The sequence below is a fragment of the Eurytemora carolleeae genome, unplaced genomic scaffold, assembly GCF_000591075.1.
Source record: "Eurytemora carolleeae unplaced genomic scaffold, Eaff_2.0 scaffold1565, whole genome shotgun sequence".
Classification (NCBI taxonomy): Eukaryota; Metazoa; Arthropoda; class Copepoda; order Calanoida; family Temoridae; genus Eurytemora; species Eurytemora carolleeae.
This window is the reverse complement of record NW_019397449.1, coordinates 1-66684: the sequence shown is the minus strand read 5'-3', so window position 1 is coordinate 66684 and position 66684 is coordinate 1. Positions and strand designations below refer to the sequence as shown.

General features: G+C 31.8%; 3 protein-coding genes and 1 long non-coding RNA gene across 5 annotated transcripts; 1 reads left to right on the top strand and 3 right to left on the bottom strand.

Annotated features, from left to right (window-relative positions):
• Positions 1-11: 11 nt before the first annotated feature.
• Positions 12-8884, top strand: LOC111714357 (5-hydroxytryptamine receptor 1F). The gene is made up of 8 exons (XM_023489448.1): positions 12-34; positions 1180-1236; positions 1805-1858; positions 2818-2964; positions 3096-3160; positions 3307-3422; positions 3598-3701; positions 6462-8884. The coding sequence occupies exons 4-8, from the start codon at positions 2855-2857 to the stop codon at positions 6535-6537; spliced, it is 471 nt and encodes a 156-aa protein (XP_023345216.1). The 5' UTR covers positions 12-34; positions 1180-1236; positions 1805-1858; positions 2818-2854; the 3' UTR covers positions 6538-8884.
• A 4839-nt stretch (positions 8885-13723) lies between these two features.
• Positions 13724-18274, bottom strand: LOC111714358 (uncharacterized). Its single transcript, XM_023489449.1, has 4 exons — positions 18168-18274; positions 17619-17768; positions 14891-14964; positions 13724-14351 (listed from the first exon to the last, which is right to left on the bottom strand). The coding sequence occupies exons 1-4, from the start codon at positions 18256-18258 to the stop codon at positions 13848-13850; spliced, it is 819 nt and encodes a 272-aa protein (XP_023345217.1). The 5' UTR covers positions 18259-18274; the 3' UTR covers positions 13724-13847.
• An 8540-nt stretch (positions 18275-26814) lies between these two features.
• On the bottom strand, positions 26815-52069 carry LOC111714355 (sodium- and chloride-dependent transporter XTRP3A). 2 transcript variants are annotated; one of them, XM_023489446.1, is made up of 20 exons: positions 52019-52069; positions 50125-50231; positions 46833-46948; positions 43577-43693; positions 43264-43306; positions 42214-42297; positions 40652-40731; positions 39619-39750; positions 38618-38706; positions 36799-36951; positions 35917-35983; positions 34997-35218; positions 34733-34805; positions 34190-34283; positions 33484-33650; positions 32082-32215; positions 30003-30209; positions 28996-29067; positions 28361-28791; positions 26815-28005 (listed from the first exon to the last, which is right to left on the bottom strand). In XM_023489446.1, exons 1-19 carry the CDS (start codon positions 52054-52056, stop codon positions 28744-28746), a joined length of 2043 nt encoding a protein of 680 aa, XP_023345214.1. In that variant the 5' UTR covers positions 52057-52069; the 3' UTR covers positions 26815-28005; positions 28361-28743. The 2 variants fall into 2 exon arrangements, with proteins under 2 accessions (XP_023345214.1, XP_023345215.1); XM_023489447.1 differs by having other exon boundaries at positions 28685-28791.
• Positions 52070-64208: 12139 nt separating this feature from the next.
• On the bottom strand, positions 64209-66272 carry LOC111714356 (uncharacterized). The gene is made up of 2 exons (XR_002767960.1): positions 66190-66272; positions 64209-65256 (listed from the first exon to the last, which is right to left on the bottom strand). It is a non-coding gene; the product is annotated as an uncharacterized LOC111714356 (long non-coding RNA).
• Between the last annotated feature and the right edge of the window lie 412 nt (positions 66273-66684).

Sequence of the window (66684 nt, the reverse complement as noted above, 5' to 3'; positions counted from 1 at the left end):
AGTCTTACGATCCAATCCTGAGAAATACCACACGGTACATATATTAGGTCTTTAGGGAAATCGCTAAGTAGCGAAACAGCCAGTAAGTGTGATGAAATGAAAAAATGAAAACTTATGGTATTTCAAAATTTGAATTTTAGAATTAAGAACAAATAAAAACTATACAGTCGTCCCTAAAGACACATTTTTTCCTGTAAATCTGCAAATACTTATTTTATCTTTTTGTTAACATTTGTTAACTTATTGCTGATAAATAAAAAATAATAATCGTTACTTCAATTCTACAGAAAACCGGGTTCTGGTTATCACTGTAGAAAGTAATTGAGTCTTTGCCACAAATTCAAAATTTCTAATTTCTATTTCTTTACAACCTTCATGGTCAAAAGTTTGATATTTCAAGCTTAGATTATTTTGTCTAACAGAATTCATAGTTTGAAATATCTTTGGGTTGCATAGGTATAAGGATTAAAAATCAAAGTTTGTGGTAAAAACTCAATTCCTTTAAACAAATTGATTTACGTTCTTTAAAACATCATCGATGGAAAGTTAATGGTTGATTTGATCAAGTTATTTGTCTGAGAAACCACGACATATTAGCGGATATTTTAATTAAAACTTTAGTGAAACTATAAAATAAATATTATGCTTGTTTTAAAATTACACTTGGGCGGTAGGTCACACAATTTTATCTTTTTGTGAAATGCAGAAATAAGAATTTCTCGAAAATCCGCGAATTTAAAGCTTTAAATGGGTCTGTCTAGTGTTTTCTTGCAATTAAATTTAATTTTAAAATATTTTCGCGTTATGAAAAATAATACAGTTTAAAAAGTATTCTAAAAGGAAGGAAATAGTGTTGAATTTAACGAGTTTTAAATATGTGCTTTATTAAATTTTCAAATGTACTGTTTATTAAACAGTAGGGGGCTTTAAAAATATGACCTTTTGTTGAGTTATCTTTTAATGAATTTCGTTTAAATTCCAATTTATTAAATAATTTGAAACCACAAAAAGTTCACCACATTTTGGAAATGACAGGACTAGGGTTATTTTTTACTGTTTAATGAATCATATTTATAAAATTTGGTTGACAAATGAATGCTGCATATTATTTTAAAGGTCGTCTCTCAATTATTAATAAGTTCTGCTCTGTATATGTATGTATATAGAGATATATTCCAGGCACACAGCTGTTAACTCTTACACAACCTCCATATCTACCAGTGAACCTTCCCTCAGGTACCACACCCCTTCCATACTTAGGTACCACACCCATTCAATACTCAGGTACACACTCCTTCATACGTACTCAGGCACCACACCCCTTCTATACTCAGGTACCACACCCATTCTATACTCAGGTACCACACTCCTTCATACGTACTCAGGTATCACACCCCTTCTATACTCAGGTACCACACCGTATCACACCCCTTCTATACTCAGGTACCACACCCCTTCTATACTCAGGTACCACACCCATTCTATACTCAGGTACCACACCCCTTCTATACTCAGGTACCACACTCCTTCATACGTACTCAGGTACCACACCCCTTCTATACTCAGGTACCACACTCCTTCATACGTACTCAGGTACCACACCCCTTCTATACATAATTTTATAAACTTAGGTTTAACTCAATAACCTTTTTTCCCAAGGTTGCATAAGTAATTCCAAATAAAATCAACATTATTGTTGAGATTGGAGTGCGTGAGAGAAATTACCAGTTCCATGAAAGACGGTTTATTAGAACGTCTCTTTCCAAAAACATGAAACATGAAACTAAAACTCGAACTTTTCTAGATGCTGTAGACAGGTCTTGAATCGTTCAACTCAAACACCAGCAAATATATCAAGGTATAAAAAATAAATACAGTTTTTTTTAAACTTTGTTTTTCATGATATAAGAATTACGTATTAACTGAACTGTAAGATAAACGAAAAGATAAAAACTTGTTCTTGATGTAAATCACTTCTTTTTTATTCCGCAGTGCAAGAAAGTCACTTGTTGATGCTCCCGTTGGCCGGACCTTCGCAAAACTTTGTACCCAATACTTGCAGTTCGATTATGAGAAAAATTTTGATTTTTCGAACTGTTTTTTTTTCTTTTCTTTGGGTCAAAAACATTAAAATAATATATTCAACAGTTAATTTGTTGATTGGTTGATTAAACTTTTATTTTAAAATAGGTGTTGGCAATCCAAACTGTTACCAAACAAAATGGCGTTTAAAGGGATTTGAAACCTAATTTTAAGTGACCCTTCTTTGTCTGACCGACGGCAGAGTAATCTCAGTTTTCTCACTGAAAGCAAAATATACCGGGAAATTCACTAACTTGCCGCAGATGACTTCACATTCAGGGTGTCCCACGAAACATGGCAGTTGGTGAATAGTTTTCAATGTCGTCTTTCATGTAACTGTTTTAGTTATTTAAGACTTGTTGCAGCTAATTTCGTTAAACAAATCTTTTACCCAAATAATTATTTGTTTGAAATCAATTTACTATAATATTACTGCCATTTAGTATTTCTTATCATCATCTTAGGTATCAAACAACTTATCAAATAATGGAATAAGACATTTTAAACTATCCATCAACTGTCATGTTTCGTGTGAAACCCTGTATTTCCTTAGAATTTCTAATATAAAACTGAATGACAATATTTTTTTATAATATAAACCGACTTTCATACAAAGTTATTGAAAATTACAATTAAATAGGGATAACTTGATCAGTCAAAGGTGTCAAGGATTCCGTGTGAATCTAATGCGTGCTAATCTAAAATTTTAATCATTGCCCATTTCTTATTTCTTAGAGAAATCCTCCTCTGTTCCCGAAGGCCAGGTAGACCTATGGTTAGCTCCAGGGAGAACTTAAATGCCAGTGGCAGGAGGAGAGAGGAAATTGAACTCTCTCAAATAAGACCGGAGAGAGAATATAAAAATGGAACGGACACTAGAAGGAAACTAATACATTCTATTAAATCAAAAACAATTCTAAATCTTTAGAACATCTCAAGTCATTTTTTTAAATACAAATTAAGTATTACTTTACTATATTTGATCAACGACGACTAAATGTATTGATTTAAAGATTGCCGCGGCAGCTGAGCAGAGCTTATTTTGGCGCCAAACTTTACAACTCTGGCCCTGGCCTAGGTAAGCAACAAAATGGTAAAAACTTTTACTCTTACCAAGTTTCAAGTTGTTCTTGGCTAACAGAGGAAATATATTAATGAGGATTGATCAGCAAAAATTGCAAAAATATATTATTTTTTTAAATTTTAAAATGTGAATTTATTTAGTGTCCAACACTGTGTCTGAAGACAAGGCCTCTAGGGTTCTCGGGATTGTATTTTGCTGTTTTATCCTTTGCTGGACTCCCTTCTTTGTCATGAATCTTGTCACCAGCGTCTGTGAGGTAATAAATATTAAATCATTTTTTTTATTCATCAATATGAGAATTAATAATTTTCTTTGCATTCTAAAAGATTAAAGCTTTTAACAAATTGATTTCTTTTTAAAATTTAAACTTTTTCCAATTTTTTACAAAAATATTTCAGAAATTTTTCTTTTGATTTCAAATATTAATTAAGTCGTGCTCTCCCCCCTCCTGGTTGGGTGATATAGCACTCTGGTCAGGGTGGTTCTCATCCACCATCAACCCCTTGATTTATACGATATTCAATGTCAAGTTCAGGTAATAATCCTTGATATATACAATATTCAATGTAAAGTTCAGGTAATATATTCCTTAATATATACAATATTCAATATCAAGTTCAGGTAATATATTCCTTTATAGTAGTTTCCCACTTTTTCAGTTGATTTAACTGGACATAACCGGCACTGCTTATCTTCGCAATATCCAAACATAAGGTTATCCATATTTGACGGGGGTAATGGATCAGATTTAGATATAGGACTGGTCTCGGATTCAGTGCCAGACTCCTCAGAATCACCGGGGTTAGGGTTAGGTTGGGTTTTAGGCTCTGGATCAGGTTCAGACTCGGAGTTTGCATGTTTATTATTCCCGTCCAGCTGAGGAATAGGGGATGATACTAACGATTGAGAGTGTGTCTTTCTCTTCTTTTGGGGGGTTAAAGTTGAGATTTCTTCAACATTTGGCGGAATCACAATGGACTGGGGGCCTCTCACAGACCTCTCCTCAGATTGCGGAACTTTCAGGGGTCTCTCTCCGGACTGGGAGTTTATCATAGGCCTCTCCTCGGACTGGGGAGCTCTCGTGGACCTCCCCTCGGACTGGGGAGCTTTCCCGGAACTCTCATCGGACTGGGGGGCTCTCATGGATCTATCTCCGGACTGGGAGGCTCTCATGGACCTCTCCTCGGACTGGGGGGATTTCACGGAACTCTCATCGGACTGGGGGAATCTCATGCACCTCTCTCCGGACTGGGGGGCTCTCATGGACCTCTCCTCGGACTGGGGGGCTCGCATGGACCTCTCCTTGGACTGGGAGGCTCTCATGGACCTTTCCTCGGACTGGGGGGCACTCAAAGACCTCTCCTCGGACTGGGGGACTCTCATGGACCTCACCTCGGACTGGTGGGCTCTCACGGACCTCTCCTCGGACTGGGGGGCTCTCATGGACCTCACCTCGAACTGGGGGGCTCTCACGGACCTCTCCTCGGACTGGGGGGCTCTCATGAACCTCTCCTCCATCGGGGCGGTGACATTGTGGTTTGTGTTTTCACATGTTCTCCTCTTTATTCTTTTCCTCCTTCTCCTTCGGGTTCTTAAGGACTGAGACCATGGAGCTTGCAATTTTGAGAAATTGAAGTACTCAATACCTTCTCTGAACCACAGTTTTAGCTCCACCTCTACACCAGCTTGTAAACACTCCCTATATAATCCCAGAACTCGATGAGTAACACTCATTGTCAAGTATGTTAACTAAAGGTTGTGTTTATCTCGCCCCATAGCAACAGCTGTAGGGGCCACCTTGGGGACAGGTATCATACCAAAGAGAGAGAAAGAGATAGGACCTTCCTGCTGAAATGCCGGTACTGAACTGAAATGCCGGTACTGAACTGAAATGCCGGTACTGAACTGAAATGCCGGTACTGAACTGAAATTTAGTTCAGTACCGGCATTTCAGTTCAGTAATATTAAACTTGATATCTACAATATTCAATATCAAGTTCAGGTAATATTAAACTTGATATATACAATATTCAATATCAAGTTCAGGTAATATTAAACTTGATATCTACAATATTCAATATCAAGTTCAGGTAATATTAAACTTGATATATATATTCAATATCAAATTCAGGTAATATTAAACTTGATATATACAATATTCAATATCAAGTTCAATTAACATTCCTTAAGGTATATACAGTAATAATATTAGGCTTTCTTTTTCAATTGTCAACATTTTCTTTTTCCATACATTGTAAAAAAAAGCTGCGGATTTTATAAAAAACATTCATCTATAAACCCTCCCTGGGGACATGTGAAGTCCCACACAAAAATTTGGGCCCGATCGGTTCAGCCGTTTGACGTACAAACACCCAGACAGATAAGCAAAGTATATTTATGGATATAATGTCAAGACATAGAATTGATCTTTTCATATGTTAACCAAAACAATTTTCTCTTCAATAATATGTTTTGCAACATCCTTAAACCTTAATAGAATATCCTCTTGCATTAAAAAAGTAAATAACATTAATATAAGTAACTGATTTATCTATAAATATATTTTTGCTTGTCTGGGTGTTTGTTTGTGTCTAAAAAACGGCTAAACCACGGGCAGCCGTAGTACATTTGACTTTCCGAGCCGGGTCAACCTTTCCGGACCAGTTTGTCCTGTATTGCCTGGACATTGCGTAAATAAAGCAGACACTCAATAGGATTAGCCGGTGCAACAAGGTTGACGCGGTCTGACTTTAGGTTGAATTTACTTTTACTTAAGGATAAGGGGTGCGTGGAACTGATCTGGCCAAAAAATTGTGTTGGACCTCACGTGACTCCAGGGAAGGTTTATGGATGATCGAATTTTCAAAAATTTGCCTCTAACAAACTTCGATTTTTGAAATTTTGAAAATCCACGAAATGTTTGTTTGTATTTGTTTAACAATATGTACAAAGTTAAAATGTTCACAATTAATATAAAAGATGGGCGCGAAGCGCTATGTAAGTCTTGTTTACATATATGTATATGTATAAATGTCCAAAGACAGGGAGTTAATTTAATTGCCATAATTCCGCTTTCGGAGAATATAATCTTTCGTAGTTTTAAAATTAAAGTTAATTCTTCTTTATTTCTCAAAAGTTTAGAAACCATTTAAATTACGCAGGATTATTTAATCAAAAGTTCATGCTGAGATATCTCTACAAAAGTTCCTAACCCCCGTCCGGATAAATTTTCAGATATATGATTATATCGCGATAGTATTCTTTTACAAAATTTACTTTAATTCTTTTATTTCAGACGCTGCTTTGTCCGTATATTGAAGTGTAGGTTTGGTAGTGGATACAATACACAGAACTCTATGTTTTTCTCTTAGATCAGCTTATCAGCTTGTTTGATCAACTTATTCCAGATCAGCAAATCCCAGATCAGCTGATTCCAGATCAGTTGATTTCCGATCAGCTGATTCCAGAACAGCTAATCCCAGTTAAACTGATTCTAGATCAGCTGATTCCGAAACCCCTAATCCCAGTTCAACTGATTCCAGATCTATTGATTACAAATCAGCTGATTCCAGATCATCTGATTACAAATCAGCTGATTTCAAATCAGCTGATTCCAGATCAGCGGATTCCAAAATAGGTGATGCCAGATCAGAAGATTCCAAATCAGCTGATTCCAGATCAGTTATTTTCAGTTTAACTGATTCCAGATCGGCTGATTCCAAATCAGCGGATTCCCGATCAGCTAATTCCATTTCAACTGATTCCAGATCAGCTATAAATTCCAGTTCAACTGATTCTAGATCAACTGATTCCAGATCACCTAATACTAGTTCAACTTATTCCAAATCAGCTATACCCAGGTCAACTGATTCCAGATAAGCCGATTTCAGATTTGCTAATTCCCAATTTGCTGATATTAGTTTAGCTGATTCATGATAAAACGGATAATATCAAAAATAACTGGTGATTGATGCCTCTGCTCTTAGTCAAGTATTTCGTCGATATTCAATTAAATTGTAATATTTATAATTAATCATTCAAGTGACTGGATATTAGAATCTTGAAACTGAAGTTTGTTGCGGATTTGTTAAATGTCTTCTTTATAAAAATCAGTCAAAATATTTGAGACACACCATATCTCAACCTATATAAACTGTGTTAAGAATCAAGAAAAGTATTTTTAAGAATGAATATCGGATTTTCCTTTCGGTTATTAAATTTGTTTACCTTAGGATTTTCCCATAGCTTTTCAAGCTTGTATTGTATCATTGTATTGTTGTTTGATGTTTGTTTGCTTTAATGCTTATACATTTATATTTCGATCAGAAATCCTAAGAGTGGGGAGTGGGGACACATTTTTTACTGCTCTGGCCAATCCCACTTTCTCGTTATAAAGGAATTGTCTTCAGTGTAAAAAAGATTCACTTAAAATTAAAAGACTGTATAGACGCAACTTAAAGGATTCACAACGGTACCTTTAAATTGATTTCCTCGATGGTATCTGCAGCATTAATCCACAACTCACAATTCTACCTAAAGACCACAATTGAGATAAATCAATTTTTGGCTGGAAAAATAAGGATTTCTTTTGACTTTTGAATATAGGTTTAAGGTTCAAGTTGTGAATCTTTATAAAAAAACTGTTTAGTATTTTTTTAGCCAATATTCTAGAAAGTGTAAAAAAAAGTTAAAAAGTGTTAAAAAAAATATATAAAATGTCTCGTTTTTCTGAGTAAATGTGGTGAATTATATAATCCAGTCAATGAGCATTGAACAGTGCTATGTATAATTAAAAAGCTTAATTAAAGTGTAGAATAAGAAACTAAATGGCCCAGGGGGGATCTGAATAGTTTTACAAAAAGAACCCATCTCTTTAAGAAAATAATTCTTTCAACAATATTAACTCGAGGGACAAAACCTTGTTTAAAACTCAAGTGGGGGGAATCAGAGGATTGTATTATTAATTCCAATAATACTTTGGGTTTGTGTTAAAAAGTAAATCTCAAATTCTAAAAAAATATGTAAATGTAACTAATTCTTAAAGATTTTATTTTGTAAAATATCGATGGAGAATCGAAACCTAATATCGTTATAAAAAAATTTAAATCTCAAATTCTAAAAAAATATGTAAATGTAAGTAATTCTTAAAGATTTTATTTTGTAAAAAAATCGATGGAGAAGATGTAGAATCGAAAAATAATATCGTTATAAAAAAATTTATCTCATAACTTTGTAAAAAAAATGAGGGTAAAATCTCCAATCCCAAGTTATTTTAATCAACAGTGCTGTGGATTATTTATATTAAATAATCTAAACTAATTGATCTCAAATTATCAAATTATTGTAAATGTATGAAAAAAATGTAGATGTTTGTCTTAAAGGTTGTCGTGATGCAGTGAGACCTATAAAACTGTGAAATAAAAAAATTACATTTAAGCAATATGTGTTCTGTGTTCCTGTGTTCCTGCGTTCCTGTGTTCCTGTGTTCCTGTGTTCCTGCGTTCCTGTGTTCCTGCGTTCCTGTGTTTCATGTTTATGGTACTTTTCAAAATCCCACATTTTTATGGACCCCACTGTAGTAATAACTTTGTAGTTTTCAGTATCATAATAATGATTCATGTTTAATGTTTATCATTAATTAAAAATTCATTATACTAAATGTCATTTTGCTATTAGTGAGTATATCGTATACAATATACGTGGCAAATAAACTAATTTAACAAATTACCATTTTTTGATAAATTATATTTCCCCCGCAAACTAACCAAACAACAATTTTAATAAATAGCAACTTTTCCATTGTTCAAATTGGAAAATTTAAAGGGAGTGTTCGCGAAAAATGAAAGGGTGTAGGCTTTCGTCGAAAATAACCTTACTTCTATCTGTTGCGTTGAAAACGACTCATAAAAAATTTCCATTTTGTAAATGGAATGATCCGGAAATTTGTTGCGTAAACCGGAATTCCGGGATAATTCCGGTTTACGTCACGTAAACCGGAAAAATTTCCATTTTACGGAATGGAAACCGTAAAATTTCCAGTTTCCATTTCGTAAACCGGAAAAATTTCCGGCTTCCATTCCGTAAACCGGAAATTTTTACGGTTTACGTAACGTAAACTGGAAAATTTCCATTCCGTAAACCGGAACTTAAAGAATTTTTCTTATTTTAATTAAATTCATATTTACAAAGTTTGAAAATGTTCCGGAATTCCGGTTTTCCGGAACCTTTTCCATAATGGAAATGGAAAAAATTTCCGGATCATTTCCGTACGCAAACCGTAACCCGGAATTCCGGTGGAAACCCTACTCGGATCGTAAAAATATCAATTTAATTCCAAACAAAGCGTCACCTTTAATCATCGATAATTTTTAAGTTTGGAAAAACTTTTGGATTCTCAAAAAAGTCAATCTTTCAAGTAAAGGAAACCCCTAAAAATACGTAAAAATGCATAAAATCCTAGAAAAATTAATTGGTATCACATTGCATTGCAAATATATCAAACTTAATTGGGCTTTTTAAAGGGAATGCAGGCTATCAGAAGATTTGGATTAAGTATGAATAATATTCAAGACTACAGTTTAAAAAACTTTTTCAATGTATAGTTTTTTTTACAAAAGTGACATGCCATTTTATGCTGTAGGATATCAATGTAGGAATTATCAGAATTATTGGTCAGGGATAAAGATTTTATTTTTTTTACTTTTAAATCTAGATTGGTATTTTTTTTAAATTACATTTGTAAAAAGAATACAAAATTTTTTATAAATCACGAATCTGTTTTTTTTCCTAACTCTTAGTGATTAAACTTTTCTCCTTATTTCACTATTTCTGAATATACAGACTTCTGTTTGTCTTCTAAAATTCTTATTTTTTTGTAATTTAAAATGCAATTAAATAATTTCCTGTGTTGGTTTAATTATGTTTAAACAGGGTTACCCAGGAAGGATTGAGACATTCTTCACAAAAGTTTCTTTTAAGAAAGAAACTCTGTATTTGAATCCAAAACCTTATCTTTCTTTAATTAATATCTATATTATTAATATTTTACACGTTTTGATGTTTAAATTGCTGGGTAAAATGTCCTTCATAAAATAGGAAAGAAATGGGTTAATTTGGGATTTGGTAATAAAGGTTTTAGAAATTTTAACTTTTATTGCCATAAACGATTAAAACCAGTTCTCTAGAAACCTTTAACTATAACCCTAGCGTAAAATATTTCAGATTTCTTTTTGAAATCAAAAAGTCTCTTTATCCCCCACACCTATTAAACAAAGCTGTCTCATTAAAAAATAGTTGAATTTGATATCAAATGTATTCCTTTATTCATTAAATTGTGAACCTAAAGGAATTGAGTATTTTACACCTGTGCAACCTGATATTTTAGACCTTTGATAATTCAAACTTAGATTATTTGATCCAAAAAGATCTACGACGTTGGGTTGCGAAGGGATTAGGAAATTAAAATCAGAGTTTTCGGCGAGAACTCAGTGATCCTTTGTATCAAGTTTGCAAGTGATTTGTTGTACATCATGGAGTTTTACATCGTTGAGTTTTACATTGTTGAGTTTTACATCGTGGAGTTGTACATCGTGGAGTTGTACATCGTTAAGGTGCACATCGTTAAGTTGTATATCATGGAGTTGTACATCGTTAAGTTGTACATCGTTAAGTTGCACATCGTTAAGTTGTACACCGTGGAGTTGCGCATCGTTAAGTTGTGTATCGTGGAGTTGTACATCGTTAAGTTGTACATCGTTAAGTTGTACATCGTTAAGTTGTACATCGTTAAGTTGTACATCGTTAAGTTGTACATCGTTAAGCTGTGCATCGTTAAGTTGTACATCTTTAAGTTGTACATCGTTAAGTTGTACATCGTTAAGTTGTACATCGTTAAGTTGTACTTCGTTAAGTTGTACATCTTTAAGTTGTACATCGTTAAGTTGTACATCGTTAAGTTGTACATCGTTAAGTTGTACTTCGTTAAGTTGAACAATGTTAAGTTGTACATCGTTAAGTTGTACATCGTTAAGTTGTACATCGTTATCGTTAAGTTGTACATCGTTAAGTTGCACATCGTTAAGTTGTACATCGTTAAGTTGTACTTCGTTAAGTTGCACAATGTTAAGTTGTACATCGTAGAGTTGTTCATCGTTGAGTTGTACATCGTTAAGTTTTACATCATTGAGTTGTATATCAAGGAGTTGTACACCGTGGAGTAGAATTAAAATGTGTGTGTCATGGTTTCATTCAATGTTTACAGTTTAGTTGTTTATCAACAATATCTGATTGTAAATAAATCGATTTGCACATTTGCTTTTATAATAATATAAAATAAACCGTCTTTGTCTTTATTTAAACTGGAGTTCTTGAAATTTGAAGGGAAATCAATCCGATTTAGATTGTCATCTTTAAGTTCAAGATCGAATAAAAAATTGAAATTATTCATTAAAATTTGAACTTATTATTTTGATTATCATCAAAAGTTTTTGGAACTTAACACTTCTATAGTATCATTAAACAAAAGAGTTTTGTTTTTGAAATATAAATGTAAAATATTAGCGATTTTTTTATAAATGATAACAATTCTGGTTCAGTTAAGGAATTAAGTCTTTGTCACAAACTCTGATTTTCTAATCCATATATCTTTGCGGTCGGATGGTGTAAACCTTTGATATTTCAAACTTAGATTATTTAATCAAAAATAATTCAATGTTTCAAATATCTTGAAAATAAATTTTTTAAATTCTAAAAAATTTGACAATCCTTTTAAACGATTGGCACTAATACTAATACTGAGGTCTTCGGATAATGATAATATTACAGATCGTGCACTGGATTTGATTTGGGTTTTTTCCTGAACCCCCCCCCCCCCCCCCTTCATTAAAATGGTCATTAGAATACCCCAGAATTAAAAACGATTTTTAAAAAACTTAAAATAATTTTTCTTTTAAACAATATTCTTGAATTCAGAGTTTTCCAATTTATTTTGCCGAGTGAAGGAAAATTCAGATCGAAAACTTAAAACGGAATTCAATTAAACTAATTAACTATATTCGAAATCTTTCTTCAGTTTCGCACTAAGAAGCCAGAATAGACTAACCATAGTTTAATAACAACACATTAAGAACAATAGATGTCGTCTTATCAAGAGTTAGGGCTACAAAAACTTTACGTTTACATCACTGGCAAGGTCCAGGCGACACTTCAAGGTCGGGTCGGTCTCTGTAAGATGTAAGATATGGTAAAATCAAAGGTTTGATGTTAGACCATTTCTGCAGGGTAAGTAAGAAAGCTCAACCAATTAAAAATAATAAACTACTCTTTCATATTAAATAAGAAATGATACTACCAGTACATAGTGTTAATCGATCGGAAATAGACAGTTAGTATACTGCCTATGGGCGACATTAATGGGTAATGAACGAGAACAGTTTGGACAAATTTACTCCATAAAGAGATTAAAGACAATTTCCCCCATAAAACTACACTATGAATAAAATGTTATAAGAAGATTGTTGCGTTTCAACTGATATATATATATATTTATATAATATATATAAATATAAATGAGACATGCATCGAAAGAATGTATCATATGTCGTCTTGACAATTGTTCAATGGGGTTTATACTATTTTACGTAAATCTCAGTATTTGCGAAAATAAATAAATAGCCATGAATATGCGGGAACAGTTTTAAAGATCTCCATATAATCATTTAATTAAAAAACTAAATACCTTCAACATTCTATCATCAGAAAGTGAAGAATACGACATTTGATGAATTCTTTCGATGTATTGCTTATTTAGGTTTAACTGTATATTTTTTTTTAAGTTTATTAAACCATCTAGTGAGCTAAAGAATTGATTTCTCTCTCTTTAGGAAATATACTACCTGTAACTTGAAGTCTGAGAGTTTATCTGTCTTGAATAGAAGCTCAATAAAGTTTCATGGAGTTGTAACTTAATCAATATTTACTTACAATGATAAGCAGAAAACTCAAAAATAGAAAGACGACTTTTGGATTCAAGTTATAACTTTAATAACTCCAATGAACATGAGACACGGCAGTTTTGCAGTGTAAACAGACCCATTTCATTATATTAGTGTTTTAATACATGTCTAGTAAAACTATTTGCATTGTAACAACATCAAATTCATTTCAGTATTGCTAAAATGTCGTCTTCCTATTCCATCGTTTTCTGGTAATCACTTTTCTGTTTCAATATTTCTACTTTTGTACTTTACAGTTTATATATTAGAACAAAAAGTAATATATCATCAGCTTCTAACAAATCAAATCAGCACTTCATCCCGCGAGATAAATTGATAAATCTCCCCTCTCCCCAACCTCCCCCACTTATAATCATTCTCCCCTTACGTCCATTCAGTTAGTTTTTTATCCATGAAACCCACTTTTAAGCTTAATTTCCATTTCAAGCCTAGCAAGTGTCCCATATAAATAGGCAATACAATAATAATAATCCAAAGGATATTATCTATCCGCGAGAAATTGTGCGATGTAATTAACTATAGTTCTCTGACAATTAAACAAGACTAAATATGGAATAATTTATTGGCAATTGCCGCGGTCTGCATGTATCTGAATGGCAAGATATAAGTTAAATCAATGGCATTAAATAGCATAAGGAATAATAAATACGATTTGATTAAACGTCGTCTTAGAACTCCTGGTCAGGGTTGGAGGAACGGATAAACTCTAGAAGCTGATCAGAGTCTTCACAAATAAAGGGTTTGGTATGGTAACAGGCAATGTCGTGCCATTTGATTCCATCGCTGTAGATATCGTTGAGCATACCCATGCACGCCTCCACGCTGCCGTTGATGTCAAACTCTGCGTTGTCGGGCTGGGAGACGTTCTTTCCCTCGAACTGTGTCTTGTGTCCGGTATAAGACCAGGGTTGGTAGCTCCAGCCTGGAGGAGTAGAGTTGGTGGGCGCCATCTTAACTCCGGATCCAGACCAGAACCAACCGTTAACCCAGATGGGTTGAAGATCCTCACGGTCACATCCCTTGAAGTTGCACAACCTCCCTGAGGTCCAGATGTAAGGGAGGTCGTTGGTCTTCAGGAATTCTCTGATCATCTCCTCCTCTGTCGGTGTCTCCAGAGAGACGAGGTCCATACAGTATTCACGACAGATATTCCGTCCGTCCAACCAGTCAACCTTAATATAACAATCACAATGAACTAGAAAGAAGGAAGGAAGGTATTAATTGTGACCTCGTACACTAATTTCTTGTTTTGAATTTGTCACAAATATGAGAAAATCAGATTTATCCGGTAATATAATATAAATTTAAAATAGTTTTTCTTCTTCTCGATAGCTTTTCAATGAGAGGAGTTATGATTGAAGACATATAAGATTTCAATCTGACGTGAGATTTACTTTAGTTTGGCGTGGAATATGTACAGATCAGGTAATAAGAATAAAGGGAAGGGAACTGGTACTGGGCCGACTGAGACTGCCCATGGTATCCAACAAGCCAAAGAACAGTTTTTAACCCCAAAAAATGTAATCCATCTTTTATCTCTAAGGCAAAATCGTTGAAATTTTTAAGAAACAAAAGGCAGAACATAAAAAATCGAAAATTTGATATTATTCATTAAAATCAACTTTTAGCTCAACAAATCATCATGAAAATGACAAAGAAAGAGATAGTTTTGATAAATGATCAAAGTTTTAATAAATTATGGCAACAATACCTTATGATCAGTGTAGTTTTCGTGTTTTCCAGAGAACCAGTATTTGTGTCCACCAAGCTCAAAGTCATTAGGTCCTAAATTCATCAATTAATTAATTACATATTTTTGATTCATTTATTCGTTCATTTCAATTGTACAATCTGTATTTCTGTTTCGTAATTCTATGTGAGTTTTATATTAAAAGATATAAAACCACTTCTTTGGAATTCTTATCATTAAAACATAATAAAAGAGTTGAAAATGAGAATTTTTATCTTCTTCAATGCTCATTAAGATTCAAATCTTTTTTGTCCCATTGTCTCATTCATAATACCCTTGCGCATGGTTCTTTTCAAATCAAGGTTGGGGGTGGGAGGATTATAACACGCAAATGTAATTTAGTAGAAAAAATCATGAATTTGAAGGAACTAAATCATTTTACATTATGTCGTGACATATAAACCAAGCTAACGGTTCCAACCATTATACCTTTTCAATCATTTCTGAGATTCCTGGAAAATGATACTGAGGCCTATTTATCCAGAGCACTATACGCAGTGCATCTTTCATAGGATGCATTGCGTACACATCTCTGACCAAAGTGCATTGAGGGGTTTAACAGTAAATGTGAGATATATCTAGTATTGGTTGACTGTTAGCTTCTATACAGTATACACACACATTATATATTTGGTTTTAAACCTGTTTATTGTTCAACAACTGTAACCAGTGAGGCGACATTTTAAACTGTATCTCTGTTCATGTTATTGGTCAACCGTTGGTTTAAGGGTTCGTAATTCTTTTATCAAGATAAATTTATTTTCAATAGATCAATTTGAAATTTAATAAAAGAAGCAACTGAAAAAAATTAAAAACTTAAATTTTAATCCGATTTTTAGCCAAATTTTTAAATACTGAAAAATTGATTCATTTAAGAGAAGTTTTTTCAATAATTAAATGGACCCACAGGGCGTTTTATATTCAATATGTAATATTATAATCAATTTATAATGTTATAATCAATATATGATATAATAATCAATATATAATGTTATAATCAATATACAATATATTATAACATATACAATAGATACATTTTATAATTTTATCTAAAAATGTAAAATAAAATTAGATTTTAATGTGCAATATTTTCCCAGTATAGTTTAAACGTGTCTGTACTGTGTACTGTGTGTATGTAAAGTGGTCTAGGAACCAGAGTGAAGGTTTAATTGTATAATATCAACTATTAAACGTGTCTGTACTGTGTACTGTGTGTATGTAAAGTGGTCTAGGAACCAGAGTGAAGGTTTAATTGTATAATATCAACTATAATGATCAACCATTCTTAAAATTTTTATCATTATTTCCTGACAATACTTCCACTTTAAACTTCGTTTCCTTGTAAATTAAACAAAATTATATTATTTTGTCAAAAATCGAGCAAAAACAGGTCCCTAGCTAGGATTTAAACCAGGTCCCTAGCTAGGATTTAAACCAGGCCCGTAGCTAGGATTTAAACCAGGCCCGTAGCTAGGATTTAAACCAGGCCCGTAGCTAGGATTTAAACCAGTAATTTTTTTTGAGAGAAGTTTCTAAGTTTGTTTAAATGTTTAAAAGAATTTCGACCGAAAACCCGCTATTTCATTGAAAACCCTGAAAATAGGATTCTTCAACACGCTACCCTGATTAAATCAAGGTTTTGGCGTGCTGCCGGCGCCCCTGAATCTTTTCTCTTTTTTTCGTTAAAGCTCGCTTTGACAAATATATTGCGGGTTGACAGGTTCCATTCAAGGATAAATATATGAACGGGAAAAGTAATTATAAATTGAAATCATTATAAATCAATGCTAGCTACAATTGATACAATGTTTGTAAATGAAAAGATTATCTGAATTTATTCATTTTGTCAATTCTCACCAAGAAACACAAGACAAATGAATTTAAAGAGAAGTATTGTGGCAAAAAACCCCACCCCCACCACCCCCACTGACCCCCTAAAATATCCCACCGTGGGGGAGGGGGTGTGTGAAAAGTTAAACAATTTAGATTAAATTACTTAAGAATAATATATTAGTTACTTAATAATTAAATTATTTAAAGTTTACTCAATTATGAAATGCTTACTAAAAACAATCACTTGAATTAGATAATAATTACTTATCTTTTTGATTATTTAGAAATAACCTAAAATTTAATGATTACTCAATCTAGGAATTATGTAATGATTACTCAATAAAGGCATTGTGTAATGATTACTTAATCAAGGAATTGTTTAATGATTACTCTATCAAGGAATGGTGTAATGATTACCTAATTTAGATATTATGTTATTCTTTACTAAATTAAGGAATTTTTAATGGTTATTCAAAGATGGAGCTTTTATTGCTAACATAATCAAGGAATTGTTTAATGATTACTCAATTCAAATATTATGATCATCAAACCGAGGATATGTGTAATGACTACTCAATTAACGATTTTTCAATGATTACTCAATTAAGGAATTGTTTAAGGATTACTCAATAATGAAGTTTTTACTGATTAATTAATCAAATTTTTTTTACTCAATTACGAAACTATATAATGATTTAATCAATAAAAAAGGTAAATCTAAGAATCTAGGGTAAAACTGTAAAAAAATCTAAATTCTAAGTTCTAAATCCATTAATCCCTGAGACAATCAAATAAACCAACGGATTAATAAAATAAAAAGATTAAACTAAATGTATCAATATAATCTAAAGCTTACTCTGTGCACATTTCTCTGGATCTGGGAGGGAGAGCAGTCTTCCTGAAGTATCCTCTGTCGTCTCTTCTGGTTTAGTAGTTGTCAACTCCATAGGAATAGACAATGCTGCACCAACAGCCAAACTGATACCCAAGAACTTCAGCATTTCTCCTAAACAACAAAAAGATCGTTTCTATGAAAAATTTGGCGAAAAATCGATTTTAATTTGTTCAAAAGCACCAGGAAAAAATATTTTTTAAAACTTTCATTCTACTCAAAAATGATAAGCATTAGAAGAAATATTTCTGGAGAGTGCCTCTAGGACGTGTAGTTGTGTCAAGTTTATAAATAGAAAAGGAAACATTTTTGATTTTTTGGAGATTTTTTATTATCATGGATTTTAAAATTTTAAAATAAGATTACTTATCTAAAGTAAACAAAAAGCATTTTGAAATATAGCAGATAAAAACAATGTCCCCCCTCCACTCCTCGATAGAAGTCAAAATTAATGAATAAATGGATGATCACAAAGCTTACATAAGCAAACAGTTATACAAGTGCATCACCTACCCTCTATATTCAAGCACGCAGTTGCGTGTGCGTGTGTAAATGAAGAACTGTTTCCCCGGTACATCACCAAGGGTTTATATACCAACACCATAAGCTGGTGTTGTCCAGGCCTGGCTGTTGTAAGGCTCGGCACGACTGTTGCGCTACACTGAAGGTCACGCACAGCGAGTCATCTGATGTGGAATTTTAGAAAATAGCGAGTGCAGAAAAATCCTCGAAAAGATGTGTCGCTTGCGCATTTATGCAATGCGTGCATCCCACACTGCGTAAAGCATGTTTATGTAAACAAGTTTTCTTTTTCGTTCATCAGGACTTTAAAGCAGATCATCATACAATGCAACAATTTACAATATTAATGAAGAAAGGTGATTAACTTAACTACAGAGCGTCCCATATCCTATTAGCTTATCTCCAAGTTTTAACGTCGAAATAACCCCAAAATACTCCAAAAACCTAGCATTTTCCGCAAGAAAATTTTGTATTTGCCTTATTCAATTTGTCAAAATAATTGATTTTTCTTAAACTTTCTGATTAGTCCAAAAATTGTAATTTAAACCGATTGACGATCTAATATGATGTGAGACACCCTGTAGAATTCCCATCTTTTATATATATTTGATTCATAAACATTTGTATAAAATTATATGATATATATAATGGAAATACTTGTAAATCTGAAAATTCCTCATTAAAATTTTATGAAATGAAAGTAATAAAGTAAAAGAAAGGAAGAGATGGAATGGGAAGAAAGGAATAAAGGAAAGAAAGGAAAAGAAGGAAGGGAAGATAAGAAAGGGATTTAAGGAGAAGCAAAAGAAGAAAAGGAAGGAAATAAAGAAAGGGAGTAAGTTGGAAAGGAAGGAAAGGATGTGAGAAAAAATTAAACATAAGATGTAATATTGAATGCTAATAAAGTGGATAGTTAAAAATATTTACGCTATTAGTACACGGTTTTTACGGAAGGGGGGGGGGACGGGGATCTAAAAGACCAGGTGACGGATTTTGCGTCATCTGCGACAGTTCCGCGTCATAAACCAATACAGAGTAGAGACGCAATTTTGTAGTTCGATTCTTAATTTAAAACAAAAGTAAAGTAAATGCGTCCAAAAAATGGTAACAAAAGAACAGTTTCACAATTAATTTAAATTAATTAATTAAAATAATGTTCAATTCACGTATGATGAATCTTTATTGAGAAAAAAATCTACTTTTTTTAATTGAGGTTTTTAGATTCTTTATTTTATTTTACTAATTGTACTAATTTTACATTCACAAAAGATCTATGCAAGTTTTGCCAAAACAAATTCCACATAAATACTAAATATAAAAATATTTCAAATATATCTCTCTGATAGAGGAAAATATAAAAGGGGCTATTGAGGTCAGCCCCCCCCCCGGGATTAATGAAATCTAGGGCTTTACTTCCCCTTTCAATTTTGATTTATTAATTAACGTATGGTGTCACAGAAAAGGTTGGTCAATAAGTTTTTAGGAAATATGAGTCCGATTCATTAGACATTTTCTAGCTATGATTTAGCTGTGACTTCCACGCCTGGGTAAACTGGGAAATCACAGCTAAATCACAGATAGAACATGTTTAACGAATCGGATAATTGATTCTTTACAATACTGGGTTAACAAATTTGAATATCATTCATTGGGTTGGTACTGTTAATTGTGTATTGGTCATACAAATAAAAAGATTCTTATTAAAGGGATTGTAAACATAATTTAAAGTGAACCTCCATTTTAAGAGGAACATTCCCGATTCACAACAGTACCCTAGAAACTTTTATCTGATCCATGATGTGGAAGATAATGTCGTTTTTTCTAAAGCTTCTGAAGCAAACAATGGGCAAGTCACTTTTGCAGAGAAATCACAAATGAAAATAACAATTTTACAAAACAAAAACATGGATATCTAATTCATTCTTGCTAAAAAGCTTTTAAAGGTACCGTTGTGAATCGTTAACGGAAGAAAGCTTTGTTTCACCAGTACTAAGTTACAACCCATTTTTCAAGAAGACTTCAGATGCCGAAAATTAAAAATATTTTTTTATGAATTATAGTTTTAAAAATTCGTATTTGTAATAAAGAAAACATATTTTTGAAAGTACAGTACTGGGCTGGGAATACATAAAATAGTATTTCACAAAACAGATTTTTCGACATTTTGCACAAAACGTGAAGTGTTTATATTTAAAAACTAAATAAAAGCACAGTCTTTAATTTTATATTTTGAACAAAATCTATTTTGTAAAGGACTGTTGTAGAAGTTTCAAGATAAAAAGTGTTTTCTAGTTTGAAAAGTGTTTAATTCTGACAATTTATATCATTGTATTATATCGTAGATAACGCACAATTGATTAAATGATTAATTTTCGATGATAAAATTATGGATAATTCATGCTTTCTTGATCAAACAAAGCGTTTACGGGTACCTCTGTGAATCGAAATTTCCACTCTATAAATGGCACAGCTTTATCCAAAGCAAGCATTCTTTAGGAAAAAAACGATTTTTTGTCGATTCTTCTCATAATTACCGAAAGCTTGCCAATGCGTCGCAACGCGTCAACGTGGTCATGAAATACCAAATATGACTACTTGAATATATTATATAAGGCAGAAAATCACATGAAATTATAGAAATAGTTCCTTTGCTCTAGGTTATTATGTAAAGGATTACAAAAAAGGATTATATCTCAAAACTATAAAGTTAACTAACCATAAATGATTAATTATGATGATTAGAATTTTAGATATACAATACTGTTATATTTGATATGATTTATAAGGAGATGATTAACAATGCTGATATTAAGCATTGTTTGGATCTAGGCTTCTACTGTAATTAACCGAACAGTGTTCACGCGATTAGTAACAAATTAAACACTTGGATGGATTATTAACTTTGTTCATTGCACACATCTACAGGGTTTTTAAAAACATGACAATTCAACTTGATGGCAAAAAAGCAAATCTTTGCCTGCACAAACTCTGATCTTCTCATTCTTATACCATAGACCATAGATATTCCTGTTCGTTCTAATAATATTTGAAATATAAAATTTGCACACCATATTTGGTTGCAAAGATATAAATATGGATTAGAAAATTTGAGTCTGTGGCAAAGATTCAATTCCTTTATGTATGAGAAATTTAGTGCTTTCCAGAAACAGAAGAAAAACATAAAAAGTTAAAACTACAGACTTCCATATTCAATTTATTTTCATGCTGATATTTCTTTGAATATCTTTCTGTCTATCAAAGCTTACAACTTTTAATTAAGTTTTATAAAAAATGTCTCTAATCATAATGCTCAGAAGATCCTAGGTTTTACTACATTTTCCCCCCCCCCCCTCATAAACAAAAAGAAAGTTCAACATATGAATAAACTTTGAAAGTAAAAGATTTTCTAAGTTAAACATAAAATTAAAGTGATTTTCTTTGAAAGAAAATTCAAAAGTTTCCGTTTTAGTGTAAGTTTTAATTAAAAGAATAAAAGAATATAAAAGTAACTATTTTTATAAAATAATATTACTGAGCAAAATATTGATATCTATAAAATTGCAATACACCATCAGGATACTTTTAGGGTCTGAGGTTTCCGTAAAGTGAAAAAGATTGTTATCCTTTGATTAACGTTAAGTTTTTTATCATTCATTTTGTGTTTAGAATTCATAATTTTCTTTCCTGGAATGCGAGAAGCTAAGTGTTCAGGAAGAATTTAAAAGTTACCAACCTGTAAAATATTAAATTTTATATTCAGGCTTCAAAAGTTTTCACCTCTGAATTAAAAAATAGAAGTGGTTTAGTATTTGGAATTTCATTAAAAGTTCCAACCCCTATATAAAAGATAGGTTTCGGGAGAAGGATGTATTTAAAAGTTTTGGTCCCTGGACACACTTGACTGGTCTACCACTGTTGCACTCAATAAACTTGAGGGATGGAACCGCCAACCATGTAAAAACACAACAGTAAAATATCTTTTTATTAATATTTGTATTTTAACTTAAATATGCATTTTTCATATTACATTTCAAGAGGGAATAAGTTTAAAAAGATGTAGACTATATTTTTTAAAGGGTGCGTTCACAATTTAAAAATACTATAAAGCAATAATCAGAGCAGTCTCTGTTTTTCATATTTATATTAATAAGAATTGTTTTTGATCTCTCGATCCTCATCAGTCGATAAACATGTTTAAAGGGACTGTAAAGGAAAAATTAACATGGGGGTAGGATGAAACCTTGTCACGTGGTACAGACAGAAATCCTATGACCAGTATATTGCACTGCCATTGGCTGAAGTTCTGGTGACGTAATACATACTATACATACTATGTATAATTATATTATCAATTATATCTATTAAAAATGCAAAATAATAATTTAAAAATTATAATAGAAGCAAACCTGAGGTTATCAGGCTCCAGTGGGATATATATTTTCAGATTGGTTTTGTATTTGCTGAATATTACTTTTATACAAAATTGCATATATATGAATTTTCGTATAAATTTCACACAGTTTTATATCAATTTCTCGAGACAGGAATATCATATAGATGTTTTATATGTATCGTTTAACTCTTGAGATTCTCAAGTTTCAGCCTATACCACCTTTCATTTTTCCTTTACAGTCCCTTTAAACTCATATATATATACAGATATATATGTCTTTATAAATATATACTTTCCTGAACATTACAGAGATTTTTAAAAAGTTTTCCGTGTTTGTTGTTAAATATTTCTCCTGGTTCTCATCAGTTAGACTTAGGATACCATTACTCTATGGTAATCACGTCAAAATAAAGTAAATTGTGTACTCGTAAGATTGAAATATTATTTGTTTTTCATCAAGATTCATTTAAGAGCTATTGTGTAGAACAAAAATGTTTTGAATTTCTAATATGTAACCGGAAAATTTTCTTAACGAGTTTACGAAGTATTCAAGATAAGAAAAACGGATCTCACTAAGTAATTCTCTATTTTGGTCAGTTCTTCTCAAATCTACAGTTTTAAAGATCACTAGATTGAGAAGGGACGGATACAGGAATTTATCAGAGGATAATTTTCAAAAATGCGATGCGCCCAAGGGATTTTTCCATGTTCCCCTTTGAATTGTTATGGTAACAAGCGGAAATTAACCGGAAATTAGGGTTATCAACGCAAATTTACGAAAACAAATCATATTTTACATTATTTTAAGATTTTTTTAAATAAGAATTTTTCAAGTTAAAAAGTTTTATCTAATCTATCTGAGAAAATGGCAATTTTTTAAAACAAAAATCTATTAAAAACTTAAAATACACCTATAGACAATTTTAAAAAAGTTAATTTTTTTTGGAGTGCACAGTTTAGAAATACCTAGGCTTAAAACGTTAAAAATAATTAAATAGTAGGTTTCCCAAAACCGGGTTTCTAAAAATCTGTCAAAAGTTTTTGTTTCATCCAGAGTGACTCGTACAAAGAGTGTAGTTACTAGTTAGACAGGAAATAAAAACAAATTAATTGAAATATTCCGTTTTAAGGTAAACCACGATAATTAATTACAAAACTCGAGATGTTAAATTTATTTAATGAAAACCTTAATAATCCTTTGTTTCAAAACATTGAATTCTTTTAAATAAAAGATGATAGTTATACAATAGTAGATATCTTAATATAATTGACGATTTCAAATAGCTTTAATTATAGATCATCAAAGATTTTGTGAGCAACATAATAAATGTATTATTTATACAAAAAAAGAAAAGTTTCTGATTTCTTTGAAAAATGTAATCTATATTTTGCAACGTGTTAAATCTTTATATCTATCTATTTATTTATCTATTTTTCTGTTTGTATGTATGTCTGTCTGGGTAGTTGTCTGCCTGTCTGGGTGTCTGGCTATATATCTGACTGTCTGTCTATCCATATAATATATATATATATATGTAAATGTATAGTAAATCTATCCATCTTTAGTTTTCAGTGAAATAAATATTAGTTTATCGTAAACTATAGTTTAGTTTAGCGTAAAGTATAGTTTAGTTTACCGTGAACTATAGTTAAGTTTGACGTTAACTAAAGTTTAGTTTGACGTCAACTACAGTTTAGTTTAGCGTGAACTATAGTTTAGTATAACGTGAACTATAGTTTAGTTAGCGTAAACTATAGTTTAGTTTGGCGTTTACTAAAGTTTAGTTTGACGTTAACTACAGTTTAGTTTAGCGTTAACTATAGTTTTGTTTGACATTAAACAAAGTTTAGTATAGCGTGAACTATATTTTAGTAAATTTTAGTTTAGTTTATCGTGAGCTATAGTTCAGTTTAAAGTAAATTATAGTTTAGTTTACCGTGAGCTATAGTTCAGTTTAAAGTAAATTATAGTTTAGTTTACCGTGTGTTTAGTTCAGTTTAAAGTAAATTATAGTTTAGTTTATCGTGAGCCATAGTTCAGTTTAAAGTAAATTATACTTTAGCTTACCGTGAACTATAGTTAAATTTAAAGTAAATTATAGTTTAGTTTATCGTGAGTTATAGTTCTGTTTAATGTAAATTATAGTTTAGTTTATTGTGAACTATAGTTCAGTTTTAAGTAAATTATAGTTTAGTTTACCATGAACTTTAGTTCAGTTTAAAGTAAATTATACTTTAGTTTACCGTGAGCTTTAGTTCAGTTTTAAGTAAATTATAGTTTAGTTTACAATGAACTTTAGTTCAGTTTAAAGTAAATTATAGTTTAGTTTGACGTTAACTATAGTTCAGTTTAAAGTAAATTATAGTTTAGTTTCGCTTGAAATATAGTTTAGTTTAAAATAAATTATAGTTTAGTTTACCATGTGTTGTAGTTCAGTTTAAAGTAAATTTTACTTACCGTGAACTATAGTTCAGTTTAAAGTAAATTATAGTTTAGTTTCTCGTGAAATATAGTTTAGTTTAAAATAAATTATAGTTTAGTTTACGGTGTGCTATAGTTTAGTTTAGTTTACCGTGAATTATAGTTCAGTTTAAAGTAAATTATAGTTTAGTTTCGCGTGAAATATAGTTTAGTTTAAAATAAATTATAGTTTAGTTTTGCGTGAAATATAGTTTATTTTAAAATAAATTATAGTTTAGTTTACCGTGAACTACAGTTCAGTTTAAAGTAAATTATAGTTTAGTTTCGCGTGAAATATAGTTTAGTTTAAAATAAATTATAGTTTAGTTTTGCGTGAAATATAGTTTAGTTTAAAATAAATTATAGTTTAGTTTACCGTGTGCTGTAGTTCAGTTTAAAGTAAATTATACTATAGTTTACCGTGAACTATAGTTCAGTTTAAAGTAAATTATAGTTTAGTTTCTCGTGAAATATTGTTTAGTTTAAAATAAATTATAGTTTAGTTTACGGTGTGCTATAGTTCAGTTTAAAGTAAATTATAGTTTAGTTTACCGTGAGCTATAATTGAGTTTAAAATAAATTATAGTTTAGTTTACCGTGAACTATAGTTCAGTTTAAAGTAAATTATAGTTTAGTTTCGCGTGAAATATAGTTTAGTTTAAAATAAATTATAGTTTAATTTACCGTGAACTATAGTTCAGTTTAAAGTAAATTATAGTTTAGTTTACCGTGAATTATAGTTCAGTTTAAAGTAAATTATAGTTTAGTTTCGCGTGAAATATAGTTTAGTTTAAAATAAATTATAGTTTAGTTTTGCGTGAAATATAGTTTATTTTAAAATAAATTATAGTTTAGTTTACCGTGAACTATAGTTCAGTTTAAAGTAAATTATAGTTTAGTTTCGCGTGAAATATAGTTTAGTTTAAAATAAATCATAGTTTAGTTTTGCGTGAAATATAGTTTAGTTTTAAATAAATTATAGTTTAGTTTACCGTGACACAGAATATTTCCCTGAGTAAGTCAACTCTCAATTAATCTCCTGGTAGAAGAGAATTAATTTACCATGAAAAATGTCGCTAAAAATTCTGGCATCTGTTCTCCAGTCATCAGAGAACTTGAGAATATCTTGGTTAAACAAATATTTAGGTTTTCATTTATTTTCTAAACTATACAGATCCTACAACAATATATTACATGGAGAGTGGCGAAAACTAATTTTTTTGCCAAAAAGTATTTTTTATCATTTTAATTTTTGACCAATAAAAATGTTTTTGCAAGAAAAGACTACAAACATATAAATAATTAATTTATAATTTATCAGACGACTTTACAATCTAATTTTACAAATATGAGTTAAGAAACGATTATAACAAGTCCTGTCAATTCCAAAATAAGGTCTGACTTTATTGTGAGTTTAAAATAACCAGAGTTATATAAGTAAAGTTGTCTGATAACTGATCTGGTTAAGACTGTATAATCTCAAAAGGATTCAAAAATATAACTTGGGTCGTAAAATATTAGGATATTTTCAACTAACGTGTTTAAAATACGTCTTTTTTGTTTCCGGATTTTTTTTGCATATGTTTCCTTAACATATTCTTGAATTCCCGGGTTTAAAAACTCAATTCAATTGTGAAATTGAGTAATTTATCAAAGTTCTAAAATATTAAATTACTTTTAGTTCATTTAAAGTTTATCTAAAGCCCCAGGATATTCTGTGTTACTATTGAACCTACCATTGGTGATAATTTTCCTTAATATTGCAAAAGAAATAATTCAGCTACTGGAACATAGTTAAATATATTCGTCATTTTTCAAGAATTTTTCATAAATTCTTTTGGCATCTATATGTCGAGGCAAGCAAAAAGAAATGTGTAATTGTACATATAACACCTTTAGAATATCACATCTGAATATAAAGCTTAAATTTAGAGAAATTATAAATTTGTGGATTGCCATAATTTACGGATTGTCACGATTTATCGACTGTCACGATTTATGGATTGCCAACATTTATGTTTGTCACAATTTATGGACAGCCAAGACTCATGGGGTTTTCTCAATTTATAAATTGTCACAGTTTACTTTGTCTTGTCTAAATTTATGAATTTTCAAAATTTATGAATTTTCAAAATTTATGGATTTACAAAATTTATGGTTTTTTAAAATTTACGCGACTGCCATGTCTAAACGTTTATATAAAAAGTTAAAAGTAGGGGAAACAATTTACATCAGAATTTTTCATTTCTTCGTGAGACCTTTAAAAGTCTGGAGCAGGAAGACGACAATTAGACCAAAGTTTTAATTTCTTATCGTTGAATTAATATAAAACACAGTTATTGTGCAGTGCATGCATACAGACCCAGTTTACCAAATAAGTTCATTTTCAAGCTACTGTTAAAACATGTTGTTTTATGGAAACATCAAATACAGACACAACTGATTAAATGTCGTCTTCCTATTCAACAGTTTAATGGGGTCCAACTGTACAATGATTAACTATGGAACAAGTACATGACTATTGTACATCATACAATTACAACCGTATGCGCACGATGTACATACTAAGGTTAAATTCTACAGATCAGTTAGGCCTTCATGTACGCACATTTTACAATATTATTCTAACACGTGGGGTAGCAAATATTTTAGAAAGGTAAATAGGGTTATTTTGACTCGTATTCAGACTTTCTAACATATTAATTTCTTGTCTTTAATCAATAAATTATGTATTTTATCGCCTTTTGGCCAATATTTCCGACCAAGGTTTCTTGTGAAATAACCACCCGCTCTGAGAAGTTTTCGTAAAAACATTCGCGCATTTTCATCCCAATAGACGATAAAATTATGTACAGCTAATATATCTTTGAGAAAATAGATAAATAAATAGTGGGGAAGGTTGGTTTAATGATGATATTATTTTACTAAAGATCTGGAGACATATCCATCGTTAAAAAATGTTGGTATGTATGTTCCTAGAGAACGATTTTTGGACCCCCCCCCCCCTCCTATCAATTTTCTACATGGATCTTAAATGACATGAATCTTAAATGTAAGACATGTGGCCGCAGCTCTCGGCCCCCTAGCCTGTCCTAGCCGCAGCGCTCGGCCCAGAGAGTGTCTTAACTAACCTAACCCGTGGCCGCAGCGCTCGGCCCCCTAGCCCATCCTAGCCGCAGCGCTCGGCCCAGAAAGTGTCTTAACCTAACCTAACCCTAAATAACAAAAAAATAAATAATAATAAATTTGCTGAAAAATAAATGGTCATGTACAAAATTGATAGGAGGGGGGGGGCGGGGGGGGGTCCAAAAATCGTTCACTAGGACAGACCCAAAATGTTAAAAATCCTGTTTTTAGTTGAATAATTTGACAAAAAAAAGTATGAAAGTATTTTATAAACAAGTGCTTCAACTTCAGGTCTCAGTATTTCATTTTGTGCTTTCATTTGAGTTTATGCATTTAACATTTGGCACAAAAAGTTTTCTGCATTTCTTAAACATTTTAAATTTCACATTTTAATTTTGTCACCAAAAACTGGTTCTTTTGTTATAAATTATAATGATCGTCAATACTGCATTTATTTTCAAATTGACGTTTTTTAATTAAAGTTGATAAATCCTTTCCAAAAATATTTAAAGAAAAATGTGTCTTTACATGTGAGAGGGGAGGGATGGGTTGAATTCGGTAAACACTTGATATTAATCTCAGAATCTTTAGTTCTTTAATACTTCCATTTTAAAGTTCTTCGGTCTTGATGATTCCTAAATCAAAATAATCATTATTACAATTATTAATACTTTTCACTTATTTTTATTGTTCTTATTATTGATATTATTAGTATTTTTATTATTAATACTAGTATTATTATCATGATTATTATCATTATTATTATTTTTTTAATTATTATTATTATTATAATTTTTATTCTATTTGAAATGCCATGATATTTCTATGAAAAATTAAACCTGTATAATCCCTCCATCACTTTCACTGTCCGAGCTTCTATATGAGATTCTGTCCACATCATGTCTTGTCTCCTAAACAATACTTTTATACAAGAACTAGCTTAGAAACCCAGCTTTGTCTGGAAACTAAGCTTTCCTTTTAAAAGTCAGCCTACTCAACTTAGAACTTATAAACCATGCTAAGAAGATGTTCGTGCATTCTGCAAATTTGAAGCAAATCGGTCAAAGGGTTTCTTAGTTTTGATCCGACATCCAAACAAACAGAGATAACTTCTTTATTTATATTTATATTTTGGAAGATATAAAATATACATGATATTGATTAAAATAAGTATGAATTCTTTTAGTTTTTCCTTTACATGGTTCCCTCTCAAAGGAATTGAGTATTCACAACAATCTTAAAAATTTTAATCCTTTTATCTTTGCAATCCAATGTCGGAGACCTTTGATATTTCAAACTGTGAATTCTGTTAGATCAAATAATCTAGGTTTGAAACATCAATGCTTTGCACCATCATATGTATATGAAAGAAATTCATAACAGTTTCTAACTCTAATTATAATTTCAGGCTCAAAGAAAAGAGTTGGAGAAAAGGAAAAATCAACAAATGGAATCAGGATTATTTAACCAAAACTTTTTGAATTATTAGTAAGGTGAAATAAAGTTTATCAGATATCTGGGATTAAGGGAGAATCTTTGAGATATTTAACAAGGGGTTTAAGTCTTTCAACAGTGAAATAAAGTAGGATTATCCAGGAGATTTTAGTCTGAGACAGTAGTATTATTATTTTCTTAGTTGCGTGGCGCTTTCATTTAATTCCATCTAATAAAAGTTTATGGCGAGCATTCTAGTGGAATTCAGAAGACATTGAGAAGATATAATCACATTATTAGGAAAAAGGTTACTTTTTTTTTGGTACATTTTTGAGAAGAAAGTACAGCTGGTACACATATTGCATAGATATAGGGATTATACAAACGAATACTTATAATATCTATTATTTACCTCGAAACCGTCCATCATAGGTCTGGTTGATGCATTAGTATCAACTCTATGGAATGCCCCTGGACTATATTTAGATCCTGAGTTTCCTCTGCACCCCTGGATCCACCAGATTATCACTCCGCCGGCAATCGGAATTAGAGACGCTACGGCTAGGATGGCAGCTATAACTAAAGCCCAGGGCGGATACTCCTTCTCTTCATTCATCGCCTTAATTTATAGATATTACAGTGGGACTCATAAAACTGTGGAAAAGAAAGACGACATTTTTGTTATTTTATGCATAATTGAAATTGTGAAATGGGTTACTTAGCTATAAAATGTGATAATTCAAGTCTAAATGTCGTCTTCCTATATCACATTGTATGGGTCCCGTTGTATAATTAAAAAATCAAAAACAATACCATTTATGGTTCATTTTGTGCCAATGAAATTATTGGTGGCAAATTGGTTCAGACGTTTTGACATTTAATCGAAAAAAAGACAATTACATGTATAGATTGATTGACTTAAAGAATTTCAATTTAAAGCTCCGAAAAAACCCTTTGGACAGAGGTATTCAGGAATTTTAGATATTCCATTTAAATATCAGTGTAATTAAATTCACTATTCTATTTTTTAATAGTTTTCCAATTTAAAGGGAATGTAAAGGAAAAATGAAAGTGGGTATAGGATGAAACCTGAGAATCTCAGGCGTTGAATGATACACATAAGACTTCTATCCGATGTTCCTTTCTCAAGAAATTGATATAAAATTTATACGAAAATTCATATATAAGCAATTTTGTATAAAAGTTGTAGTATTAAACAGATCATATTCAACAAATACGAAACCAATCTGAAAAACGACGATATCCCGCAGAAGCCTGAGAGTGAGAATCTCAGGTTTTCTCCTATTATAATTTTGAAATTTGGATTTTGCATTTTGAATAGATATAATCGATAATATCATTACATTTAATCCGTATAGTCCGTATTACGTCACAATAACTTCAGCCAATGACAGTGCAGCATCGTTGTCACGTGGTACAGACGGAAAACACGTGACCAGTATACTGCACTGCCATTGGCTGAAGTACTGGTGACGTAATACGTTCTAAATGGATTAAATGTAATAATATTATTAATTATATCTATTCAAAATGCAAAATAAAAATTAAATAATTATAACAGGAGCAAACCTGAGATTCTTAGGTTTCATTCTATACCCCCTTTCATTTTTCCTTTACAGTCCCTTTAAGAAAGGATTTCAATTACATCTCTAGTATTTTTTTTATTATATACTGCATTCTTTATTAAATAAATCCCTAATAAGCGTGAAAAAGTAAGACTGATTAGTGGTAAAATAAGACAGAATTGGGGGGAAAAACAAACGTTAGAGGTCAGTAAACTCTACTACACGCTTGACTTAACTGTAAAAAGAAGATTTGAGAATTTTAAGAAATCTGAGATATGCATCAAAATTAAGTCTTTTAAACACACATTTGTTCGATTGAAGTTTTCCAGAAGGCAAATTTATGTAAGCAACAAATTATGTAAGAAAAATCCAAATCTTGAAAGTTAATTTCTAAAAATTGAACATTTTTATCTAATCAGGCGATTTAACAACTTATAATAAAGTCAGATAAAGGTATCTTGAACAGGGGCGGACACAGGGGGGTGGCGGGGGGACATTCACCACCCCCTGACAGATTCAGGGAGGGGCGTAGCCCCCCCCTGAGATTTCGAGGCAAAAAATGTTCCCAATTTGATAAATCGTATGTGTTTTTTGTCCGCCCCTGAATTCTTGAAATATATAAAATTATATCTTATTCAACAAATGTTTAAATTTAACTACTTACTTTAAAAAAAAGACTGTGTTATTTTTATAGTGAGATTCCTATAACTGTGAAATAGGAAGAAGGCATTTAAGCAATCTTATGTTTATTCGATATTGTTATAAAACAATATTTAAAACGGTAGCTTGAGAACCCATTTACTAAAGGAAAATGGGTCTCTGTGTACATTGCACAGTTTCATGTTCCTTGAATTACTTAAGGGCCCCACTGTACAGGAAAAGAAAAAAAGAACTGAATTGCCAACCTTCTCCTTGTTCCAGGCGGTGTATGTTGGATGCTTGGTGAACATGCTGTAGGCCGAGGAGAGGATGATGGAGAGCATGAGCAGGGGAGATATCAACCTCCAGAGTACCTGCCAGAATATTCCAGGACGATATCCTACAACACAAAGGAACTGATTTACTAGTTTCCATCTTTTATTTTCTATTAACCTTCTTGCACGGAAAACTTAACTTTAACGGTCCTGGTTAAAGTTTACGGAGTCTTAACTGCAGAACCCATTTTAACCCATTTAATATTGAATATTCGGTTTTTTTTACTTTTTGCTGGGCTATGTATTGTGTAAACATATTTAAGTTTATAAGGTCTATACCACCATTTTTGACAGATTTTGAATCAAAATATGACTGAAAATATTCTGATACGGACAGCACACGTAAAACCATAGATTAATTAACAATATCAGATAGGACCCTAGATGTCGTCTTTTCAAGATTTAGGGGTTTTATGTTCACAATAACCCTGAGGCGCATGCTCTCTCAGTCTCTCTTTCTTGGCAATCAACGCAGCATGTGCGTAACTCCTTTAGACTTCTGGCTCAGGGTTATTGTGAACGAAAAACCTCTAAATCTTGAAAAGACGACATATAATGTACTATCTGTTATTGTTAATTAATCTATGGTTTTACGTGTGCTGATGATGAACATTTTTGAAATTTAAAAGTTTTGATTTTTGATACAGCAGAATTCTTAGTTTGAAATATCAAAGGTCTACGATATCAGGTTGCAACGATAGAAGGATTAGGAAGGATTAGGAAATGAGACGATTAACAAGTAATTATTTGTTATCAGGATTAAAAATTCGTATTTTGTTTCGATACAAGACAGCTGGTTCATAAAATGTCCTAGTGCCGTTAAAACTTTCTACCATCATCACACCTCCAGTTTAATTGAAAAATTTATATAAGAGTTTGTTTATACCCCCCAAAAAAGTGGTTTAATCCAAATAAATCAAGTACAATAGGTGGCAACAGAGAAATGGACCAATTATACACGACGTCACAAGTGTCAAATATAAAAAGGGAAACGAACTTTTCTCCCATTAGTTGACATGTTTTCCAAAATTAAATAAAAAGTGTAAAAACAGAAAATAAAGAACACATAAAATTGCACTTATTTTACTGTAAAATAAGCTTTTTATTTTAAAACTATCACTATCATTAATAATGTTGTCGGACACAAAAACTGAATTGACACTTGTGACGTCAGAATACAGCTGTACTGAGAGTGTACAAATTCTACGTTGCCATCAATTGTACTAGAATCTATTTGGTTTAACCAACATGAAACAGTTTCCTAAGAAAAAGAATTATATATTCAGACTAATCTCCAAAATAATGAATAAAAAGTAAAACTTTATCCTCTTACCAGTCATATCTTCAATGTCATCCGTGAACCTCCTGTGTCCGTACACATACATCACGCAGATGATCTCGATAAAGGCGATGAGCGTGAGCCCCGTAGCTCCGAACTCATCGAAAAGAGTTAACCAGTATTCTCCTGCTCCTGTCGTAAACACGGTTCCGATACAGAAACTAGAACAAAGTTCAATGTAAATTCTGAAAGTACAGGGTTGCCCACAACGAATGAGACTGACCGGAAAATAAAACGATCCCAAGGTTATATTTATATAGTAATCTAATGGCTTATATAAAGATTTAACAAACAAACAAACAAGTTTCAAGTTGCATGAATCACAAATAAAAGGAAACAGACCGTAAAAAATCCGCACAGTCGTCTCTGAAGTCTCATCCTTTAAGGGTAACTCTGTATATCAAATGAAAAGGGAATAGAGTAAAATGATAATAATAATCGAATAATGTTCAATGTACTAAAAATTATTTAGGTTTATTTGCTGTGTAAATTGTAACCCTGAAAATAAAATTATATATTTGTCTAAACTGAGTACGTTTCTTCTAAACACTACAATGGTCGACCAGTTGACGTCTCCGACTGTGTGCGTTCTAATTATAACTATATATCAGATAAGTATGAGACATATATCGGCCAAACTATCGTCCCACAAAGTACTCTGCAAGAAAGCTGGTTCGAATACCTTTTTTTGTATGTATACCTGAAGAGTGCCACTGCTCCAACAAGAATAGGTTTCTTGACAAATTTAAGCCGAGGATGATCAAACAGAGTAGATGTTACTCCTTCAAGAATACCTTAAAACAAATAAATGTCGTATTTAATTATCATTATAATATTCCTGATTTGTTTCTAACAGTTTTTTGTAATTATCAAGGTCGTCTTAATGTCAGAATTTGAATTGCAATATATTAGCATATTTACAGACAAACGAAAAGACAGATTTAAAATCTTCATTAGGTTCAATTATTCCTTTAATTTGGATGGATTAATTTTTGAATTCTGTCAAACCATTTATAAATCTAAATAAATAAGATAAAATTTTAAAAACAGATTCGATTGTCTTGTGTATTCAAAATGGATGATTTAAATCTAGAACTCCGATACTTTTTCATTAAAAAGAATAATTTCACATATTTTAAAGCTCGTATACACCACAGATGTTTTCACCAAAACTTTAGTTTCAGCAGACTTTGAATGGAAAGACGACCTTGCTAAAGTCCAAGTTGATTGATTGATTGAATACCTATCTGAGAACCAACTCCTAAACTCAGCAGCATCAAAAAGAAGAGAATCGACCATAGCGGCGGCAACGGAATCTAGATGTTTTTTAATCATATATTGATTTCGTAAACAAATGTTAAATGCTTTATTTTAGGATTTTTATTTAAAAACTCAATTTCTTTCCCATCTTGTCAAAACTTGGAATTTCATTTCAATTTTAGAGGGAGTAGGCCCCCATAGCAAGAATTGATGAAGAGGGGGGGGGGGGTAATATCTCCTTGTTTACCTGAGTAAAAACCTCCGCCATTACAATAAACGCCAATCCGGTTCCGCCAGCAGCCGAGTCCAATTCCTTCTTCAGTGAGCAGTGGCGGAGCAAGCTGAACCTGGGATCAACAGAGTTGTTGAGGTACAAGGAGGTGCTCAGGGTGCTGTTCAAGACCAGGCTGGAGTTGTGCGAGGGGTTTAATGAAGAATGCATAATTAGTATAGCGGCGTCATATTCCTCCTAAAAAAAACAAAATGGCGGGTTTAAATTCAAAATGTCGCTTAATTTCCCCGAAAATGTTGGCTGAGGATTGAGGATGCAAGGAAATGTGTTTCTAATTTGTTGATGCGCTGGGCCATAAAAAATAGAATAAAAATAAGATTAAATACGTAAAGGAACTCCTTGCTACTGTTTTAAATTTAAAAGTCAACCTTTTTGTTTTCTTAAAAACTACCTCTGTCATATTTTTTTAAATACCTCACGTGTATTATGTAATACTAGTGTCATCTAAGTTTTTATTATAATTGTATCCTCTCTGTAATACTTTGTCCTCTGTATTATTAGTTGCGTCCTGTGTGCTCTACTACATATGTCCTCTACTACCAATGTCTCCTCTACTACCTGTGTGACATATACTACATATGTCCTCTTCTATAACCTGGTGGCATCTACTACATATTTCCTCTACTACCTATGTTCTCTACTACCTGTGTCCTCTATGTCCTTTGTTACATATGTCCTCTTCTACCTGTGTTTTCTAGTAACTTTGTCCTCTTATGCATGTGTCCTACACTACATATGTTCTCTGCTACCTATTTCCTCTACTATCTATTTTCTCCATGTTTTTTCTACTACCCCTGTCCTCTTTATACCTGTGTCCACTACTACCTTTGTCCTCTGTATACCTGTGTCCACTACAACCTTTGTCCTCTGTATACCTGTGGTATGTCCTCTATATTTCTGCCGATGAATTCCGGAAATGTAGATGAAAGAATGCTGATGTCACTGAAATATAATATTCTGGATTATTTATATTTTCCTCATGTTTCAGTTAATCTGCTGTTCTTTTGATTGTTTTTGTGTTGCAATAATATATTTAATAGATAAATGAAATAAAAACATCTTTTTATTTTTACGACCTTCTTTATAATCTTTATTCTAGATACATGGGAGACCCAAATATTTTGTATTTATTCGCAGCATGCTCATCGTTGAATTTTTCAATTAAAAAGACTAGAGACGTAAATTTAGATGATGCTTTATTTCTAAAAAAGAATTGCATGTCTGATTCACATTGATACCTTTAAAATCCATGTTTTTCGATCTAAAAATTGATTATTTTTACTTGCACTTTTCTGTAAAAGTGACTAAAGGATTTTTGCAGCAGAGAACAGAAAGGGGAAATTATGAGAAATTAAGTGCTAAAGAGTACCGTTGGCGTTGTGATTTGTAAATCTGGCGTGAAGTGCTTAGAATTGAGGGTCACTTGAAATTACGTTGACAGTCCCTTAAAATGTTTATCAAACACAAATTACACATTTAGGACAATAATAATGGTTGCTGCTTTACGACAAGGAATATAAATAAAACTACCATAGCATAATGCTGGCACTGGGTCTGTTTACATTCCTACCAAAAACTGCAGTACGCAAATTATTTTTATGTTAGTTCCTTCGTTCCTGTTATATTCCTTGCTTTACGGGATAAAAAATAACTGATCTTTAATACAGATATCTGTGCCTAACTTATAGTACAAATTCAAGATTTTTGATGATTTTTAATCGCATTTTTTTCGGGCATTGCATGGTTTAAGAACTTACTGTTCCATGCAGTGATGAAGCATGGTGACTGCCTTGAACCCCAGGATGGAGAATATAACTGCGCATGCGTAGATTGCAGTACAGATGTTTGTCAAGGAGATCATTAGCACATCACGAACACAGTTCTTCTTAGGATTGTTGTACGATCCAAAGCTAAATATGGAGAAAACTTTTTTAAAAATCAAAAATAATTGGTGATTTTTTTCAATTTATGATTTTATTACTGCAGCATTAAGGGTATTTGACCTTCTAAACATCCAAATTCCACACCAAATGGAAATACTTTGTCCAAAAAGAATAAATTCCCTTCAATTGCAGTCAATGAAAGAAAAAATGTGTGGTTACACAATAAAACAACGAAAATTCAACCAATTTAGAAGGAAACTTAAAATCTATCACAAGGACAGCCATTAAAAAATACGAATACCTAATAATGGAGCCAAAAATAAACAAATTAAAACATGATAAAAGATATCTAATAATGGATCCAAAAGCTAATGCAAATAAATCAAATGAATAAAAATACCTTACAAAAGTAAACCATAATAAAGAAAGTGAACAAATAAATAAAATGAAAAGTAATGCCTAATAGTGGATCTGAAAGTAAACCAAATGAAAGATTTTTTAAAATACATAGTAAAGGATCCGAAAGTAAACAATAGAATAAACGAATGAAAATACCTAATAATGAATCCGAAAGCTAACCCAAATGAAAGAAAATACCTAATAATGGATCAAAAAGCTAACCTTAAATGAATGAAAATACCTAAAAATGGATCCGAAAGCTAACCCAAATGAAAGAAAATACCTAATAATGGATCCGAAAGCTAATCCAAATGAATGAAAATACCTAATAATGGATCCGAAAGCTAATCCAAATGAATGAAAATACCTAATAATGGATCCGTAAGCTAAACCAAATGAATGAAAAGACCTAAAAATGGATCCGAAAGCTAACCCAAATGAAAGAAAATACCTAAAAATGGATCCTAAAGCTAACCCAAATGAAAGAAAATACCTAATAATGGATCTGAAAGCTTACCCAAATGAAAGAAAATACCTAAAAATGGATCCGAAAGCTAACCCAAATGAAAGAAAATACCTAAAAATGGATCCGAAAGCTAACCCAAATGAAAGAAAATACCTAATAATGGATACGATAGCTAAACCAAATGAATGAAAATACCTAATAATGGATCTGAAATCTAACCTAAATGAATGAAAATACCTAAAAATGGATCCGAAAGCTAAACCGAATGAATGAAAATACCTAATAATGGATCCGAAAGCTAACCCAAATGAATGAAAATACCTAAAAATGGATTCGAAAGCTAACCCAAATGAATAAAAATACCTAAAAATGGATCCGAAAGCTTACCCAAATGAATGAAAATACCTAATAATGGATCCGAAAGCTAACCCAAATGAATGAAAATACCTAACAATGGATCCGAAAGCTAACCCAAATGAATGAAAATACCTAATAATGGATCTAAAAGCTAACCTAAATGAAAGAAAATACCTAAAAATGGATCCGAAAGCTAAGACAAAAGAATGAAAATACCTAATAATGGATCCAAAAGCTAAAACAAAAGAATGAAAATACCTAATAATGGATCCAAAAGCTAAAACAAAAGAATGAAAATACCTAATAATGGATCAGCCAAAAGCTAAAACAAAAGAATGAAAATACCTAATAATGGATCAGAAAGCTAAAACAAAAGAATGAAAATACCTAATAATGGATCCAAAAGCTAACCCAAAAGAATGAAAATACCTAATAATGGATCCGAAAGCTAAAACAGAAGAAGTAAAATACCTAATAATGGATCCAAAAGCTAAACCAAATGAATAAAAAACTTGATTAGCTGCATCCAACCAAACAGTAGGTTCTAGCAACTTTTCCAGCTGAAACAAAAATGAAACGATTATCAAGAGGGACAAAAATCGTAAAATTCGCAGATATTTGCTAACATAAGAACTTACTTGAATTTATTGTATGAAAAACAATATTAAAAGGCCACGCCCACAGGGTGTGATAAAAAAGGGTGAATATCAATATCTTGCATAAAATAAATCATTATATTTTGGTAATCTCGTTTTTGACAAATTTGTAAGAAATTTTTGATTTTTTTTTTGATAGGCCATCCGCGAAACTATTTTTTTACTCAAAATTAGATTAAGTAGAAAAAACAAAAGTGCGGGAATATATTATTTCTATCACACCTTAAAATCTTGAACAGATGAGATGAATAGTTTCGGAGAAAATGCGCGAAATTAAATTAAGAACATCCGCAATTTTAGTTTGAAATAATAATTAAAAGTAAAGTTCTGCCTGCAATGGCTCCTCAATTTTCAACAGAACAGAGAATATTTATAACTTTGGAATACAACAAGAAAATGGGGACGAGAGGACTTTTTCAAAAATAAAATTGTGGATTTTCTAAATTTAATTTAGCACATTTTCTCCGAAACCACTCATCTGATCTGTTCAAGATTTTAAGGTGTGATAGAAATAATATATTCCAGCACTTTTGTTTTTTTATTCATCTTATTTTGAGCAAAAAATACTTTTGCGGGGTTTTTGTAAAAAGGTCTAAAATTTTATACATTTAGTCAAAAAAAGATGATTTATTTTATGCAAGATCTTGCTATTCCCCCATTTTTTGACTCACCCTGTATAAACTTAAATAATTTTTAAGAAAATAATTGTTTAGAAAAATATTTTTGTCTGTCTGGTTTGTTGGAACGGGTGAAAATGGGTTCCAAAGTTGAGAATTTTTGACATTTAACCTGGACATTTACTGTAGACCTATGTACCTTAGGAGTAAGCATATGTTGAAGACCAATCAGAGCTCCTTGAAGGGTTAGTCCACGGAAGAAGAATATTGTTAGAACTACATAGGGAAACATGGCAGTGAAGTATACAACCTTACCAGAGGATGCAATTCCCTGAAATAAAATAGAATTTTTACAAATTATTTCAAAACCCGAGTTTTTCAACATTTTTAAAAATATTTTATCTCTGTGAAAATCCCTCCAAGGTTGTTATCTTTTTTAGAAACGTTTATACGAATTATGTAATTTATTACGATTATTTCTGATCTTGTTTTCACTAATTAGTAACTGTTATTTCTAATCTTGTTTTCACTAATTAGTAACTGTTATTTCTGATCTTTTTTTCACTAATTAGTATTTGTTATTTCTGATCTTGTTTTCACTAATTAGTAACTGTTATTTCTGATCTTGTTTTCACTAATTAGTATCTGTTATTTCTGATCTTGTTTTCACTAATTAGTATCTTTTATTTCTGATCTTGTTTTCACTAATTAGTATCTGTTATTTCTGATCTTGTTTTCACTAATTTGTAACTGCTATTTCTGATCATGTTTTCACTAATTTGTAACTGTTATTACTGATCTTGTTTTCACTAATTTGTAACTGTTATTTCTGATGTTGTTTTCACTAATTTGTAACTGTTATTTCTTCTCTGTTCTGTAATTTGTAATATTTATTTCTGGTCTGTTTCTGTAATTTGTATCTGTTATTTCTGATCTAAACTGTTATTTCTGATCTGTTCTGTAATTTGCATCTGTTATTTCTGATCTGTTTCTGTGATGTGTAACTGTTATGTTTGATCTTTTTCTGTAATTTGTAACTGTTCTCTCTGATCTTTTTCTGTAATTTGTAACTGTTCTCTCTGATCTTTTTCTGTAATTTGTAACTGTTATCTCTGATCTGTTACATATAAATTTTTACTACAGAATCCAAGCGACATCTCTAATTTTAAGAAAGATCAAAAATAATAATTATTCCACTATATTTATTGGTTACTACTATAGCCTTTATTTACCTTCATTAGGATGAGATAGACCATAATCCAGGATAGAGTTAAATACATCAAGATCTTCCAGTTTATTCCGTCAAAATTCTCTAAACATTTTCATGTTTGACAGTTCTTTATATCTTTACATATAAAGTTGTAATCTCTGTGTCTGTCTGTCTGTTTTTTGTCCAATCATAACTCGGGAACCCCTTGACCGATTTGTCTGAAATTTTGATTGGGGAACTTGGGAGACCCACGGTAATGTTCTTAGCTTGGTTTTTAGATTCTAACTAGCAAAAATTTAGTTTCGCGGTAAAATCGTTCAAGGGCGTGTAAACGGTGGGAGTAACTTTTAGTAACCTTGGCAGCGCTGGGTTCTCAAGCTAGTAAATATATAAAGTTGTAATCTTTGTTTGTCTGTTTTTATGTCCGATCATAACTCAGAAACTCTTTGACTGATTCGCCTCAAATTTTGGTTGGGGAACTCGGGAGAACCTCGGGAATGTTCTTAGCTTGGTTTTTTTTGGATTGGATTGACTTTTATATTAAAATATTTAGGCCAAGCTGGGTTCCCTACCTAATCTATATATAAATTTAGCTTGTCTTTTTGTTTGTTTGTATCCAATAAACGTCAAAACGGCTGAACCGATCAGGCCCAAATTTTGTGTGGAACTCACGTGGCCCCAGGGAAGGTTTATGAATGATCAAAATTTCAAATATTTGTCTCCATCAAAACTCAATTTTCATTAAATTTTCAAAATTTTGAAAATCCACGAAATTTTATGTTTAAATCCGCGAACTTTTTTTGTTTTGCTTTACGATGTACACAAAGAGAACATGTTCACAATTAAAATTTAAGATGGGCGCCAAGCGCCCTAAAAGGCTAGTTTTAGATAAAATACACAACATCAATTGACTTCCATGTATGTTGGGTTTATCATGGGGTTATTTTAGATTTTATCTTAAGCTTTTTTGGGTTTATATATTCTGTATTATATGAATTTTAACTTCTCTAAACTTATAATTTGTTTGAGTAATCTAGCATAATATTAAATTATTGGTATCAAATATCCTAACAAAAACTTGCTCCGTTGCAAAATCTTTAAATTTTTGAAACGTAATCAATATTCTGAGTCGTGATCTTTTTATTTCAAAAATATTCTTGATTTTTTTAATTGGGAGAAACTAAAAAGTGTAATAAACCAAGATTGCTAGATTAGAACCAGAGTGTAGATATGCGATGTTTTCTAAAACGAGTTCTATATATAGTACACAACTGAACACTTTCTTTGGATACAAAATACAAACCCTTCAAAAATAAACTAAATACATAAATTTTATGTGTCATGTTAAAAGTTAGAATATTTCTTTAAAAATTGCAAAACTTAACTCCCATGAATGGGTACTATATGTAACAAGTGGATGTTAGATGGCAGTCAAAAACTTTTTGTAAGAGTATAGCATATCGTGCCGGTACTACTATAAGCCTACTTAGTCCAGCGCGTGAAAGCTGATTTTTGAACTCAGATACGGGTTTTATCCTACATGTTGAAACTAATCTACAAGAAACACTATAAGTTTGAACATACCTATTGAATCTGAGGAGGCTAGGGTTGTCCGAAACCAGAAATATTGAGTTTCACTTGATTCCATACATTCAGTTATATTCTTTCCTGTTAATTTGTTCAATCTATTTAAACTTATTATATATAGTAATTTAAATAAAAAAACTGAACACAACATTTTCTAATCTTTTAACTCTGTTTATCTTTGATATTTCAAGACCTTTGACGTTTAAAACTATGAATTCTGTTAGAGATTAAATATGTAGTCTAAGCTAAAAAATATAAAAGGTTACACTATCGGGTTGTTTTAAAGCATAACTCCTATATTATTGAAAACTATTGAGAAGAGTAAATCTGTGACCAAATAAATAAGGTGAGTTCTGGTAAATTTCTCAGATCCCTATCTGATGTCGTAGACATTTGATATTTCTAACTAAGTATTCTGTTTGATTACGTAGTCTGAGTTTTAAATATTAAAGGTTTACACTACCACGTTGCAAAGATATAGGGATTAAAAGATTTTGAGTTTATGAAAAAAAAACAAAGCATTTCTCATACGTGTGCACGTGTGTATATAATTAAAACTAGAGGAGCTACAAGGTAAAAAAGCTTTTCTCATACTTGTGCACGTATATAATCAAAACTAAAGGAGCTACAAGGTAACAAAGCTTTTCTCATACTTGTGCACGTGCGTATATATCAAAACTAGAGGAGCTACAAGGTAACAAAGCTTTTCTCATACTTGTGCACGTGCGTATATAATCAAAACTAGAGGAGCTACAAGGTAACAAAGCTTTTCTCATACTTGTGCACGTGCGTATATAATCAAAACTAGAGGAGCTACAAGGTAACAAAGCTTNTTCTCATACTTGTGCACGTATATAATCAAAACTAGAGGAGCTACAAGGTAACAAAGATGTTCCAGTAATGTTCCATAAATTTAACCCTCGATCCGTAATTTTTGTTTTTCATGGTTTCTCAACACATTCTTCCGTCACAACATCTATCCCATTCTCGCAGATTTCAAAATATGAAAAAATTCTAAGACATTTGATAAAAAGATTGAATATTTTCCTGTAATATAATCTTGAGGGCATTTAGTCCAGGGCAATTCACTCTGAAAAAGAAGTTATTAAAGTTAGATAAAAAATAAGAATAAAATATAAATAATAAATCTAATTTTCATTAATTGTATAAATAGTATTAATGTGTATGTACAAAGCAAAATGAAGTCCTAAAAAAATACAACGTGAATCCCTTTTCTTACTTTTTTCATTGATTCCATATAAGGAAATAACCAACCATAATAACATGGATGAAAAGAAAATTTTTTTCTTTATTGAATTATTCGTGACTCCCCCCCGCTAAACAAATTTAAGGAACTGACCGTAAAGGAAGAGAAGAGGTAGTTAAGACACCAGGCAATGATGACATTATAATAGCATCCAACTATAACAGCCACTACACTGGATCCATATCCAACCCCTGACAGTGCTGGATGAATCTAAATTAAGGAAAAATACACTTTAGGAATTTTCCATTTGTGCTTCAGTGTACTGAGTATGTCCCATGTACTAAATATGTCCTGTGTATTGAGAATGTCTGATGTACTGAGTATGTCTGATGTACTGAGAGTGTCTCATGTACTGAGTATGTCTCATGTACTGTATGTCTCATGTACTGAGTATAACCCATGTACTGATTATGTTTTATGCACTAATTATGTCCCATGTACTGATTATGTCCCATATACTAATTATGTCCCATGTACTGATTATGTCCCATGGACTTACTATGTACCATGTACTTATTTGTACTTATTATGTACAATGTGCTTTTTATGTCCCACGAACTGATTATGTCTCATGTACTTATTACGTACCATGTACTTATTATGTCCCATGTACTGATCATGTCCCATGTTCTAATTATGTCCCATGTACTAATTATGTACCATATACTTATTATGTACCATGTACTTATTATGTGACATGCACTGATTATGTACCATGTACTGATTATGTAGCATGTACTGATTATATAACATGTACTGATTATGTACCATGTACTAGATATTTGAAGATTATAGTCCAAACAAATGCACATCTGTTGAGTTTGACTTAACTTTTCACATTCCATCGCCTTGAGGTAATAAGCAAGTGAAAGGAGGAAAATAATGTATTGAATCCTCACAAATCAAAATTCCAAAAAAAAGTTGGTAACTAAAAAACAATTTGAAATGACTTTGAGAATTCTTAAATAATACTTCGAACATTAAATTTAATCTTTAAGTTGAATTACACAGGTTTAATCAAGGTAATAATGCAAGGAAAGTTATTTCATAGGCGTGCGCATCTTGTGAACTGTCTCTGGGCGGTAATGTAAACACAAGACGGATGTCGAAGCCTGACACGGGATCCGTCTTTTACATGAAAAATCAAAGACATATTCTAGTCATAGGAAACTATTATGTGAATTATCAAAATTATCAAAATTTAATGCCTTTAACGTCCTCGGATACTAAACAAACACTGTTGCATCTCTTCTTGTTTACAAATTCCGCCCAGAGAGAACTGGTTTCAATATGTACGCAGAGTATACGCAACTGCAATTAACTTTCCTTGCATTATAACCTTGTGTTTAGCATAATGTTGTGTTGTATAATTTTTAAACATCATTCTGTTATTTTACCTTACGATGCAGATTTTTTTTGAAAGAAAATTTTTGAAAATGGACAAAATAAATTTCCCACTAAAAACTAGATTTCCAGCATACGGTTTTAATCTACAACTTCAAATTACGACATTTCAAATTAGTCATGGCAAGTAAACAGATAACTACAACTTTTAAATCAAATTAAAAAAGATTTAAAAATACGTAAATAGAAAATTAGAATTGAAAACTTTCGTTTCAATTTTTATTTATTTTGAATTTAACTTCCCAGTGTATTTCTTTAAGTTCATTAAGATTTGGCTTGAAACCAAGATTGTTCTCAGGCATTGCTCTGATTCTGAATCTTATGCACATGAATAAATAGATAGAATGTATAATGTATAATTTGAAATATTATTTGTAAATTTTAGATTAGAAATTCACTTGAAGGCGTTTTATAACACAAAATCACACAGGGTAATATTAATTTAGTTTTGATTTGGTTTCCTATCTTTCTTTTTAGATCATACCCTTAGGTTAATAATTTTCAGCGAAAAAAATATAAAGTGTTCTTGTGTTTTGTGATTTTGATTCGCTGTCGTTACTCTTTGAAAAGAAATCCCCATGAATTATGCTCGAATACACGAAATTTACCATACACAACTATAACTAAAAGTTTATAATGTTTGTTTTTAAATAAATAAATTCCTATAAAATGTTAAAAAAACATAATTTGCAATCCTGTCATATTCCCGTCAGAGACTTTTACGGAATTAAGTTCATTAGTCTTTCTCCAGTGTTAACATATTTTATATTTTTTTGATAGATAAATTATTTAAAATCGGATTCCTGACTGAATAATATCATATGATTTACATGGAAAATCCCCAAATCTTTGGAGGGATATTTTTTTCTCGTTTAAACTAAAACGTTCTTTTACCAACATTATTTAAAATTCCTTCAGTAGTTTTCCTTGTATAGAGTTTTTTTTTTAACCCAATCAGTAAATACCGGAAAAAGCAAATAGATTATCAAGGACAACAGAGAAATGGACCAATTATACATGACGTCAAAAGTGTCAAATATAACAAGGAAAATGAAATTTTTCACATTAGTTGACATGCTATCCAAGATTAATTAAAAAAGGTGTAAAAACAGAAAATAAAGAACACATAAAACTGCACTTATTTTACTATAAGGTAAGCACTTTATTCTAAAATTGTCACTATCATTAATACTTTTGTCGGACACAAAAACTGAATTGAAACTTGTGACGTCAGAATACAGCTGTACTCAGAGTGTACAAATTCTGCGTTGCCATGTATTGTACTAGAATCTATTTGTTTAAAAGTATCTCCTGACCCTATAGTCAGGCTCCAATTTAAAATATTTTCCAGATCTCATGAAATTAAACTAATCATAGTTCAGCTCATGAAATGTTTAAAAGCTTCTTAGTTTTAGAGTAATAGCTGCTTTTTTACTGCAAAATATACTCTGTTCACATACATACTACATGATAACATTTTTATCCGCTGTACTTTTCTGTATAACCTACTCTCTGATCATGTAATAGCTGCTTTTTTACTGCAAAATATACTCTGTTCACATACATACTACTTGATAACATTTTTATCCGCTGTACTTTTCTGTATAACCTACTCTCTGATCATGTAATAGCTGCTTTTTTACTGCAAAATATACTCTGTTCACATACATACTACTTAATAACATTCTTATCCGCTGTACTTTTCTGTATAACCTACTCTGTGATCATGTAAAAGTTCATGAGATACTTTTACACTTTAAAGCTGTTCCTGCACTTCATAAGCAACTCCTATACTTTAAAAGATGCTGCTACACTTCACTGCACTTAATAAGCTGTTCCTACACTTCATAAGTACCTTTTTTTCTTCCACTAAAAAAGCTATTTATCTACTTAAGCTGTTTCTAAACTTTTAAAAAGCCGCTTATTTGCTGTCTACGGTGTTTACCTTAGGCCAAGCAGCTGCTGATCCAACCCTGAGCTTCTGTCCTAGTCCTAGCTCTAGAAGGAGTAAAGGCATCCCTACCAGTACTATCATTATCATGAATGGAATCACAAAGGCTCCTGAAAAATTTAAAAATTAAAGTTTTAGAAAAGCTAAGAACTCTAGGCATAAAGGCTAGAAATATTATGGGTCTGCAGTAGGCACTGAGGCAGTGTACGCTAAATTAAATGTAAACTTTACATATCTCTACTCTACAGACAAATATCTCTCTCTTACTCTAAAGTTTACAATATTGTTATATAAGTAGAACATGCATCTTTGTTCTATTTAGTGTAGACATATATTTACAAGAATCCAATAACAAACATTTTTCTAATTCTGGATTCTTCTAGAATTCCAATAACCTGCCCTGGTAAAAAAAGACCGGTTCGCATTGATTGGCAGATTTTCTATAGTTTGTCAATTTTCTTGACCGAGCAAATAAATGATTTTGCGAAATTGAAAAAAATGTTAAAGCCTTTTAAAAATATGTACTTCCAAGAGAGCTAGAAAAATGGTATTATCTCATGCACGTATTTGTAGTTGTTTATAAAAAGGTTGTTTTTCAAAGAAATGGAAAAACAAGATTAGAAGGAACATTTTTTAATCCGTCTGTTTTTGAAAAAGACGTAGAATAGAAAAGTAAATATGTTTCATTTTTAATTTCTTTGACAAAAAAAAGATATTCATAGGATTTATATAATTCAGAACAAAAATAATTTTTGTCAAAACATTCACCAATTATTTTTTACTATTATAACAACTGCAATCTTAATTTACAGGATTCAAGAATGGTTTTACAATTAAAAGGTGTATTTAAGGGGGAAAATACTAAAGCAAGTACAAAAATATACATCGCGCGGGGAGGGGGGGGGGGGGATGGCATGTTAAAACCATGGAAATAAAAATGTCTGAAATACAAATTTTAAAAAATTCAGTATTTACTGATGCCGTAATTTTTACTCACAAACATAGACTTGCAGCAACGAGCTCATCCGTAGCGCTTCCGTAACCATATATCTTCCGGCAATTTGTCTCAAAAAGAGAGAAAATCAATTTTTACCAGAAATAACACAGTTCCGCGTGCAATTTAGCATAAAATTATCTAAATCTATCTATCTATCTATCTGATTCTAGATAATTTAAAACCGAATTACACCCAAAACTGCATTACTTTTGGTGAAGATTTAATTTCTCCTTACTTTCAAAAACATTTTTAGAAAATATTGAAATCAGCATACATGTACAAAATAGTACATTTTAGGAGGAAATCGCATTAAATAACATTTTAAAAAAAACTATTGCCCAAGTGAGCGAGAACGTTTACTTATATTATCAAAAAGAATATGATTAATATGTTGTTTAGCTTACAATAGATGCCATGAATTTTTCTAAAATAACCATTCAAAAGCAAAGACGTTTTGCCGGAAAATATATGGGTGCGGCTAAGGAAGCGCTGTGGGTAAACGCGTTGCCACATACATATAGCCTCCATCCCGTAAATTACGGGATGGAGGCTATTCGGGTGCGGCCTTCCTTCCCCCCCCCTTACTGACGTCATACATAACTTTCAGTCATTGGTGTCACACTGTCTAAAATGTCTACACATTTGAAATTAGCTTTTTAAATACTGTTTTACCTTTACCTGAACTTTGCTTGGTAAACGTGTATAACGTTACACTGGGTTATCCACAAAGAATGAGACTCTAAAGATGACCCAAAACTCTTAAAATGTTGACGATTTCAAGCTTGCATTTTGGTTGCTTAACTCAATAAAACGTTTTGATGGTTTACCTAATGATTAAGCACAGAAACAAGCCAGTTTTGGCCTACAAAGAACCCTGAATGCATGGAAATGGACTAAACAAGTTCCGTACAATCGTCTCTGAAGTCTTATCCTTTGTGGGTAACCCTGTGCATTGTAACATGAATCAGGTTTATAATCTTATCGTTTTGACCGAACAACTCCTAATTTACCAACGTTATATTAGAAATTATGTAATATGAGTCTACTATGGAAAGTTCCTTCGTTTTATGTATGTGACTAATTTACTAGTTCACATTCCAGAATTCATAAGATGCACATTTTTCTTTACAGTGGCTTAATCTTGAAAATCCGCAATATTTGACGATTTATGTCTCGCGTCATTTATCGAAAAAATCTGAATGACTATAAATGCTGAATTTTCGTAGATAATGTTTGCAAATTATGAAGAAAATTTTTTTAGTCTTAACTTTTAATTTCTATAAAAATGAATCTAAAGCCCTGTTTTGAAGGTTTGGCAAATCCCCCAAATCTTACAGTAGTACAAATATCGCTTGCGTGTTTCCTACGTCATTCAAGAAAAATGTCATGTGACAAACAAATATGTATCTTTCGAATAGTAAATCTAACATTCATTTTTAATTATCTTCAAAGTAGAAATTTAATATACAGACGGAACCAAACCTTGACTCAGACTCGAGATTAATCTCCTGAAAATGGCAAAAAAAAATATTGTTTTGAATACGTAAAATATTTACTTTTTTTACTTCTATATCATATGTATCTAAAAATTCTTTTGTATCAGAGATGTTAGATCTTTAAAAGGGACTGTTAATGTAATTTAAAGTGAAACTCCATTTTCTGATTCACAACGGTACCCTTAAAAGCTTTGTCAATTATGAATGATAGATCCATATTTTTGTTTCTGAAAATTGATTATTTTCATCTGTGGTTTTTCTACAAGAATCTCTTACATATGAAACAATGAAGAAATCAACAGAATTAAAAATCTGTTCAATGTTTATCCACATTATTCATTAGTCTAAGGTTTAAATTTTAAGTGAATATCCCAAATTACAATTTCAAAAAAAGCTTGGTTTACTGACAGAAATTAACAACGTAATTTCAAAAGACCCTTTATTTAGAAAAATATTTGCGTCATTCACAAGGGAACACTCTAAACCTTTGACAAAGCAAATTAAAAAGATATCATTGTTTTTCTATCTATTTTTCTATTTATGACTATTGACCGTGTGTTAATAAGAGAGGCTGTACCGTTGGGTCCACCACATACTGGGTACACGTTTACGGGCCGGTACGGTAAAGACTTGACTGGCATCCTTGTATTGCTTCGGTTTTATTTAAAAGGAATTCTCAAATATTTCTTTTAATTATATATCAAAGAAGACGTTAGAAATGGTGCCTGGATGTTGATTTGAGTATTTTTATCAAAAAAGTACCCAACAGTTTCATCCTCAATTATACTCCTACCTCCTCCGTGTTTCTGGCAAAGGTATGGAAACCTCCAGATATTTCCCAGACCAACACAGAATCCGAGAATTGTGAAGAAGAATTGAACAGGGCTGTCCCAGGTCATCCTATCAACCAGATCAGAAACTTGACATTTTTATACATTTTCATAAAATCCACGCTACGCTATCATCACTATTATTCAAATCTCCTTTCAAATTATAAATAAAATTAAAGTGTATCTTAAATTATGTAGAGATCGTGTGTTAAATGAAATGTTCAGTAGTTATATGCAGTTAATAGTTTTGTAGTGCATTTTGTATTGTGTTTAGTAGTACGTTATGCATTAGATTTTTTAATACTTAATGCAAGACGTAAGAAGTAATGTAATTGGTATATAACGTAATGTAGGTACATTATGTTTTTTTCGATACGTTAGTACACTGTATACGGTCGTACTGCAAAGTGTTTTGAAAAACCGAAATTCCGGGTCCAAGGAATGCGTTCAGGGCAGGTTTAGAGAAGTCAAGCTGGGTAATAAGGAATCCATCTAATAATATCGCTAGAAAGAAAATATTTGAAAAAAAATGTTCTAAATTTCCGGTAGAAAGTCGGTAGTCATTCAATACTCTTCAAAAGAGTAAGGACAAACTCCTGATGATGCCAAAGTTTTTGGCGAAATATATTGAGAAGAAAATTATATAATTCTAGTGCTAGAGAGTAGGGTTGGGATTTGTTTAAAAACGATCTAAAGTTTAGAAAAAAATAGCTGGAAAAAGGAAGTACAAATTGAAAAACATAGAATTTGTTTGGTTCCATGGGAAAAATAAAGTTCAGTCATTGTTTCGAAGATTGCAATACTATAGTCAAACGAAATTTTTTGCCGTAACTTGGTCGGATTTAATAGAAATAGTCTATCTTCAAGAATTGAACACTTTTAAAACATAATAATGGAAGGACGCGGATTTCAAGGTGGCTCGGTCGAGAATATAAGGAGATTTAGACTCGGGCGAGAAATTGTTGTGGCTCGGCCTCCTCCTCTAATGCTACCGATTTAAGATATCTTTATCTTTAAATAAAACCTCTAGATAACATTGAAATAAGAATAATAACAAAACCGTTCATTCATTTTCTATAGTAAGAAATCAATATTCTACTCTTATTTTCCAAAAAAAAATAATTTATATTTTCAACGAATTCATAATATGTATAAACATACAATAAGTTGAATCAATCAAAACTGAATAATTGAAAAACATATTTTAAAGAAATTGAAGAATAAATGTTTCAATGATATGATTTATAACACAGACTATGAATTATAGACTATGACTATAGAGAGCAGAGATTAAAGTTAAGAAATTCAAATTCAAGAATACATGCATTAAATAAAATTTTATTTTAGTTTGAAACCTCACGCGCATGTTTCAGAGTTTGTTTACGTTTTAATGTGACGTATGAGGAAAGCTCTGAAGTTGTTTTCGTAAACAATAACAAAGATTTTATAAACAAGGCTTGGTATAATCCTGAGCCCGAAATTTAAAAGAGTATCGTTGAACAAAAATCTCGAGTTTCCTTTTGGGGGTCTTAACATTTTGTAGATTTTGATTTAAGAGATTCGACAAAAATGGAGAATATGAAGAAACTAAATAAAATAATATTTCATGACAAAAATAAAATCCCATTATAACACGGGTTTTAAAACTGGTTTTCATAACGAATAACGATACCCTGTCTTAAGCTTTGGGCTCTGGTGGACTGGCCTTGTTTACAAAATAATGTTTGTTTACAATAAAACTGGTTTTATAGCTTTCCAAATACGTCACAGTAGAATTACGAACCTTATCTATAGTTTTATTTCTACTTTTTAAAGGTTTTTAATTTGTTTAAAAACTTTTTGTTTTAAGTTTCTTTCCTGGTATCATCGATGTCTAATCTAACCTCCTTCCCCATTCTTAATTCTAATATTTCTGAAAATAAATTTGAAATTATTTTAAATATTTGTATGCTTACTAAGCAATATTTTAATTTTACAGATAATGTTTACATTTTGCTTTTTTGCATTTCGGTGTGTTTGCTGTTTGCATGCTGGTGTGCAAAAAGTAATAATTATGCGTATTTTATACAGACAAAATTTAATTTACATAATATCTATCTCTAATGGGATTATACGATTTGAATAGACAGATAGATAGATAGATCTTACCGACTTTCTAATTCTATTGGTCCTGAGTAGTGAGTACTAACCATGCACGTGAGTCAACCCTGATTGGATCTGACGCTACTGGAGGAGTGAAACTACTGTGGCAAAAAATATATAGATAATTTCCAGGGTATTTAGGTCGAGTGTAGACTTAATTCTAAGTGATCCATAATTTATAGACTGAAGGTCCGAATCACTACGGTACCTTAAACCTGCGTCTGAAAAAGGAAAAAATTGGATATCATAATTTTTCTCTCTGATTATTGATAATATTTTTGTTGTGATTTTCCATTAAAGTGGCTTATGGTGTTAAATCTACAAAAAAAATCAAGATTTCAACAGTTTCAGTAGAAAAACGATGATATGTTTCTCATCGTTACTCAGATGAAGGTATAAAGATTACCGTTATGAGTCAAATTAGTCTTTTTTTTTAATTGGCGGGTCACTTGAAATCATTGCTTCACTCTAGCTAGCTCACATAGAATCAGAATGCTATGAAAAGTTTGTCGATTTTTTAGACCGGATCCATTTAGAACTGTCACAACGCCTTGGCCTTTATTTACCTTACTATCAGTATATCACTTATACTTGTGTGTAGCCGATGACAAGTATTATACATTCTATAGTTTTGAGAAAGATACTGGCAAATTTTTCAACGATTTTTGTGTGAGAGCTTGCAACCTTTAGATCACTGTGTGCCTTGCAACCTTTAGATCACTGTGTACCTTGCAACCTTTAGATCACTGTGTACCTTGCAACCTTTAGATCACTGTGTACCTTGCAACCTTTAGATCACTGTGTACCTTGCAACCTTTGGATCACTGTGTACCTTGCAACCTTTAGATCACTGTGTACCTCGCAACCTTATTTATAAACAAATATTAATTATCTGGTGGAAAATTCATTCACTTTGTAAACCATGTTTATTATTTATATTGATCAATTAGTTAATCTTACAATACACCATACATTTAATGCAAATATTAGAAGGGGGACACACCGTGCTTTGCATTTGGTGAACGTTTGTATAATAGTGAAAATAAAATATATAATTTTTATTATTTTTCTCGTAATGAAAAAAATCAATCTCAAAAACTCTTTCTTTTATGCAATTACAAAAGTAAATTTTTCAAAATATAGAAAAAATAGAAAACAAAAATGTTATTTGTTAATGGTAATTATGTTAAATTACTGCTATATTGTGCGCTAGCCCAATTTTAAAATTATAACAGTGTACCGCAAAATTGATTTAACGCTTAAATGAAAATGAAGAATTTAAGGAATTTTATCATTTCGGATGCTGTACACAGTTATTTATTAAATTAAAATATTTACAGATCTGCTGGAAAGTTACTAAACAATTAAGTTTATAATTTAATTTGTAAAACATATCAATCCGGTGAAATATGATATAGGATACCAGACACCCCTTCCGTAATAATAGGAAATCAGATTTATTCCAATTTCAAATATTTCGTTGTAAAAGATCATTCAATAAATCGATCTACAATAATGTTAATGGAAGGGCAAAAAGAACATTTTCGAAGTTAATTCACTAATTTCATGTGGAGTGATTTTCTGTTAATGAGAAATGATTTTTGTAAAACAGAAGAAATTCATCCCGCCAACATATCCTCCACATAGATTCAGTCTGCTTGTAAAAAATTTCAACAGTTTTTTAGACTGGGTCGAATTTGAATTGTCACAACGCCTTGGGCTCTGATTTACCGCTCTAACTTACTTATACTTTTCTGTAGCCCTTTACATGTACATTTTAACACTTTAAAGCACTTGTTTTTAGCTTTGGTTTTAAGAAGTAATTGACTAAATTCTCAAAGATTTTTAGACCCTGGCCCTGACCTAACTGAACCTGGCCCTGTCCTAACTGATCTTATCCCTGCATAACTGAATTATCTACCACTGTCCTAAAAGATCATACCCCTGTCCTAACTGAATTAGCTTAACCCTGTCCTAACTGAATTATGCTAACCCTGCCCTAACTAATCCTATCTCTGTTCTATTTGAACCTAACCCTACCCTTACTGAATTATCTGCCCATGTCCTAATTAAATTAATTTACTCCTGTCCTAACTGAAATATCCTAACCCTCTCCTAACTAATCCAATATCTGTCCTATTTAAACCTAACCCTGCCCTAACTGAATTAACCTAACTCTGTCCTAACTGAATTAACCTAACCTTGTCCTAACTAGATTAACCTAACCTAACTGAATTAACCTAACTCTGTCCTAACTAAATTAACCTAGCCTTGTCCTAACTAAATTATCCTAACCCTGTCCTAACTAATCCAAGATCTGTCCTATTTAAACCTAACCCTGTCCTAACTGAATTATCATAACCCTGTCCTAACTGAATAACCCTACCCTTGTCCTAACTGAATTATCCTTAATTTGTCCTAACTGAATAAACCTATCCCTATCCTGATTAAACCTAACCCTATCCTAATCGGTTCCATATATTCGTTCGAATTTAGTTAGAATTTTTTTTTGTTTTTAGAGACAACTCCTTGTTTTATAGAGATATCTTTTTTAATCCTTGTATAACCATTTTCACTTTGATCACACTTTTAGTTTCAGATCAAAAATATACAGGTGTTACGAGGTCGCTGTACCATATATTCTGCAAAAATTAAACCTCTTCTTATTGTGGAGATAGTAATGTGATTTCAGTTGGTTCTTTTTTGGATAGTTTTATGCCTATATATTCGTTTAGGGTCGAAATTTGGCAAAGCAATGTTCTTGATTTGTTATGCTAAACATTTGCTTTTCTTTAACCGTCAAATTTTGAGCCCGAACAGAAGATAAATGCGAAAAAAGACCCCAAAACAAGACAAAAACGATCCAAAAACGAATTTATTGTAACGATCGTTCAATTTTGTATTTAGGAACAAGACAATTGCAAAGTTTAACAAAATCAATTGTTATCATAATACATCTTGGAAATCTTGGACGTTTTATTGAATTTTTCTTTTCAAAAAAGATTCATTAACGATCGAAAACAATCCAAAACGACCCCAAACGACCCAAAACGATCCAAAACGATCAACAACTCTAACTTTATTCAGTTAATGTGCCGAGCAGAAGATTATGTGTTTAACTAGAATCTAGGATTCTCTGGGAAATGAAAGGATTAACGATGTCTTTAATTTTCTACGTTTTGTTGGGTTTCTCCTATTTTTAATCAAGATTTGACTTCTAAAGAACTTTATGGTTTCTCAAGAAGGAGTAAAAATTTATACCCACATAGGTTGAGACTTCAGAGACGATTGTACGGAATTTGTACTGTTCGTTTCCTTATATTAATAGTTCCCAACAACCGTTAACTTGTTTCGTTCTCTGCAAATCGTAAAATACTCCATTAAACGACTAAATTCAAGGGAGTAGACTTTATTCAACCTGGGAATAATCATATCTCAAGAGTTACAAGTCGTCTTTACAATCTCATCCTATGTGGGTAACCATGTTTGTAAAACAACTCACATTTAAAAAATAACTAACAAAGCTTTCTGTACACCAAACAATTGTACTGCGTCTGCAGTTTTTAACTGTTTCAGAATCATGACTAACTTTTTGCGTACATTGGCTTAAGGACGCTAATCTGTTTCTTATGGTTATTTATTACTCAATCGCGTCATTTGCTCGAAATATATGCCTTCACAGTCGCTATATGTATCTTATTAGCACCAGACCTTAGGCTTCTTTAGCCACACGCTTGGCACCTAAGCGTAGCGGTATTAAGAAAAAATAAAGTTTAAAATCTATATTAATCTATCTGAAAGCTGACTAATGGTCATCTGACCATAATTACCAACCATTTTAAACGAAACCCCGCGAAAAAAATATTGTAAATAAGATGAAGTACACCAAACCTAAATAACATTTTATAGCGCAAAGAGTATACTGCAGAGCAGACAAAGTTGTCTGTCAGGGTTTAGAGAAAATGGTCAATAGACAGGTCACAAAAATCAAATTGCAAGAGAGTAAATGGCCATAAAGCACAGTGTAATGAGCAAATTTCAGGACGCACAGCGCCCTTTTTTAAATATGATTGCAAAATTTTGAACGCTAAAAATATTCTAAAATTATCTTTAAATGGCCATATTCTTACAGCTCCAAGTTTTCCATAGAACTAATCTAATTAAACTTATTCTCGAGTATTTATCCCATGATCTTTCTAAACACATGCTTTGAGTTTAAAATATTTAAAGTTTAAGCGGGAACCGTATAAAAGTTGTTCTCGGCTGCACTCTCAACACTGCAGCTTTCTTCAAGGTCTGTAAAGACTGTTTAACGCTTTCTCAGAGAAAGTTTAAAAACACTAACGGCGTGAAATCCAGCTGATCATAGATAGATATTAGATGCGTAACAAAAATGGATAATTTTTTTTCGGTAATTAAAAAAATCCGTGGGTCTTTTGTTAACTGTTTTTATTTAAAAAAAAAACTTGAATCTTTTCAAATAGCCCTAAAATATAAAATAAGGAAGGTTATCTAAACCATGAATGTTAACATTTATTGTAAATAGACCTACCCCCATCCTATACCCGGCCTTTCGTTCTAAATCCAGGACTCATCTTTCAAATTCCAAATTTCTGTTTGGGTCCGTAGTATACGATTTTTGCCCACCCCTCTCCCCGCCCTCCCATTTCCCATGACCATTAATTTTAAGTTATTTTGTATTATTTTAGGGTCAGGTTATGTTAAGACAATTTATGGGCCGAGCGCTGCGGTCAGGACTGGCTAGGGGGCCGTGCACCGCGGCTAGAAGGGGGGGGAGGGGGCCAGGGGTCCAAAAATCGTTCTCTAGGAAATTACCTTTCTTTTTATTACCGTGCCCGGAGATCAAATCTAGATTTTAGGGTCAAGAACAAATATCTTTGACCCTAGAGAAATGAATTTAGAGAATTTGTTGTACATATAATTTTTATAATTTACAATTATGGTATTGGAGGTGTTAGGTAATTTACCCAACTAAACTTTTCCTAGAAACAATTTCCCCGGAACTTCCCCAGCAACAATTTCCCCAACCGCAAATTTCCCCAACAGCAATTTCCCAATAACAACTTCTCCAACCCAACAACATTTTCCCCATGCAGATACTTTCTCATATATCAAAGTAAACAGCTTTTAGAAAATATTCAAATAAATGTTTCATGAAATCAACAAAAATTTTGGAATTTATAAACATGCTATTTAATAAAAATTAGCAAAAGTTACAAAATCACATAGAATTCTCAATATCTGTAGGGAACATAGGACTATATTTTACTGTGGATGGGGAAAGTTGTGACCGGGGATATTAGTAATTTGGGAAGTTGTTGTTGGTGGAAATTAGCGGGGGGTGGAGAATTGCTGTTGGGAAAATTGAATTGGGGATGTTGATTTTGGAGAAATTGTTGTTGGGAAAATTGATTTGGGGAGGTTGGTATTGGGAAAATTGCTATTGGGAAAATGGACTTGGGGAGGTTGGTATTGGGGAAATTGCTTTTGGGAAAATTGAGTAAGGGGAGGTTGGTATAGGGGAAATTGCTTTTGGGGAAATTAACTTGGGGAGGTTGGTGTTGGCAAAATTGCTATTGGGAAAATTGACTTGGGGAGGTTGGTATTGGGGAAATTGCTTTTGGGAAAATTGACTAAGGAGAGGTTGGTATTGGGGAAATTGCTTTTGGCAAAACACCTAACACATGGTAGGATACAGGACGGTCATAATGACATTCGGTGATTTAAATTCATTCAAAGTCACTTTTCAGTTGACTTTCCCTATGGCAGATTATATATCTCCCTTACCGCTTTTGTACAAATTAAACTTACCTCTAAATCTTGTGCCAGGCCCCTAACAAGATGTCTTAGTAGGGTTAAGGGGGGGGGGTGAATGAGCAAGGGAGTGAAAACCTCCTGCATAGACAATTTTAATAATTTGTATGTAAAAACTGACTTTTTATCCTAAGAGTTTATCCAGGGGTCTCTGTCTCTATATATATATATGTAATATGTATGTAGGAAAAGAAAGGGATCATGACTATATAAATTCTATGAGCAGAGAAAGAACCCGGAGGACGTGGAAATTTCCATGTTTTAGTTTCTAGTTCTACTTGGGGGAAATATATATATGGGCGGGGAAATGAGGAACAAATGCATAGGCGGAGGACCAAGGATATGGGGGGGGGGGGATAAATTTACAAGTACTGCCAGGCCCGTAGCCAGGGGGGGTGCAAGGGTGCAGGTGCACCCCCCTTTCTTCTCAAAGAGGGGTGCAATGACGAATTTGCACCCCCCCCTAGTCCCATATAAAAGAAATTGTTTCTAAAATCTAGTTATAAATTATATAGCCCGAGTAAGAATTAATTTCCAAACCAAATTATAATCTATTTGTGCGTTACTCATTAAAAGTGTGACGGAATTTTTGTGTACTCTCTCAACTCATCCCCTGAGCCCAAAATTTAAAAGAGTATCATTGAACGAAACTCTCGAGTTTCCTTTTTGGGGTCTTAATATTTTGTAGATTTTGATTTAAGAGATTCAACAAAAATGGAAAATAAAAAGAAAATAAATGAAAAAATATTTCATAAACAAAAATATTGATATCCACAAAACTGCCTAACCCCATTCGTAAAACCCGGGGTTTAAAACTGGTTTTCATAACAATACCCTGTCTTAAGTTTTGGGCTCAGAGCCCAAAACTTAAGACAGGGTATCGATATGAAAACCAGTTTTGAAACCCGGGTTTAAAGAATGGGGTTAGACAGTTTTGTGGATATCAATATTTTTGTTATGAAATATTTTTTTTTATTTAGTTTCTTCATATTCTCCATTTTTGTCGAATCTCTTAAATCAAAATCTACAAAATGTTAAAACCCCAAAAAGGAAACTCTGGAGTTTCGTTCAACGATACTCTTTTAAACGGGCTCTGAGTCATGTCTCTCCTGTAACCTATCGCAGGCTAACTAACAATTGATCAGTACACTCTGTTGATTAAATATAACACAAGATAAAAATTTACTCATAGTCATTTAAGTCTAATTAAAACAGTATGATTTATTAATTATATGAATAGAGTCCCATGGAAATGAAATGGTAATCTCCTGTACACTTTCAGACTTTTAGCCCCTCCCCCTTGAACTGTGTGCTATGTTTTATGAGTCTGTTTTTTTGAGGCATTTCCGTGGTAAGGCGTTTCCCCCTGGACCCTTGAAAAGCTTTTTTTAAATGAATAAGAAATAAGATCATTTTCATATTGCAAGGTCAAAGTAATAAATGATTACTTGACTCTGTTAGTTAAGCAGTACTCCCTTAAAAGCTCAAATACACTTGTTAAAAAGGTTAGCCTTTATAGTGTGCATTGACAATGTAATAAAAACAACCAAATACCACTGTAAAACCAAACCAAACATTGTTTTAAAAAATCATTAAAAACCCCCCCAAAAAATTTTTTGCCTGCAGCGCGTCAGGTTGCACCCCCCTTGGTCAAATCCTGGCTACGGGCCTGAGTACTGCCCAAGATGTTCTTACGCATCAGTTTCAAGACTCCTACTGCAGGGGACATTAGTTCCAAAACTAACACTTGTCCCATGCCTAAAACTGAGGTTAGAAATTGGCACAAAATGAAAGACTGTTTTTTCGGGATCTCGGTCCATATCCAGAGTAAAAGTCGATATAAAAACTATAACCAACATTTGATTAAACAGGACCAGGACAACAATTCCCAAATTCTAACTTTTTTTAAATCAAAATTATAATTGGAGTTCTTTTATATTAATTCTCTTGACCGTTTTCAAGACAATGTCAGATTTTCCATTTTCGAGCATATCCTGAATTTGAAACACTGTTTTCGAGTCAAAACCTACTTTCCCGTTTTTGAGTATAATCCGCAATTCAAAACAAAACTCACTTCATAGCTTACAAAATAAATCACTGAAAACAAAAATTATCTTATAAAGATTAAATTAACTTCTGAATTATTTCTAGAATCTAAGTTTCCACATTTTATCTGTTAAATTAGAGAATATCGATGATTTATTTTCAAGCATTTTAACAAACTTAACAGTTTCCCGCATTTCTAGTTAAGTCTATAATATTGTAAGAACAAATTATATCAATATTTTGGTTTATCAATGCTGTAATGATTTTTAAATTATAAAGGAACAGTTTATTTAATTTATTTTTTGTTTATATTTTACCTTCTCAAAAATATTGTTTTGTTACGTAAGTGCGTAACTGGTTTTAAATTGACATTGATATCAATTCCGGTAATTGTCTCAAAACCAGGATATGTTCCGAAAACGCGACATGAGCTGAAATCCGGTAATTTTTTTTTAAAATAGGGATGTGTTCAAATATTAAATAAAAAATCATCAAAAACTTATTCTCACACCTTAAAATTATTCGTTTAAAATTAACATTTATTTAGCCATTTTTTATAAACATATGGTGTAATTTTGTTTTTTCTCGTCTTGGATTTAAATATATATAATCTTGAAAAAGATAACTTTGCAGATTTGACCCATTTCTAACACTTAGTGTTAGAAATGGGCCAAGTGTTAGTTTTGGAACTAATATCCCTTCAACAGAGCTAGGAAACATTAATTGTGTATAGATCTATATTTAGTAAAGTCATCAACATTTAACAATATACAAACCTTCTGAGATAGCAAATTCCAGAAAACTTGCAATGATTATTATTTCATTATTATTATTGCTCAAGGGGTCAGTGTCAACAGCTGAGATATCAAATTATACATAAAATGAACTAAACTTTCTTGCAACAAACCAAAAATATCAGACAGAATCAAAAAAGACAAAGATATTAGCAGAATTCTGAACCAATGAATAGATAAGACGAATGTACGGACTATTTCTAATACCAATTATTTTGAAAACATCAAAAAAAAATTGGGGTGTTGTTTCCCATGCACTTGGGGACCCAAGAATCCCAAAGTGGGAAAATTGGAATACTGTAATACTATAAAAATAATATTGTACAAGTTTGTAATTATCTTTTATAAAAACGTTTTTAAAATTTTAAAAACTAAATTGTTAAAAAAAATCATTCTTATGAATTTGATACGAATTGTGGGTATAAAATATATCTAAGAGCCTTTTTGAATTATCATGTTTTCATCATTAAATTAAATCTTCTGTTAACTATAAAACTTTTATTAAACATATAAATACATATAATTATACAAACGTTTCCTAAATATCGACATTTTTTAGAGTTCTTTACAATGTAAACATATTTACACTTTACATTAAATGGAGTGTTCGTGAAAAATGAATGGGGGTATAGGGTTACGTCGAAAAATATTCGATGGTGATCGGTACTAATCTTAATTCTATCTGTTGCGTCCATAAGGAGAATATTGTTAAAATCGACTCATACCGAAGAACACAGTGTTCCGGCTATATTTCATAACCTCCCTGGCCCGGTCCTGCTGGATGACCTTTTCCGAGAGTCCCGAGAGTCGGCACAAATTCTGTAAGTTGCAATATTTGACTCGGATCGTAAAAAAAAATAATTTAATTCCAAACAAATCATTCAGGTATTACAGCCTTATGATCATCGATTTTTTTTCGACGCATTCGTATATAGTTGATATTTCATAATATATTTTATTTATTTTATATACAATATTAAAACGACGATTTTCTTGTCCGCTAGGTATGGACGCTAATTTTTTCGGCATGTGTCGTTTTTAACAATTATCTCCTTATAGCTGTAACAGATAGAAGTAAGATTAGTTGCGATTACCATCGAATATTTTTCGACGTAAGCCTATACCCCATTTTCATTTTTAAGCATTTCTATATTTGATTCCAAGTATTTCTAAGAGTTAATTTCTAGAAAAACATCTTTATTTCATTTTCTTAAGTTTAAGATAATATTTGTCATTTCCATTAGAAAAAGGTACCAAATCCAAAGACACAATTCTAAACATTAGAACAACCTATACAATAATAACAGCCATTTTATGAATCCTTAATCTGTATTTATTTATATTAAAATTCGATATAAAATATTAAAGATTTCAAAGAATTATCAAGCAAATAAATCTTCCTATTCAGAACAAAGAAGATATACGATCCACTTGTCAAATGTAGGTTCTAAAGATAAATTTGATTGTACACTAAATCTTACCTTTCAGTGTGTCATATATATGTATATATATTTATATAAATATATGTATATTTCATATATTTAGAATCATAAAAAGTTCTTTTGGAAAACTTTTCAATCGTTACAAGTTTTCACGATGGAATTTTTTGATTTGAAATATTTGATATAAAACTTTTTATGAATACTAAATTCAAACTATACCTTTATAATCTTTTATCAGCAGACACAAAATAATACAATCAATTATGAATCAATGTAAAATAAAGGAAATGAGTCTTTGCAACAAAATCTTATTTTCTAATTTTTATATCTTTTCGACCAAATGTCGTAGACCTTAGATATTTCAAACTATGCATTCTTTTAGATCAAATAAGTCTAAGTTTGAAATATCAAAGGATTACGCTATTAGGTTGAAAAGATATTGAGGTTTAAAATTTTGAGTTTGTGGAAAAGACTCAATTCCTTTCTTGATAATTAAAAAGAAAAGAATCTTCCTGTAATGTCAAAAATTATTGAAAAGTTCGTTTCTAAACAGTTATTTGAATTCATTTCATCCAATCAGATTCTTTACAAATATCAATTTGGTTTCCAACCTGGAAAATCCACTGCACATCCCCTGCTTCACATTGTTGACTTTATCTCAAAGGCATTTAACAATGATGAGTTTGTAATTGCAGTTTTTCTTGATTTCCAAATGGCCTTCGATCTAGTAGATCACAAAATTTTATTAAGAAAATTGTGTAATATAGGAGTGAGGGGTATTGCTTTGAAGTGGTTTGAAAGTTATTTAAAAGACAGAAAGCAATTTGTTATGGTAAATGGAAAGATTTCTGAATTCTTTAAGACTATCAACATTTCTGTTCTACAGGGGTCAATATTAGGTCCATTATTATTTTTAATATTTATAAATGATATGCATAAGTCTAATGCCCTACTTAATATCCATTTTGCTGATGACACGACAGGTCTTTGTAAAGGTAAAAATTTGAATGTAATGGTACCTTTTGTCAATCAAGAGTTGCAAAAAATTGGTGTTTGGTTGCGTTCTCATAAACTTTCTATTAATACAGGCAAAACAAAAGTCATGATTAATCATAGTTGAAGCTTAGAGGTCCCTGTTCTCCTCTATCCAGTCCTTCTGCTCTACCTAAACCATCCACCACCACACCGTCAATACCGTATCTATAATATTTCTTTCTTTTATTATCGAGCAACTGGGGAGCTGATATGAAAACAGCTACAGCTATAGCAGTTCTCCAGACACAGAACATTAATCAGTTGTCAATTAATCTACCACTTGTAATAATAATTTTTAACAATGTTTCTGCGTAAATAAATAATATTTGATTTGAAAAAAAAAAAAAAAAAAAAAAAAAAAAGTTTTAAATTCTAAATCAGATAAAAGCCTAAATACTTGACTAAAAAACAAGACAAAGGAAAAATAAAATAAATTTCATGAAAAAACGTTTTCTTATCTCTTTTACGGAACCTATTAAGTGAGTAAAACGAAATAAAGAGTAGAATTGAATCAAATGAATTGAACAAATATCGTCTTTTCAATCCTTCCATTTTCATAGAAAATGCAGACAAGAAAAAAACATTCCTTTTCAACGTGAAAAAATAGCAAAAAGGCCGGTAAAATCTTGTGGTTTTGTAAGACACGTTAAAATAGTCGTCTTCATTCACTTTAAAAACCTGACATAAGATCATCTCATACATGTTATCACAAATAATCACAATTAACCCCCCCCCCCCTCCCCTCTAGATTACTTGACATCTTTGTCTATATTTGGTTAAAGTTTGCAATTTTTAAAAGCTCCATTTACAGGTATCTTATTAAATCTCGTATAAACCCAACTGTTCAATGATCATAATTCTAAACCAGGGGTAAACGGGGGCTGTACCTGTATACGCCCCTGTTCTTTATAATATGCTTGGACAAAAGTTTAATTTTATCCCCCATTTCTGAGCTTTAAAAAGTTTTATTTTTGGATATTCAAGCTTCATGAAGTTATATATCTAGATATCCAAGCTTTATGAAGTGCTATATCTGGGTATTCAAGCTTCATATTGTTATAAATCTGGATATCCAAGCTTTATGAAGTGCTATATCTGGATATCCAAGCTTCGTTAAGTTATAAATCTGGATATCCAGGCTTCATTAAGTTCTATATCTGGATATCCAAGCTTCATCAAGTTCTATATCTGGATATCCAAACTTCATGAAGTTCTATATCTGGATACCTAGCTTCATGAAGTTCTATGTCTGGATTTCCAAGCAATTAATGAAGTTCTATATCTGGATACCTAGCTTCATGAAGTTCTATGTCTGGATTTCCAAGCAATTAATGAAGTTTTATATCTGGATATTAAAGATTCATGAAGTTCTATATCTAGATATCTAAGTTTTATGTAGTTCTATATCTGGATATCCAAGCTTCTTAAAGTTATATATCTGGATCTACATATATTTTGATATCCAAGATATCTCTGTATTGGAAAAAAGCAAGTGATTTTGTATTCGAAATATTAATTGTTTCGTAAACGATGGTTTTAGTAGATGAATATCTCAACTGCTATGAAATATGGATATCCCGTTTCTAAGAGTTTCGTGAGATGCCCTGCAGTGCGGAAAGGATTCTATGTATCATTGTATCACAGCTATTGGAGGAAAGAAGTTCGGTTTAACCATCATACTCGGAGGAGGATGGTTCCGTATATCCGAATATCTGGAAATCTACCCTGTAAAGATCCAAAATACCAGAGAACAGTGTTTGGTTCAGCTGAGATATATATTTCCTAGTCTGGTTCCGGGTTCCTTAAATAAAATTCAAAATTATTGACAAGGGAAATGAAGAAAAAAAAAACGCTACGACCGAATATTTAAAAAATCAATATTAGGCACAAATATTTAAGCTACAAATATATTAAGTAATCTGAAAATGAAAATTTAACCAAAAGCAATAGAAGATATTAGACAATCAACTATGGTGGGAGATATAAAACATTAAACCCCAGTAATTAGGCGTTTAAACTATCATTAAAACCACAATAGACATATAACCCACATTTAACCTGGTCCTTTACTTGAGTTTACCTGGTCCTTTGCTTGAGTTTTCCTGGTCCTTTACTTGAGTTTACGTGGTCCTATACTTGAGTTTTCCTGGTCCTTTACTTGAGTTTACGTGGTCCTATACTTGAGTTTACCTGGTCCTTTGCTTGAGTTTTCCTGGTCCTATACTTGAGTTTACCTGGTCCTTTGCTTGAGTTTTCCTGGTCCTTTACTTGAGTTTACCTGGTCCTATACTTGAGTTTACATGGTCCTTTACTTGAGTTTACCTGGTCTTTTATTAAGTTTACCTGGTCCTTTACTTGAGTTTAACATGTGCTTTACTTGAGTTTTCCTGGTCCTTTGCTGGAGCTTACCTGGTCCTTTACTTGAGTTTACCTGGTCCTTTATTGAGTTAACCTGGTCCTTTACTTCAGTTTAACTGGTCCTTTACTTCAGTTTACCTGGTCCTTTACTGAGTTAACCTGGTCCTTTACTTGAGTTTACCTGGTCCTTTATTGAGTTAACCTGGTCCTTTACTTCATTTTACCTGGTCCTTTACTTGAGTTTACCTAGTCCTTTACTTGAGTTTACCTGGTCTTTTATTAAGTTTACCTAGTCCTTTGCTTGAGTTTACCTGGTCCTTTATTAAGTTTACCTGGTCCTTTACTTGAGTTTACCTGGTCCTTTACTTGAGTTTACCTGGTCCTTTACTGGAGTTTATCTGATTCAAAGCAACTTTCCCGGTCAGTCCAGCTCTAAAGAAAAAAAAAGTAATTCGAATTACATTTTTAAAATTTAGTTAGAATCTTTTTTTCAAGATTCGTGAATGACATGAAAACTTATGAATTAGCCGGGAATGAGAGTTTCAGAAGCCAATAAGTAAACCGTCAAAATATGTACGATTATTTATAGATGTGTTTATAAATATCAATTTGAATGGAAATTGGACAATAGTGATTTCAGACATGAAAAAGAGCTTTTTCTTAGAAACCACAAAATGCACGATAAAATACAAGGCAAACTTAAGTCCAGGCTGTATTGAAATAAAATCAGTTTTAACATTTAAAATTAAAATTAAAAATAAAACAAATAGATCTCATGTACTTTAAAGGGACAGTAAACAAAGGCGGACACAGGGGGGTGGTGGGGGGACATTCGCCACCCCCTGACAGATTCAGGGAGGGGCGTAGCCCC

Excerpts from the sequence above, each read along its gene's own strand:
- LOC111714357 (XM_023489448.1), top strand. The coding sequence starts at position 2,855 with ATGGTTAGCTCCAGGGAGAACTTAAATGCCAGTGGCAGGAGGAGAGAG. Across the intron at positions 2,965-3,095 it reads AATGGAACGGACACTAGAAG|ATTGCCGCGGCAGCTGAGCA; the intron begins GAAACTAATACA and ends ATTGATTTAAAG. Across the intron at positions 3,702-6,461 it reads ATATTCAATGTCAAGTTCAG|ACGCTGCTTTGTCCGTATAT; the intron begins GTAATAATCCTT and ends CTTTTATTTCAG.
- LOC111714358 (XM_023489449.1), bottom strand. The coding sequence starts at position 18,258 with ATGGTGTTGGTATATAAACCCTTGGTGATGTACCGGGGAAACAGTTCT. Across the intron at positions 14,965-17,618 it reads TCCAGAGAAATGTGCACAGA|GACCTAATGACTTTGAGCTT; the intron begins GTAAGCTTTAGA and ends TGATGAATTTAG. Across the intron at positions 14,352-14,890 it reads AAAACTACACTGATCATAAG|GTTGACTGGTTGGACGGACG; the intron begins GTATTGTTGCCA and ends TGTTATATTAAG.
- LOC111714355 (XM_023489446.1), bottom strand. The coding sequence starts at position 52,056 with ATGGGGAAGGAGGTTAGATTAGACATCGATGATACCAG. Across the intron at positions 46,949-50,124 it reads TTGCCAGAAACACGGAGGAG|GAGCCTTTGTGATTCCATTC; the intron begins GTAGGAGTATAA and ends TAAATTTTTCAG. Across the intron at positions 38,707-39,618 it reads AACATATGCTTACTCCTAAG|CTGGAAAAGTTGCTAGAACC; the intron begins GTACATAGGTCT and ends TTTTTGTTTCAG.